This window comes from Ambystoma mexicanum, chromosome 10 (assembly GCF_040938575.1).
Source record: "Ambystoma mexicanum isolate Mex_15411 chromosome 10, UKY_AmexF1_1, whole genome shotgun sequence".
Classification (NCBI taxonomy): Eukaryota; Metazoa; Chordata; class Amphibia; order Caudata; family Ambystomatidae; genus Ambystoma; species Ambystoma mexicanum.
In genome coordinates, this window is record NC_090932.1 from 30,145,924 (window position 1) to 30,218,012 (window position 72,089).

Here is a 72,089-nt window from a genome sequence, read left to right on the forward strand (position 1 = left end):
CACTATTCACAGAGTGTGTCTATTCCCGATCAGGCCTCCACACTTCACACAGAGTGCGGCTATTCCAGACCAGGTCTCCACACTACTCACAGAGCATGGCTATCCCAGACCAGGCCTCCACACTGTTCACAGGGTGTGGCTATTCAAGACCAGGCCTCCACACTACTCACAGGGTGTGGCTATTCCAGACCAAGCCTCCACACTGTTCACAGGGTGTGGCTATCCTAGACCAGGCCTCCACCCTACTCACAGAGTGTGGCTAATCCAGACTAAGCCTCCACACTGTTCACATAGTGTGGCTATTCCATACCAGGCCTCCACACTGCTCACAGGGCATGGCTATTCCATACCAGGCCTCCACACTACTCGCAGAGTGTGACTATTCCAGACCAGGCCTCCACACTACCCGCAGAGTGTGGATATTCCAGACCAGGCCTCCACACTGCTCACAGGATGTGGATATTCCACAGCAGGCCTCCACACTGCTCACAGGGGGGTGGCTATTCCAGACCAGGCCTCCGCACTGCTCACAGGGTATTGCTATTCCAGACCAGGACTCCACACTACTAACAGGGTATGGCTATTCCAGACCAGTGTTTCACACTACTAACAGAGTGTGGCTATTCCAGACCATACCTCCACACTGCTCACAAATTGTGGCTATCGCAGACCAGGCCTCCACACTACACACAGCGCATGGCTATTCCAGACCAGGCCTCCACACTACTCACAGGGTGTGGCAATTCCAGACCAGGCCTCCACACTACTCACAGGGTGTGGCTATTCCAGACCAGGCCTCCACACTGCTCACAGGGTGTGGCTATCCCAGACCAGCCCTCTACACTGTTCACAGAGTTTGGCTATTCCATACCAGGCCTCCACACTGCTCACAGACTGTGGCTATTCCATACCAGGCCTCCACACTGCTCACAGAGTGTGGTTATTCCAGACCAGGCCTCCACACTACCCGCATGGTGTGGATATTCCCGACCAGGCCTCCACATCGCTCACAAGGGGTGGCTATTCCAGAGCAGGCCTCCGCACTGCTCACAGGCTATGGCTATTCCAGACCAGGACTCCACACTACTAACATGGTGTGGCTATTCCATACTAGGCCTTCCCACTACTTACAGAGTGTGGCTATTCCAGACCATACCTCCACACTGCTCATAGGGTGTGGCTATTCCAGACCAGACCCCCACACTACTCACAGGGTGTGGCTATTCCAGACCAAGCCTCCACACTGCTCACAGGGTGTGGCTATTCCAGACCAGGCCTCCACACTGCTCACAGGGTGTGGCTATCCCAGACCAGGCCTCCACACTGCTCAAAGGGTGTGGCTATTCCAGACCAGGCCTCCACACTGCTCACAAGGTGTGGCTATCACTGACCAGGCCTCCACACCGCTCACATGGTGTGGCTATTCCAGACCAGGCCTTCACACCACTCCCACGGTGGGGCTATCACAGACCAGGCCTCCACACCGCTCACATGGTGTGGCTATTCCAGACCAGGCCTCCACACTACTCACACGGTGGGGCTATCGCAGACCAGGCCTCCACACCGCTCACATGGTGTGGCTATTCCAGACCAGGCCTCCCCACTACTGACAGGGTGTGGCTATCCCAGACCAGGCCTCCACACCACTCACAGGGTGTGGCTATCCCAGACCAGGCCTCCACACTGCTCACATGGTGTGGCTATCCCAGACCAGGCCTCCACACTACTCACAGGGTGTGGCTATCCCAGACCAGGTCTCCACACTGCTCACATGATGTGGCTATCCCAGACCAGGCCTCCACACTTCTCACAGGGTGTGGCTACCCCAGACCAGGTCTCCACACTGCACACATGATGTGGCTATTCCAGACCAGGCATCCACACTGCTCACAGGGTGTGGCTATCCCAGACCAGGCCCCCACACTGCTCACAGGATGTGGCTATTCCAGACCAGGCCTCCACACCGCTCACAGGGTGTGGCTATTCCAGACCAGGCCTCCACACTGCTCACAGTGTGTGTCTATTCCAGACCAGGTCTCCATACTGCTCACAGAGTGTGGCTTTTCCAGACCAGGCCTCCACACTACTTACAGGATGTGGCTATTCCAGACCAGGCCTTCACACTACTAACAGAGTGTGGCTATTCCAGACCAGGCCTCCACACTACTCACAGAGTGTGGCTATTCCAGACCAAGCCTTCACACTACTAACAGAGTGTGGCTATTCCAGACCAGGCCTTCACACTACTAACAGAGTGTGGCTATTGCAGATCAGGCCTCCACACTGCTTACAGAGTGTGGCTATTACAGAACAGGCCTCCACACTGCTCACAGAGTGTGGCTTTTCCAGACCAGGCCTCCACACTACTTACAGGATGTGGCTATTCCAGACCAGGCCTTCACACTACTCACAGAGTGTGGCTATTCCAGACCAAGCCTTCACACTACTAACAGAGTGTGGCTATTCCAGACCAGGCCTTCACACTACTAACAGAGTGTGGCTATTGCAGATCAGGCCTCCACACTGCTTACAGAGTGTGGCTATTACAGAACAGGCCTCCACACTGCTCACAGAGTGTGGCTTTTCCAGACCAGGCCTCCAAACTACTCACAGAGTGTGGCTATTCCAGACCAGGCCTTCACACTACTAACAGAGTGTGGCTATTCCAGACCAGGCCTTCAATTTACTCATAGAGTGTGGCTATTCCAGACTAGGCCTTCACACTACTAGCATAGTGTGGCTATTCCAGACGAGGCCTCCACACTACACACAGAGCGTGGCTATTCCAGACCAGGCTTTCACACTACTCACAAGGTGTGAGCATTCCAAACCAGACCTCAATACTGCTCACAGGGTGTGGCTATTCCAGACCAGGTCTCCACACTGCTCACAGTGTATGTCTATTCCAGACCAGGCCTCCATACTGCTCGCAGAGTGTGTCTATTCCAGATCAGTCCTCCACACTTCACACAGAGTGTGGCTATTCCAGACCAAGTCTCCACACTACTCGCAAAGTGTGGCTATTCCAGACCAGGCGTCCACACTATTCACAGAGTGTTCCTATTCCATACCAGGCCTCCACACTGCTCACAGGGTGTGGCTATTTCAGACCAGACCTTCATACTGCTCGCAGAGTGTGTCTATTCCAGATCAGGCCTCCACACTTCACTCAGAGTGTGGCTATTCCAGAGCAGGTCTCCACACTACTCTCAAAGTGTGGATATTCCAGACCAGGCCTCCACACTACTCACAGAGTGTGGCTATTCCAGACCAGGCCTTCACAGTACTGACAAAGCGTGGCTATTCCAGACCAGGCCTCCACACCACTACTCGCAGAGTGTGGCTATTCCAGACCAGTCCTCCACACTACTCACACAGTGTGGCTATTTCAGACCAGGCCTTCACACTACTAATATAGTGTGGCTATTCCAGACCATGCCTTCACACTACTCACAGAGTGTGGCTATTCCAGACAAGGCCTTCACACTACTAACAGAGTGTGGCTATTCCAGACCAGGCCTGCACACTACTAACATAGTGTGGCTATTCCAGACCATGCCTTTACACTACTCACAGAGTGTGGCTATTCCAGACCAAGTCTCCACACTACTCGCAAAGTGTGGCTATTGCAGATCAGGCCTCCACACTGCTTACAGAGTGTGGCTATTACAGACCAGGCCTCCGCACTGCTCACAGGGTGTGTCTATTCCAGACCAGGCCTCCAAACTGCTCACAGAGTTTGTCTATTCCAGATCAGGCCTCCACACTTCACACAGAGTGTGGCTATTCCAAACCAGGTCTCCACACTACTCGTAAAGTGTGGATATTCCAGACCAAGCCTCCACACTACTCACAGAGTGTGGCTATTCCAGACCAGGCCTCCACACTGTTCACAGGGTGTGGCTATTCAAGACCAGGCCTCCACACTACTCACAGGGTGTGGCTATTCCAGACCAAGCCTCCACACTGTTCACAGGGTGTGGCTATCCTAGACCAGGCCTCCACCCTACTCACAGAGTGTGGCTAATCCAGACTAAGCCTCCACACTGTTCACATAGTGTGGCTATTCCATACCAGGCCTCCACACTGCTCACAGGGCGTGGCTATTCCATACCAGTCCTCCACACTACTCGCAGAGTGTGACTATTCCAGACCAGGCCTCCACACTACCCGCAGAGTGTGGATATTCCAGACCAGGCCTCCACACTGCTCACAGGATGTGGATATTCCACAGCAGGCCTCCACACTGCTCACAGGGGGGTGGCTATTCCAGACCAGGCCTCTGCACTGCTCACAGGGTATTGCTATTCCAGACCAGGACTCCACACTACTAACAGGGTATGGCTATTCCAGACCAGTGTTTCACACTACTAACAGAGTGTGGCTATTCCAGACCATACCTCCACACTGCTCACAAATTGTGGCTATCGCAGACCAGGCCTCCACAGTATACACAGCGCATGGCTATTCCAGACCAGGCCTCCACACTACTCACAGGGTGTGGCAATTCCAGACCAGGCCTCCACACTACTCACAGGGTGTGGCTATTCCAGACCAGGCCTCCACACTGCTCACAGGGTGTGGCTATCCCAGACCAGCCCTCTACACTGTTCACAGAGTGTAGCTTTTCCAGACCAGGCCTCCACACTACTCACAAGTTGTGGCTATTCCAGACCAGGCCTTCACACTACTAACAGAGTGTGGCTTTTCCAGACCAGGCCTCCACACTACTCACAGGGTGTGGCTATTCCAGACCAGGCCTTCACACTACTAACAGAGTGTGGCTATTCCAGACCAGGCCTTCAATTTACTCACAGAGTGTGGCTATTCCAGACCAGGCTTTCACACTACTAACAGAGTGTGGCTATTCCAGTCGAGGCTTCCACACTACTCACAGAGTGTGGCTATCCCAGACCAGGCCTTCACACTACTCACAGAGTGTGGCTATTCCAGATCAGGCATCCACGATACTCACAGGGTGTGGCTATTGCAGACCAGGCCTCCACACTGCTCATAGAGTGTGGCTTTTCCAGACCAGGCCTCCAAACTACTCACAGAGTGTGGCTATTCCAGACCAGGCCTTCACACTACTAACAGAGTGTGGCTATTACAGACCAGGCCTTCAATTTACTCATAGAGTGTGGCTATTCCAGACAAGGCCTCCACACTACACACAGAGCGTGGCTATTCCAGACCAGGCCTTCACACTACTCACAAGGTGTGAGCATTCCAAACCAGACCTCAATACTGCTCACAGGGTGTGGCTATTCCAGACCAGGTCTCCACACTGCTCACAGTGTGTGTCTATTCCAGACCAGGTCTCCATACTGCTCGCAGAGTGTGTCTATTCCAGATCAGGCCTGCACACTTCACACAGAGTGTGGCTATTCCAGACCAGGTCTCCACACTACTCGCAAAGTGTGGACATTCCAGACCAGGCCTCCACACTACTCACAGAGTGTGGCTATTCCAGATCAGGCCTTCACAATACTGACAGACTGTGGCTATTCCAGACCAGGCCTTCACAGTACTGACAAAGCGTGGACATTCCAGACCAGGCCTCCACACTACTCACAGAGTGTGGCTATTCCAGATCAGGCCTTCACAATACTGACAGACTGTGGCTATTCCAGACCAGTCATCCACACTACTCACACAGTGTGGCTATTCCAGGCCAGGCCTTCACACTACTAACAGAGTGTGGCTATTCCAGACCAGGCCTTCATACTTCTAACATAGTGTGGCTATTCCAGACCATGCCTTCACACTACTCACAGAGTGTACCAATTCCAGACAAGGCCTTCACACTACTAACAGAGTGTGGCTATTGCAGATCAGGCCTCCACACTGCTTACAGAGTGTGGCTATTACAGAACAGGCCTCCACACTGCTCACAGAGTGTGGCTATTCCAGACAAGGCCTTTACACTACTCACAGAGTGTAGCTATTCCAGACCAGGCATCCATACTACTCACAGGGTGTGGCTATTGCAGAACAGGCCTCCACACTGCTTACAGAGTGTGGCTATTACATACCAGGCCTCCACACTTCTCACAGAGTGTGGCTTTTCCAGACCAGGCCTCCACACTACTCACAGAGTGTGGCTATTCCAGACCAGGCCTTCACACTACTAACAGAGTGTGGCTATTGCAGACCAGGCCTTCACACTACTAACAGAGTGTGGCTATTACAGAACAGGCCTCCACACTGCTCACAGAGTGTGGCTATTCCAGACAAGGCCTTCACACTACTAACAGAGTGTGGCTATTACAGAACAGGCCTCCACACTATTCACAGAGTGTGTCTATTCCCGATCAGGCCTCCACACTTCACACAGAGTGCGGCTATTCCAGACCAGGTCTCCACACTACTCACAGAGCATGGCTATCCCAGACCAGGCCTCCACACTGTTCACAGGGTGTGGCTATTCAAGACCAGGCCTCCACACTACTCACAGGGTGTGGCTATTCCAGACCAAGCCTCCACACTGTTCACAGGGTGTGGCTATCCTAGACCAGGCCTCCACCCTACTCACAGAGTGTGGCTAATCCAGACTAAGCCTCCACACTGTTCACATAGTGTGGCTATTCCATACCAGGCCTCCACACTGCTCACAGGGCATGGCTATTCCATACCAGGCCTCCACACTACTCGCAGAGTGTGACTATTCCAGACCAGGCCTCCACACTACCCGCAGAGTGTGGATATTCCAGACCAGGCCTCCACACTGCTCACAGGATGTGGATATTCCACAGCAGGCCTCCACACTGCTCACAGGGGGGTGGCTATTCCAGACCAGGCCTCCGCACTGCTCACAGGGTATTGCTATTCCAGACCAGGACTCCACACTACTAACAGGGTATGGCTATTCCAGACCAGTGTTTCACACTACTAACAGAGTGTGGCTATTCCAGACCATACCTCCACACTGCTCACAAATTGTGGCTATCGCAGACCAGGCCTCCACACTACACACAGCGCATGGCTATTCCAGACCAGGCCTCCACACTACTCACAGGGTGTGGCAATTCCAGACCAGGCCTCCACACTACTCACAGGGTGTGGCTATTCCAGACCAGGCCTCCACACTGCTCACAGGGTGTGGCTATCCCAGACCAGCCCTCTACACTGTTCACAGAGTTTGGCTATTCCATATCAGGCCTCCACACTGCTCACAGACTGTGGCTATTCCATACCAGGCCTCCACACTGCTCACAGAGTGTGGTTATTCCAGACCAGGCCTCCACACTACCCGCATGGTGTGGATATTCCCGACCAGGCCTCCACATCGCTCACAAGGGGTGGCTATTCCAGAACAGGCCTCCGCACTGCTCACAGGCTATGGCTATTCCAGACCAGGACTCCACACTACTAACATGGTGTGGCTATTCCATACTAGGCCTTCCCACTACTTACAGAGTGTGGCTATTCCAGACCATACCTCCACACTGCTCATAGGGTGTGGCTATTCCAGACCAGACCCCCACACTACTCACAGGGTGTGGCTATTCCAGACCAAGCCTCCACACTGCTCACAGGGTGTGGCTATTCCAGACCAGGCCTCCACACTGCTCACAGGGTGTGGCTATCCCAGACCAGGCCTCCACACTGCTCAAAGGGTGTGGCTATTCCAGACCAGGCCTCCACACTGCTCACAAGGTGTGGCTATCACTGACCAGGCCTCCACACCGCTCACATGGTGTGGCTATTCCAGACCAGGCCTTCACACCACTCCCACGGTGGGGCTATCACAGACCAGGCCTCCACACCGCTCACATGGTGTGGCTATTCCAGACCAGGCCTCCACACTACTCACACGGTGGGGCTATCGCAGACCAGGCCTCCACACCGCTCACATGGTGTGGCTATTCCAGACCAGGCCTCCCCACTACTGACAGGGTGTGGCTATCCCAGACCAGGCCTCCACACCACTCACAGGGTGTGGCTATCCCAGACCAGGCCTCCACACTGCTCACATGGTGTGGCTATCCCAGACCAGGCCTCCACACTACTCACAGGGTGTGGCTATCCCAGACCAGGTCTCCACACTGCTCACATGATGTGGCTATCCCAGACCAGGCCTCCACACTTCTCACAGGGTGTGGCTACCCCAGACCAGGTCTCCACACTGCACACATGATGTGGCTATTCCAGACCAGGCATCCACACTGCTCACAGGGTGTGGCTATCCCAGACCAGGCCCCCACACTGCTCACAGGATGTGGCTATTCCAGACCAGGCCTCCACACCGCTCACAGGGTGTGGCTATTCCAGACCAGGCCTCCACACTGCTCACAGTGTGTGTCTATTCCAGACCAGGTCTCCATACTGCTCACAGAGTGTGGCTTTTCCAGACCAGGCCTCCACACTACTTACAGGATGTGGCTATTCCAGACCAGGCCTTCACACTACTAACAGAGTGTGGCTATTCCAGACCAGGCCTCCACACTACTCACAGAGTGTGGCTATTCCAGACCAAGCCTTCACACTACTAACAGAGTGTGGCTATTCCAGACCAGGCCTTCACACTACTAACAGAGTGTGGCTATTGCAGGTCAGGCCTCCACACTGCTTACAGAGTGTGGCTATTACAGAACAGGCCTCCACACTGCTCACAGAGTGTGGCTTTTCCAGACCAGGCCTCCACACTACTTACAGGATGTGGCTATTCCAGACCAGGCCTTCACACTACTAACAGAGTGTGGCTATTCCAGACCAGGCCTCCACACTACTCACAGAGTGTGGCTATTCCAGACCAAGCCTTCACACTACTAACAGAGTGTGGCTATTCCAGACCAGGCCTTCACACTACTAACAGAGTGTGGCTATTCCAGACCAGGCCTTCACACTACTCACAGAGTGTGGCTATTCCAGACCAGGCCTTCACACTACTAACAGAGTGTGGCTATTTCAGACCAGGCCTTCACACTACTCACAGAGTGTGGCTATTCCAGATCAGGCCTCCACACTGCTTACAGAGTGTGGCTATTACAGAACAGGCCTCCACACTGCTCACAGAGTGTGGCTTTTCCAGACCAGGCCTCCAAACTACTCACAGAGTGTGGCTATTCCAGACCAGGCCTTCACACTACTAACAGAGTGTGGCTATTCCAGACCAGGCCTTCAATTTACTCATAGAGTGTGGCTATTCCAGACTAGGCCTTCACACTACTAGCATAGTGTGGCTATTCCAGACGAGGCCTCCACACTACACACAGAGCGTGGCTATTCCAGACCAGGCTTTCACACTACTCACAAGGTGTGAGCATTCCAAACCAGACCTCAATACTGCTCACAGGGTGTGGCTATTCCAGACCAGGTCTCCACACTGCTCACAGTGTATGTCTATTCCAGACCAGGCCTCCATACTGCTCGCAGAGTGTGTCTATTCCAGATCAGTCCTCCACACTTCACACAGAGTGTGGCTATTCCAGACCAAGTCTCCACACTACTCGCAAAGTGTGGCTATTCCAGACCAGGCGTCCACACTATTCACAGAGTGTTCCTATTCCATACCAGGCCTCCACACTGCTCACAGGGTGTGGCTATTTCAGACCAGACCTCCATACTGCTCGCAGAGTGTGTCTATTCCAGATCAGGCCTCCACACTTCACTCAGAGTGTGGCTATTCCAGAGCAGGTCTCCACACTACTCTCAAAGTGTGGATATTCCAGACCAGGCCTCCACACTACTCACAGAGTGTGGCTATTCCAGACCAGGCCTTCACAGTACTGACAAAGCGTGGCTATTCCAGACCAGGCCTCCACACCACTACTCGCAGAGTGTGGCTATTCCAGACCAGTCCTCCACACTACTCACACAGTGTGGCTATTTTAGACCAGGCCTTCACACTACTAATATAGTGTGGCTATTCCAGACCATGCCTTCACACTACTCACAGAGTGTGGCTATTCCAGACAAGGCCTTCACACTACTAACAGAGTGTGGCTATTCCAGACCAGGCCTGCACACTACTAACATAGTGTGGCTATTCCAGACCATGCCTTTACACTACTCACAGAGTGTGGCTATTCCAGACCAAGTCTCCACACTACTCGCAAAGTGTGGCTATTGCAGATCAGGCCTCCACACTGCTTACAGAGTGTGGCTATTACAGACCAGGCCTCCGCACTGCTCACAGGGTGTGTCTATTCCAGACCAGGCCTCCAAACTGCTCACAGAGTTTGTCTATTCCAGATCAGGCCTCCACACTTCACACAGAGTGTGGCTATTCCAAACCAGGTCTCCACACTACTCGTAAAGTGTGGATATTCCAGACCAAGCCTCCACACTACTCACAGAGTGTGGCTATTCCAGACCAGGCCTTCACAGTACTGACACAGCGTGGCTATTCCAGACCAGGCCTCCACACCACTACTCGCAGAGTGTGGCTATTCCAGACCAGGCCTTAACAGTACTGACAGAGCGTGGCTATGCCAAACCAGGCCTCCACACCACTACTCGCAGAGTGTGGCTATTCCAGACTAGTCCTCCACACTACTCACACAGTGTGGCTATTCCAGGCCAGGCCTTCACACTACTAACAGAGTGTGGCTATTTTAAACAAGGCCTTCACACTACTAACATAGTGTGGCTATTCCAGACCATGCCTTCACACTACTCACAGAGTGTGGTTATTCCAGACAAGGCCTTTACACTACTCACAGAGTGTAGCTATTCCAGACCAGGCATCCATACTACTCACAGGGTGTGGCTATTGCAGATCAGGCCTCCACACTGCTTACAGAGTGTGGCTATTACATTCCAGGCCTCCACACTTCTCACAGAGTGTGGCTTTTCCAGACCAGGCCTCCACACTACTCACAGAGTGTGGCTATTCCAGACCAGGTCTCCACACTACTCACAGAGCATGGCTATCCCAGACCAGGCGTCCACACTGTTCACAGGGTGTGGCTTTTCAAGACCAAGCCTCCACACTGTTCACAGGGTGTGGCTATCCTAGACCAGGCCTCCACCCTACTCACAGGGTGTGGCTAATCCAGACTAAGCCTCCACACTGTTCACAGGGTGTACCTATCCTTGACCAGGCCTCCACCCTACTCACAGGGTGTGGCTAATCCAGACTAAGCCTCCACACTGTTCACAGGGTGTGGCTATCCTAGACCAGGCCTCCACCCTACTCACAGGGTGTGGCTATTCCAGACCAAGCCTCCACACTGTTCACAGGGTGTGGCTATCCTAGACCAGGCCTCCACCCTACTCACAGGGTGTGGCTAATCCAGACTAAGCCTCCACGCTGTTCACATAGTGTGGCTATTCCATACCAGGCCTCCACACTGCTCACAGGGCGTGGCTATTCCATACCAGGCCTGCACACTACTCGCAGAGTGTGACTATTCCAGACCAGGCCTCCACACTACCCGCAGAGTGTGGATATTCCAGACCAGGCCTCCACACTGCTCACAGGATGTGGATATTCCACAGCAGGCCTCCACACTGCTCACAGGGGGGTGGCTATTCCAGGCCAGGCCTCCGCACTGCTCACAGGGTATGGCTATTCCAGACCAGGACTCCACACTACTAACAGGGTATGGCTATTCCAGACCAGTGTTTCACACTACTAACAGAGTGTGGCTATTCCAGACCATACCTCCACACTGCTCACAAATTGTGGCTATCGCAGACCAGGCCTCCACACTACACACAGCGCATGGCTATTCCAGACCAGGCCTCCACACTACTCACAGGGTGTGGCAATTCCAGACCAGGCCTCCACACTACTCACAGGGGGTTGCTATTCCAGACCAGGCCTCCACACTGCTCACAGAGTGTGGCTATCCCAGACCAGCCCTCTACACTGTTCACAGAGTTTGGCTATTCCATACCAGGCCTCCACACTGCTCACAGACTGTGGCTATTCCATACCAGGCCTCCACACTGCTCACAGAGTGTGGTTATTCCAGACCAGGCCTCCACACTACCCGCATGATGTGGATATTCCCGACCAGGCCTCCACATCACTCACAAGGGGTGGCTATTCCAGAACAGGCCTCCGCACTGCTCGCAGGCTATGGCTATTCCAGACCAGGACTCCACACTACTAACAGGGTGTGGCTATTCCATACTAGGCCTTCCCACTACTTACAGAGTGTGGCTATTCCAGACCATACCGCCACACTGCTCATAGGGTGTGGCTATTCCAGACCAGACCCCCACACTACTCACAGGGTGTGGCTATTCCAGACCAGGCCTCCACACGGCTCACAGGGTGTGGCTATTCCAGACCAGGCCTCCACACTGCTCACAGGGTGTGGCTATCCCAGACCAGGCCTCCACACTGCTCACAGGGTGTGGCTATTCCAGACCAGGCCTCCACACTGCTCACAGGGTGTGGCTATTCCAGACCAGGCCTCTACACTGCTCACAGGGTGTGACTATTCCAGACCAGGCCTCTACACTGCTCACAGAGTGTGGCTATCCCAGACCAGGCCTCCACACTGCTCACAGGGTGTGGCTATTCTAGACCATGCCTCCACACCGCTCACATGGTGTGGCTATCGCAGACCAGGCCTCCACACCGCTCAGATGGTGTGGCTATTCCAGACCAGGCCTCCACACCACTCCCACGGTGGGGCTATCGCAGACCAGGCCTCCACACCGCTCACATGGTGTGGCTATTCCAGACCAGGCCTACACACCACTCACACGGTGGGGCTATCGCAGACCAGGCCTCCACACCGCTCACAGAGTGTGGCTATTCCAGACCAAGTCTCCGCACTACTCGCAAAGTGTGGCTATTCCAGACCAGGCGTCCACACTATTCACAGAGTGTTCCTATTCCATACCAGGCCTCCACACTGCTCACAGGGTGTGGCTATTTCAGACCAGACCTCCATACTGCTCGCAGAGTGTGTCTATTCCAGATCAGGCCTCCACACTTCACACAGGGTATGGCTATTCCAGACCAGTGTTTCACACTACTAACAGAGTGTGGCTATTCCAGACCATACCTCCACACTGCTCACAAATTGTGGCTATCGCAGACCAGGCCTCCACACTACACACAGCGCATGGCTATTCCAGACCAGGCCTCCACACTACTCACAGGGTGTGGCAATTCCAGACCAGGCCTCCACACTACTCACAGGGGGTTGCTATTCCAGACCAGGCCTCCACACTGCTCACAGAGTGTGGCTATCCCAGACCAGCCCTCTACACTGTTCACAGAGTTTGACTATTCCATACCAGGCCTCCACACTGCTCACAGACTGTGGCTATTCCATACCAGGCCTCCACACTGCTCACAGAGTGTGGTTATTCCAGACCAGGCCTCCACACTACCCGCATGATGTGGATATTCCCGACCAGGCCTCCACATCACTCACAAGGGGTGGCTATTCCAGACCAGGCTTCCGCACTGCTCACAGGCTATGGCTATTCCAGACCAGGACTCCACACTACTAACAGGGTGTGGCTATTCCATACTAGGCCTTCCCACTACTTACAGAGTGTGGCTATTCCAGACCATACCGCCACACTGCTCATAGGGTGTGGCTATTCCAGACCAGACCCCCACACTACTCACAGGGTGTGGCTATTCCAGACCAGGCCTCCACACGGCTCACAGGGTGTGGCTATTCCAGACCAGGCCTCCACACTGCTCACAGGGTGTGGCTATCCCAGACCAGGCCTCCACACTGCTCACAGGGTGTGGCTATTCCAGACCAGGCCTCCACACTGCTCACAGGGTGTGGCTATTCCAGACCAGGCCTCTACACTGCTCACAGGGTGTGACTATTCCAGACCAGGCCTCTACACTGCTCACAGAGTGTGGCTATCCCAGACCAGGCCTCCACACTGCTCACAGGGTGTGGCTATTCTAGACCATGCCTCCACACCGCTCACATGGTGTGGCTATCGCAGACCAGGCCTCCACACCGCTCAGATGGTGTGGCTATTACAGACCAGGCCTCCACACCACTCCCACGGTGGGGCTATCGCAGACCAGGCCTCCACACCGCTCACATGGTGTGGCTATTCCAGACCAGGCCTACACACCACTCACACGGTGGGGCTATCGCAGACCAGGCCTCCACACCGCTCACATGGTGTGGCTATTCCAGACCAGGCCTCCCCACTACTGACAGGGTGTGGCTATCCCAGACCAGGCCTCCACACCACTCACAGGGTGTGGCTATCCCAGACCAGGCCTCCACACTGCTTACATGGTGTGGCTATCCCAGACCAGGCCTCCACACTACTCACAGGGTGTGGCTATCCCAGACCAGGTCTCCACACAGCTCACATGATGTGGCTATCCCAGACCAGGCCTCCACACTACTCACAGGGTGTGGCTATCCCAGACCAGGTCTCCACACAGCTCACATGATGTGGCTATCCCAGACCAGGCCTCCACACTGCTCACAGAGTGTGGTTATTCCAGACCAGGCCTCCACACTACCCGCATGGTGTGGATATTCCCGACCAGGCCTCCACATCGCTCACAAGGGGTGGCTATTCCAGAGCAGGCCTCCGCACTGCTCACAGGCTATGGCTATTCCAGACCAGGACTCCACACTACTAACATGGTGTGGCTATTCCATACTAGGCCTTCCCACTACTTACAGAGTGTGGCTATTCCAGACCATACCTCCACACTGCTCATAGGGTGTGGCTATTCCAGACCAGACCCCCACACTACTCACAGGGTGTGGCTATTCCAGACCAAGCCTCCACACTGCTCACAGGGTGTGGCTATTCCAGACCAGGCCTCCACACTGCTCACAGGGTGTGGCTATCCCAGACCAGGCCTCCACACTGCTCAAAGGGTGTGGCTATTCCAGACCAGGCCTCCACACTGCTCACAAGGTGTGGCTATCACTGACCAGGCCTCCACACCGCTCACATGGTGTGGCTATTCCAGACCAGGCCTTCACACCACTCCCATGGTGGGGCTATCACAGACCAGGCCTCCACACCGCTCACATGGTGTGGCTATTCCAGACCAGGCCTCCACACTACTCACACGGTGGGGCTATCGCAGACCAGGCCTCCACACCGCTCACATGGTGTGGCTATTCCAGACCAGGCCTCCCCACTACTGACAGGGTGTGGCTATCCCAGACCAGGCCTCCACACCACTCACAGGGTGTGGCTATCCCAGACCAGGCCTCCACACTGCTCACATGGTGTGGCTATCCCAGACCAGGCCTCCACACTACTCACAGGGTGTGGCTATCCCAGACCAGGTCTCCACACTGCTCACATGATGTGGCTATCCCAGACCAGGCCTCCACACTTCTCACAGGGTGTGGCTACCCCAGACCAGGTCTCCACACTGCACACATGATGTGGCTATTCCAGACCAGGCATCCACACTGCTCACAGGGTGTGGCTATCCCAGACCAGGCCCCCACACTGCTCACAGGATGTGGCTATTCCAGACCAGGCCTCCACACCGCTCACAGGGTGTGGCTATTCCAGACCAGGCCTCCACACTGCTCACAGTGTGTGTCTATTCCAGACCAGGTCTCCATACTGCTCACAGAGTGTGGCTTTTCCAGACCAGGCCTCCACACTACTTACAGGATGTGGCTATTCCAGACCAGGCCTTCACACTACTAACAGAGTGTGGCTATTCCAGACCAGGCCTCCACACTACTCACAGAGTGTGGCTATTCCAGACCAAGCCTTCACACTACTAACAGAGTGTGGCTATTCCAGACCAGGCCTTCACACTACTAACAGAGTGTGGCTATTGCAGATCAGGCCTCCACACTGCTTACAGAGTGTGGCTATTACAGAACAGGCCTCCACACTGCTCACAGAGTGTGGCTTTTCCAGACCAGGCCTCCACACTACTTACAGGATGTGGCTATTCCAGACCAGGCCTTCACACTGCTCACAGAGTGTGGCTATTCCAGACCAAGCCTTCACACTACTAACAGAGTGTGGCTATTCCAGACCAGGCCTTCACACTACTAACAGAGTGTGGCTATTGCAGATCAGGCCTCCACACTGCTTACAGAGTGTGGCTATTACAGAACAGGCCTCCACACTGCTCACAGAGTGTGGCTTTTCCAGACCAGGCCTCCAAACTACTCACAGAGTGTGGCTATTCCAGACCAGGCCTTCACACTACTAACAGAGTGTGGCTATTCCAGACCAGGCCTTCAATTTACTCATAGAGTGTGGCTATTCCAGACTAGGCCTCCACCCTACTCACAGAGTGTGGCTAATCCAGACTAAGCCTCCACACTGTTCACATAGTGTGGCTATTCCATACCAGGCCTCCACACTGCTCACAGGGCGTGGCTATTCCATACCAGTCCTCCACACTACTCGCAGAGTGTGACTATTCCAGACCAGGCCTCCACACTACCCGCAGAGAGTGGATATTCCAGACCAGGCCTCCACTCTGCTCACAAGATGTGGATATTCCACAGCAGGCCTCCACACTGCTCACAGGGGGGTGGCTATTCCAGACCAGGCCTCCGCACTGCTCACAGGGTATTGCTATTCCAGACCAGGACTCCACACTACTAACAGGGTATGGCTATTCCAGACCAGTGTTTCACACTACTAACAGAGTGTGGCTATTCCAGACCATACCTCCACACTGCTCACAAATTGTGGCTATCGCAGACCAGGCCTCCACAGTATACACAGCGCATGGCTATTCCAGACCAGGCCTCCACACTACTCACAGGGTGTGGCAATTCCAGACCAGGCCTCCACACTACTCACAGGGTGTGGCTATTCCAGACCAGGCCTCCACACTGCTCACAGGGTGTGGCTATCCCAGACCAGCCCTCTACACTGTTCACAGAGTGTAGCTTTTCCAGACCAGGCCTCCACACTACTCACAAGTTGTGGCTATTCCAGACCAGGCCTTCACACTACTAACAGAGTGTGGCTTTTCCAGACCAGGCCTCCACACTACTCACAGGGTGTGGCTATTCCAGACCAGGCCTTCACACTACTAACAGAGTGTGGCTATTCCAGACCAGGCCTTCAATTTACTCACAGAGTGTGGCTATTCCAGACCAGGCTTTCACACTACTAACAGAGTGTGGCTATTCCAGTCGAGGCTTCCACACTACTCACAGAGTGTGGCTATCCCAGACCAGGCCTTCACACTACTCACAGAGTGTGGCTATTCCAGATCAGGCATCCACGATACTCACAGGGTGTGGCTATTGCAGACCAGGCCTCCACACTGCTCATAGAGTGTGGCTTTTCCAGACCAGGCCTCCAAACTACTCACAGAGTGTGGCTATTCCAGACCAGGCCTTCACACTACTAACAGAGTGTGGCTATTACAGACCAGGCCTTCAATTTACTCATAGAGTGTGGCTATTCCAGACAAGGCCTCCACACTACACACAGAGCGTGGCTATTCCAGACCAGGCCTTCACACTACTCACAAGGTGTGAGCATTCCAAACCAGACCTCAATACTGCTCACAGGGTGTGGCTATTCCAGACCAGGTCTCCACACTGCTCACAGTGTGTGTCTATTCCAGACCAGGTCTCCATACTGCTCGCAGAGTGTGTCTATTCCAGATCAGGCCTCCACACTTCACACAGAGTGTGGCTATTCCAGACCAGGTCTCCACACTACTCGCAAAGTGTGGACATTCCAGACCAGGCCTCCACACTACTCACAGAGTGTGGCTATTCCAGATCAGGCCTTCACAATACTGACAGACTGTGGCTATTCCAGACCAGGCCTTCACAGTACTGACAAAGCGTGGACATTCCAGACCAGGCCTCCACACTACTCACAGAGTGTGGCTATTCCAGATCAGGCCTTCACAATACTGACAGACTGTGGCTATTCCAGACCAGTCATCCACACTACTCACACAGTGTGGCTATTCCAGGCCAGGCCTTCACACTACTAACAGAGTGTGGCTATTCCAGACCAGGCCTTCATACTTCTAACATAGTGTGGCTATTCCAGACCATGCCTTCACACTACTCACAGAGTGTACCAATTCCAGACAAGGCCTTCACACTACTAACAGAGTGTGGCTATTGCAGATCAGGCCTCCACACTGCTTACAGAGTGTGGCTATTACAGAACAGGCCTCCACACTGCTCACAGAGTGTGGCTATTCCAGACAAGGCCTTTACACTACTCACAGAGTGTAGCTATTCCAGACCAGGCATCCATACTACTCACAGGGTGTGGCTATTGCAGAACAGGCCTCCACACTGCTTACAGAGTGTGGCTATTACATACCAGGCCTCCACACTTCTCACAGAGTGTGGCTTTTCCAGACCAGGCCTCCACACTACTCACAGAGTGTGGCTATTCCAGACCAGGCCTTCACACTACTAACAGAGTGTGGCTATTGCAGACCAGGCCTTCACACTACTAACAGAGTGTGGCTATTACAGAACAGGCCTCCACACTGCTCACAGAGTGTGGCTATTCCAGACAAGGCCTTCACACTACTAACAGAGTGTGGCTATTACAGAACAGGCCTCCACACTATTCACAGAGTGTGTCTATTCCCGATCAGGCCTCCACACTTCACACAGAGTGCGGCTATTCCAGACCAGGTCTCCACACTACTCACAGAGCATGGCTATCCCAGACCAGGCCTCCACACTGTTCACAGGGTGTGGCTATTCAAGACCAGGCCTCCACACTACTCACAGGGTGTGGCTATTCCAGACCAAGCCTCCACACTGTTCACAGGGTGTGGCTATCCTAGACCAGGCCTCCACCCTACTCACAGAGTGTGGCTAATCCAGACTAAGCCTCCACACTGTTCACATAGTGTGGCTATTCCATACCAGGCCTCCACACTGCTCACAGGGCATGGCTATTCCATACCAGGCCTCCACACTACTCGCAGAGTGTGACTATTCCAGACCAGGCCTCCACACTACCCGCAGAGTGTGGATATTCCAGACCAGGCCTCCACACTGCTCACAGGATGTGGATATTCCACAGCAGGCCTCCACACTGCTCACAGGGGGGTGGCTATTCCAGACCAGGCCTCCGCACTGCTCACAGGGTATTGCTATTCCAGACCAGGACTCCACACTACTAACAGGGTATGGCTATTCCAGACCAGTGTTTCACACTACTAACAGAGTGTGGCTATTCCAGACCATACCTCCACACTGCTCACAAATTGTGGCTATCGCAGACCAGGCCTCCACACTACACACAGCGCATGGCTATTCCAGACCAGGCCTCCACACTACTCACAGGGTGTGGCAATTCCAGACCAGGCCTCCACACTACTCACAGGGTGTGGCTATTCCAGACCAGGCCTCCACACTGCTCACAGGGTGTGGCTATCCCAGACCAGCCCTCTACACTGTTCACAGAGTTTGGCTATTCCATACCAGGCCTCCACACTGCTCACAGACTGTGGCTATTCCATACCAGGCCTCCACACTGCTCACAGAGTGTGGTTATTCCAGACCAGGCCTCCACACTACCCGCATGGTGTGGATATTCCCGACCAGGCCTCCACATCGCTCACAAGGGGTGGCTATTCCAGAGCAGGCCTCCGCACTGCTCACAGGCTATGGCTATTCCAGACCAGGACTCCACACTACTAACATGGTGTGGCTATTCCATACTAGGCCTTCCCACTACTTACAGAGTGTGGCTATTCCAGACCATACCTCCACACTGCTCATAGGGTGTGGCTATTCCAGACCAGACCCCCACACTACTCACAGGGTGTGGCTATTCCAGACCAAGCCTCCACACTGCTCACAGGGTGTGGCTATTCCAGACCAGGCCTCCACACTGCTCACAGGGTGTGGCTATCCCAGACCAGGCCTCCACACTGCTCAAAGGGTGTGGCTATTCCAGACCAGGCCTCCACACTGCTCACAAGGTGTGGCTATCACTGACCAGGCCTCCACACCGCTCACATGGTGTGGCTATTCCAGACCAGGCCTTCACACCACTCCCACGGTGGGGCTATCACAGACCAGGCCTCCACACCGCTCACATGGTGTGGCTATTCCAGACCAGGCCTCCACACTACTCACACGGTGGGGCTATCGCAGACCAGGCCTCCACACCGCTCACATGGTGTGGCTATTCCAGACCAGGCCTCCCCACTACTGACAGGGTGTGGCTATCCCAGACCAGGCCTCCACACCACTCACAGGGTGTGGCTATCCCAGACCAGGCCTCCACACTGCTCACATGGTGTGGCTATCCCAGACCAGGCCTCCACACTACTCACAGGGTGTGGCTATCCCAGACCAGGTCTCCACACTGCTCACATGATGTGGCTATCCCAGACCAGGCCTCCACACTTCTCACAGGGTGTGGCTACCCCAGACCAGGTCTCCACACTGCACACATGATGTGGCTATTCCAGACCAGGCATCCACACTGCTCACAGGGTGTGGCTATCCCAGACCAGGCCCCCACACTGCTCACAGGATGTGGCTATTCCAGACCAGGCCTCCACACCGCTCACAGGGTGTGGCTATTCCAGACCAGGCCTCCACACTGCTCACAGTGTGTGTCTATTCCAGACCAGGTCTCCATACTGCTCACAGAGTGTGGCTTTTCCAGACCAGGCCTCCACACTACTTACAGGATGTGGCTATTCCAGACCAGGCCTTCACACTACTAACAGAGTGTGGCTATTCCAGACCAGGCCTCCACACTACTCACAGAGTGTGGCTATTCCAGACCAAGCCTTCACACTACTAACAGAGTGTGGCTATTCCAGACCAGGCCTTCACACTACTAACAGAGTGTGGCTATTGCAGATCAGGCCTCCACACTGCTTACAGAGTGTGGCTATTACAGAACAGGCCTCCACACTGCTCACAGAGTGTGGCTTTTCCAGACCAGGCCTCCACACTACTTACAGGATGTGGCTATTCCAGACCAGGCCTTCACACTACTCACAGAGTGTGGCTATTCCAGACCAAGCCTTCACACTACTAACAGAGTGTGGCTATTCCAGACCAGGCCTTCACACTACTAACAGAGTGTGGCTATTGCAGATCAGGCCTCCACACTGCTTACAGAGTGTGGCTATTACAGAACAGGCCTCCACACTGCTCACAGAGTGTGGCTTTTCCAGACCAGGCCTCCAAACTACTCACAGAGTGTGGCTATTCCAGACCAGGCCTTCACACTACTAACAGAGTGTGGCTATTCCAGACCAGGCCTTCAATTTACTCATAGAGTGTGGCTATTCCAGACTAGGCCTTCACACTACTAGCATAGTGTGGCTATTCCAGACGAGGCCTCCACACTACACACAGAGCGTGGCTATTCCAGACCAGGCTTTCACACTACTCACAAGGTGTGAGCATTCCAAACCAGACCTCAATACTGCTCACAGGGTGTGGCTATTCCAGACCAGGTCTCCACACTGCTCACAGTGTATGTCTATTCCAGACCAGGCCTCCATACTGCTCGCAGAGTGTGTCTATTCCAGATCAGTCCTCCACACTTCACACAGAGTGTGGCTATTCCAGACCAAGTCTCCACACTACTCGCAAAGTGTGGCTATTCCAGACCAGGCGTCCACACTATTCACAGAGTGTTCCTATTCCATACCAGGCCTCCACACTGCTCACAGGGTGTGGCTATTTCAGACCAGACCTTCATACTGCTCGCAGAGTGTGTCTATTCCAGATCAGGCCTCCACACTTCACTCAGAGTGTGGCTATTCCAGAGCAGGTCTCCACACTACTCTCAAAGTGTGGATATTCCAGACCAGGCCTCCACACTACTCACAGAGTGTGGCTATTCCAGACCAGGCCTTCACAGTACTGACAAAGCGTGGCTATTCCAGACCAGGCCTCCACACCACTACTCGCAGAGTGTGGCTATTCCAGACCAGTCCTCCACACTACTCACACAGTGTGGCTATTTCAGACCAGGCCTTCACACTACTAATATAGTGTGGCTATTCCAGACCATGCCTTCACACTACTCACAGAGTGTGGCTATTCCAGACAAGGCCTTCACACTACTAACAGAGTGTGGCTATTCCAGACCAGGCCTGCACACTACTAACATAGTGTGGCTATTCCAGACCATGCCTTTACACTACTCACAGAGTGTGGCTATTCCAGACCAAGTCTCCACACTACTCGCAAAGTGTGGCTATTGCAGATCAGGCCTCCACACTGCTTACAGAGTGTGGCTATTACAGACCAGGCCTCCGCACTGCTCACAGGGTGTGTCTATTCCAGACCAGGCCTCCAAACTGCTCACAGAGTTTGTCTATTCCAGATCAGGCCTCCACACTTCACACAGAGTGTGGCTATTCCAAACCAGGTCTCCACACTACTCGTAAAGTGTGGATATTCCAGACCAAGCCTCCACACTACTCACAGAGTGTGGCTATTCCAGACCAGGCCTCCACACTGTTCACAGGGTGTGGCTATTCAAGACCAGGCCTCCACACTACTCACAGGGTGTGGCTATTCCAGACCAAGCCTCCACACTGTTCACAGGGTGTGGCTATCCTAGACCAGGCCTCCACCCTACTCACAGAGTGTGGCTAATCCAGACTAAGCCTCCACACTGTTCACATAGTGTGGCTATTCCATACCAGGCCTCCACACTGCTCACAGGGCGTGGCTATTCCATACCAGTCCTCCACACTACTCGCAGAGTGTGACTATTCCAGACCAGGCCTCCACACTACCCGCAGAGTGTGGATATTCCAGACCAGGCCTCCACACTGCTCACAGGATGTGGATATTCCACAGCAGGCCTCCACACTGCTCACAGGGGGGTGGCTATTCCAGACCAGGCCTCCGCACTGCTCACAGGGTATTGCTATTCCAGACCAGGACTCCACACTACTAACAGGGTATGGCTATTCCAGACCAGTGTTTCACACTACTAACAGAGTGTGGCTATTCCAGACCATACCTCCACACTGCTCACAAATTGTGGCTATCGCAGACCAGGCCTCCACAGTATACACAGCGCATGGCTATTCCAGACCAGGCCTCCACACTACTCACAGGGTGTGGCAATTCCAGACCAGGCCTCCACACTACTCACAGGGTGTGGCTATTCCAGACCAGGCCTCCACACTGCTCACAGGGTGTGGCTATCCCAGACCAGCCCTCTACACTGTTCACAGAGTGTAGCTTTTCCAGACCAGGCCTCCACACTACTCACAAGTTGTGGCTATTCCAGACCAGGCCTTCACACTACTAACAGAGTGTGGCTTTTCCAGACCAGGCCTCCACACTACTCACAGGGTGTGGCTATTCCAGACCAGGCCTTCACACTACTAACAGAGTGTGGCTATTCCAGACCAGGCCTTCAATTTACTCACAGAGTGTGGCTATTCCAGACCAGGCTTTCACACTACTAACAGAGTGTGGCTATTCCAGTCGAGGCTTCCACACTACTCACAGAGTGTGGCTATCCCAGACCAGGCCTTCACACTACTCACAGAGTGTGGCTATTCCAGATCAGGCATCCACGATACTCACAGGGTGTGGCTATTGCAGACCAGGCCTCCACACTGCTCATAGAGTGTGGCTTTTCCAGACCAGGCCTCCAAACTACTCACAGAGTGTGGCTATTCCAGACCAGGCCTTCACACTACTAACAGAGTGTGGCTATTACAGACCAGGCCTTCAATTTACTCATAGAGTGTGGCTATTCCAGACAAGGCCTCCACACTACACACAGAGCGTGGCTATTCCAGACCAGGCCTTCACACTACTCACAAGGTGTGAGCATTCCAAACCAGACCTCAATACTGCTCACAGGGTGTGGCTATTCCAGACCAGGTCTCCACACTGCTCACAGTGTGTGTCTATTCCAGACCAGGTCTCCATACTGCTCGCAGAGTGTGTCTATTCCAGATCAGGCCTGCACACTTCACACAGAGTGTGGCTATTCCAGACCAGGTCTCCACACTACTCGCAAAGTGTGGACATTCCAGACCAGGCCTCCACACTACTCACAGAGTGTGGCTATTCCAGATCAGGCCTTCACAATACTGACAGACTGTGGCTATTCCAGACCAGGCCTTCACAGTACTGACAAAGCGTGGACATTCCAGACCAGGCCTCCACACTACTCACAGAGTGTGGCTATTCCAGATCAGGCCTTCACAATACTGACAGACTGTGGCTATTCCAGACCAGTCATCCACACTACTCACACAGTGTGGCTATTCCAGGCCAGGCCTTCACACTACTAACAGAGTGTGGCTATTCCAGACCAGGCCTTCATACTTCTAACATAGTGTGGCTATTCCAGACCATGCCTTCACACTACTCACAGAGTGTACCAATTCCAGACAAGGCCTTCACACTACTAACAGAGTGTGGCTATTGCAGATCAGGCCTCCACACTGCTTACAGAGTGTGGCTATTACAGAACAGGCCTCCACACTGCTCACAGAGTGTGGCTATTCCAGACAAGGCCTTTACACTACTCACAGAGTGTAGCTATTCCAGACCAGGCATCCATACTACTCACAGGGTGTGGCTATTGCAGAACAGGCCTCCACACTGCTTACAGAGTGTGGCTATTACATACCAGGCCTCCACACTTCTCACAGAGTGTGGCTTTTCCAGACCAGGCCTCCACACTACTCACAGAGTGTGGCTATTCCAGACCAGGCCTTCACACTACTAACAGAGTGTGGCTATTGCAGACCAGGCCTTCACACTACTAACAGAGTGTGGCTATTACAGAACAGGCCTCCACACTGCTCACAGAGTGTGGCTATTCCAGACAAGGCCTTCACACTACTAACAGAGTGTGGCTATTACAGAACAGGCCTCCACACTATTCACAGAGTGTGTCTATTCCCGATCAGGCCTCCACACTTCACACAGAGTGCGGCTATTCCAGACCAGGTCTCCACACTACTCACAGAGCATGGCTATCCCAGACCAGGCCTCCACACTGTTCACAGGGTGTGGCTATTCAAGACCAGGCCTCCACACTACTCACAGGGTGTGGCTATTCCAGACCAAGCCTCCACACTGTTCACAGGGTGTGGCTATCCTAGACCAGGCCTCCACCCTACTCACAGAGTGTGGCTAATCCAGACTAAGCCTCCACACTGTTCACATAGTGTGGCTATTCCATACCAGGCCTCCACACTGCTCACAGGGCATGGCTATTCCATACCAGGCCTCCACACTACTCGCAGAGTGTGACTATTCCAGACCAGGCCTCCACACTACCCGCAGAGTGTGGATATTCCAGACCAGGCCTCCACACTGCTCACAGGATGTGGATATTCCACAGCAGGCCTCCACACTGCTCACAGGGGGGTGGCTATTCCAGGCCTCCGCACTGCTCACAGGGTATTGCTATTCCAGACCAGGACTCCACACTACTAACAGGGTATGGCTATTCCAGACCAGTGTTTCACACTACTAACAGAGTGTGGCTATTCCAGACCATACCTCCACACTGCTCACAAATTGTGGCTATCGCAGACCAGGCCTCCACACTACACACAGCGCATGGCTATTCCAGACCAGGCCTCCACACTACTCACAGGGTGTGGCAATTCCAGACCAGGCCTCCACACTACTCACAGGGTGTGGCTATTCCAGACCAGGCCTCCACACTGCTCACAGGGTGTGGCTATCCCAGACCAGCCCTCTACACTGTTCACAGAGTTTGGCTATTCCATATCAGGCCTCCACACTGCTCACAGACTGTGGCTATTCCATACCAGGCCTCCACACTGCTCACAGAGTGTGGTTATTCCAGACCAGGCCTCCACACTACCCGCATGGTGTGGATATTCCCGACCAGGCCTCCACATCGCTCACAAGGGGTGGCTATTCCAGAACAGGCCTCCGCACTGCTCACAGGCTATGGCTATTCCAGACCAGGACTCCACACTACTAACATGGTGTGGCTATTCCATACTAGGCCTTCCCACTACTTACAGAGTGTGGCTATTCCAGACCATACCTCCACACTGCTCATAGGGTGTGGCTATTCCAGACCAGACCCCCACACTACTCACAGGGTGTGGCTATTCCAGACCAAGCCTCCACACTGCTCACAGGGTGTGGCTATTCCAGACCAGGCCTCCACACTGCTCACAGGGTGTGGCTATCCCAGACCAGGCCTCCACACTGCTCAAAGGGTGTGGCTATTCCAGACCAGGCCTCCACACTGCTCACAAGGTGTGGCTATCACTGACCAGGCCTCCACACCGCTCACATGGTGTGGCTATTCCAGACCAGGCCTTCACACCACTCCCACGGTGGGGCTATCACAGACCAGGCCTCCACACCGCTCACATGGTGTGGCTATTCCAGACCAGGCCTCCACACTACTCACACGGTGGGGCTATCGCAGACCAGGCCTCCACACCGCTCACATGGTGTGGCTATTCCAGACCAGGCCTCCCCACTACTGACAGGGTGTGGCTATCCCAGACCAGGCCTCCACACCACTCACAGGGTGTGGCTATCCCAGACCAGGCCTCCACACTGCTCACATGGTGTGGCTATCCCAGACCAGGCCTCCACACTACTCACAGGGTGTGGCTATCCCAGACCAGGTCTCCACACTGCTCACATGATGTGGCTATCCCAGACCAGGCCTCCACACTTCTCACAGGGTGTGGCTACCCCAGACCAGGTCTCCACACTGCACACATGATGTGGCTATTCCAGACCAGGCATCCACACTGCTCACAGGGTGTGGCTATCCCAGACCAGGCCCCCACACTGCTCACAGGATGTGGCTATTCCAGACCAGGCCTCCACACCGCTCACAGGGTGTGGCTATTCCAGACCAGGCCTCCACACTGCTCACAGTGTGTGTCTATTCCAGACCAGGTCTCCATACTGCTCACAGAGTGTGGCTTTTCCAGACCAGGCCTCCACACTACTTACAGGATGTGGCTATTCCAGACCAGGCCTTCACACTACTAACAGAGTGTGGCTATTCCAGACCAGGCCTCCACACTACTCACAGAGTGTGGCTATTCCAGACCAAGCCTTCACACTACTAACAGAGTGTGGCTATTCCAGACCAGGCCTTCACACTACTAACAGAGTGTGGCTATTGCAGGTCAGGCCTCCACACTGCTTACAGAGTGTGGCTATTACAGAACAGGCCTCCACACTGCTCACAGAGTGTGGCTTTTCCAGACCAGGCCTCCACACTACTTACAGGATGTGGCTATTCCAGACCAGGCCTTCACACTACTAACAGAGTGTGGCTATTCCAGACCAGGCCTCCACACTACTCACAGAGTGTGGCTATTCCAGACCAAGCCTTCACACTACTAACAGAGTGTGGCTATTCCAGACCAGGCCTTCACACTACTAACAGAGTGTGGCTATTCCAGACCAGGCCTTCACACTACTCACAGAGTGTGGCTATTCCAGACCAGGCCTTCACACTACTAACAGAGTGTGGCTATTTCAGACCAGGCCTTCACACTACTCACAGAGTGTGGCTATTCCAGATCAGGCCTCCACACTGCTTACAGAGTGTGGCTATTACAGAACAGGCCTCCACACTGCTCACAGAGTGTGGCTTTTCCAGACCAGGCCTCCAAACTACTCACAGAGTGTGGCTATTCCAGACCAGGCCTTCACACTACTAACAGAGTGTGGCTATTCCAGACCAGGCCTTCAATTTACTCATAGAGTGTGGCTATTCCAGACTAGGCCTTCACACTACTAGCATAGTGTGGCTATTCCAGACGAGGCCTCCACACTACACACAGAGCGTGGCTATTCCAGACCAGGCTTTCACACTACTCACAAGGTGTGAGCATTCCAAACCAGACCTCAATACTGCTCACAGGGTGTGGCTATTCCAGACCAGGTCTCCACACTGCTCACAGTGTATGTCTATTCCAGACCAGGCCTCCATACTGCTCGCAGAGTGTGTCTATTCCAGATCAGTCCTCCACACTTCACACAGAGTGTGGCTATTCCAGACCAAGTCTCCACACTACTCGCAAAGTGTGGCTATTCCAGACCAGGCGTCCACACTATTCACAGAGTGTTCCTATTCCATACCAGGCCTCCACACTGCTCACAGGGTGTGGCTATTTCAGACCAGACCTCCATACTGCTCGCAGAGTGTGTCTATTCCAGATCAGGCCTCCACACTTCACTCAGAGTGTGGCTATTCCAGAGCAGGTCTCCACACTACTCTCAAAGTGTGGATATTCCAGACCAGGCCTCCACACTACTCACAGAGTGTGGCTATTCCAGACCAGGCCTTCACAGTACTGACAAAGCGTGGCTATTCCAGACCAGGCCTCCACACCACTACTCGCAGAGTGTGGCTATTCCAGACCAGTCCTCCACACTACTCACACAGTGTGGCTATTTCAGACCAGGCCTTCACACTACTAATATAGTGTGGCTATTCCAGACCATGCCTTCACACTACTCACAGAGTGTGGCTATTCCAGACAAGGCCTTCACACTACTAACAGAGTGTGGCTATTCCAGACCAGGCCTGCACACTACTAACATAGTGTGGCTATTCCAGACCATGCCTTTACACTACTCACAGAGTGTGGCTATTCCAGACCAAGTCTCCACACTACTCGCAAAGTGTGGCTATTGCAGATCAGGCCTCCACACTGCTTACAGAGTGTGGCTATTACAGACCAGGCCTCCGCACTGCTCACAGGGTGTGTCTATTCCAGACCAGGCCTCCAAACTGCTCACAGAGTTTGTCTATTCCAGATCAGGCCTCCACACTTCACACAGAGTGTGGCTATTCCAAACCAGGTCTCCACACTACTCGTAAAGTGTGGATATTCCAGACCAAGCCTCCACACTACTCACAGAGTGTGGCTATTCCAGACCAGGCCTTCACAGTACTGACACAGCGTGGCTATTCCAGACCAGGCCTCCACACCACTACTCGCAGAGTGTGGCTATTCCAGACCAGGCCTTAACAGTACTGACAGAGCGTGGCTATGCCAAACCAGGCCTCCACACCACTACTCGCAGAGTGTGGCTATTCCAGACTAGTCCTCCACACTACTCACACAGTGTGGCTATTCCAGGCCAGGCCTTCACACTACTAACAGAGTGTGGCTATTTTAAACAAGGCCTTCACACTACTAACATAGTGTGGCTATTCCAGACCATGCCTTCACACTACTCACAGAGTGTGGTTATTCCAGACAAGGCCTTTACACTACTCACAGAGTGTAGCTATTCCAGACCAGGCATCCATACTACTCACAGGGTGTGGCTATTGCAGATCAGGCCTCCACACTGCTTACAGAGTGTGGCTATTACATTCCAGGCCTCCACACTTCTCACAGAGTGTGGCTTTTCCAGACCAGGCCTCCACACTACTCACAGAGTGTGGCTATTCCAGACCAGGTCTCCACACTACTCACAGAGCATGGCTATCCCAGACCAGGCGTCCACACTGTTCACAGGGTGTGGCTTTTCAAGACCAAGCCTCCACACTGTTCACAGGGTGTGGCTATCCTAGACCAGGCCTCCACCCTACTCACAGGGTGTGGCTAATCCAGACTAAGCCTCCACACTGTTCACAGGGTGTACCTATCCTTGACCAGGCCTCCACCCTACTCACAGGGTGTGGCTAATCCAGACTAAGCCTCCACACTGTTCACAGGGTGTGGCTATCCTAGACCAGGCCTCCACCCTACTCACAGGGTGTGGCTATTCCAGACCAAGCCTCCACACTGTTCACAGGGTGTGGCTATCCTAGACCAGGCCTCCACCCTACTCACAGGGTGTGGCTAATCCAGACTAAGCCTCCACGCTGTTCACATAGTGTGGCTATTCCATACCAGGCCTCCACACTGCTCACAGGGCGTGGCTATTCCATACCAGGCCTGCACACTACTCGCAGAGTGTGACTATTCCAGACCAGGCCTCCACACTACCCGCAGAGTGTGGATATTCCAGACCAGGCCTCCACACTGCTCACAGGAAGTGGATATTCCACAGCAGGCCTCCACACTGCTCACAGGGGGGTGGCTATTCCAGGCCAGGCCTCCGCACTGCTCACAGGGTATGGCTATTCCAGACCAGGACTCCACACTACTAACAGGGTATGGCTATTCCAGACCAGTGTTTCACACTACTAACAGATTGTGGCTATTCCAGACCATACCTCCACACTGCTCACAAATTGTGGCTATCGCAGACCAGGCCTCCACACTACACACAGCGCATGGCTATTCCAGACCAGGCCTCCACACTACTCACAGGGTGTGGCAATTCCAGACCAGGCCTCCACACTACTCACAGGGGGTTGCTATTCCAGACCAGGCCTCCACACTGCTCACAGAGTGTGGCTATCCCAGACCAGCCCTCTACACTGTTCACAGAGTTTGGCTATTCCATACCAGGCCTCCACACTGCTCACAGACTGTGGCTATTCCATACCAGGCCTCCACACTGCTCACAGAGTGTGGTTATTCCAGACCAGGCCTCCACACTACCCGCATGATGTGGATATTCCCGACCAGGCCTCCACATCACTCTCAAGGGGTGGCTATTCCAGAACAGGCCTCCGCACTGCTCACAGGCTATGGCTATTCCAGACCAGGACTCCACACTACTAACAGGGTGTGGCTATTCCATACTAGGCCTTCCCACTACTTACAGAGTGTGGCTATTCCAGACCATACCGCCACACTGCTCATAGGGTGTGGCTATTCCAGACCAGACCCCCACACTACTCACAGGGTGTGGCTATTCCAGACCAGGCCTCCACACGGCTCACAGGGTGTGGCTATTCCAGACCAGGCCTCCACACTGCTCACAGGGTGTGGCTATCCCAGACCAGGCCTCCACACTGCTCACAGGGTGTGGCTATTCCAGACCAGGCCTCCACACTGCTCACAGGGTGTGGCTATTCCAGACCAGGCCTCTACACTGCTCACAGGGTGTGACTATTCCAGACCAGGCCTCTACACTGCTCACAGAGTGTGGCTATCCCAGACCAGGCCTCCACACTGCTCACAGGGTGTGGCTATTCTAGACCATGCCTCCACACCGCTCACATGGTGTGGCTATCGCAGACCAGGCCTCCACACCGCTCAGATGGTGTGGCTATTCCAGACCAGGCCTCCACACCACTCCCACGGTGGGGCTATCGCAGACCAGGCCTCCACACCGCTCACATGGTGTGGCTATTCCAGACCAGGCCTACACACCACTCACACGGTGGGGCTATCGCAGACCAGGCCTCCACACCGCTCACAGAGTGTGGCTATTCCAGACCAAGTCTCCGCACTACTCGCAAAGTGTGGCTATTCCAGACCAGGCGTCCACACTATTCACAGAGTGTTCCTATTCCATACCAGGCCTCCACACTGCTCACAGGGTGTGGCTATTTCAGACCAGACCTCCATACTGCTCGCAGAGTGTGTCTATTCCAGATCAGGCCTCCACACTTCACACAGGGTATGGCTATTCCAGACCAGTGTTTCACACTACTAACAGAGTGTGGCTATTCCAGACCATACCTCCACACTGCTCACAAATTGTGGCTATCGCAGACCAGGCCTCCACACTACACACAGCGCATGGCTATTCCAGACCAGGCCTCCACACTACTCACAGGGTGTGGCAATTCCAGACCAGGCCTCCACACTACTCACAGGGGGTTGCTATTCCAGACCAGGCCTCCACACTGCTCACAGAGTGTGGCTATCCCAGACCAGCCCTCTACACTGTTCACAGAGTTTGACTATTCCATACCAGGCCTCCACACTGCTCACAGACTGTGGCTATTCCATACCAGGCCTCCACACTGCTCACAGAGTGTGGTTATTCCAGACCAGGCCTCCACACTACCCGCATGATGTGGATATTCCCGACCAGGCCTCCACATCACTCACAAGGGGTGGCTATTCCAGACCAGGCTTCCGCACTGCTCACAGGCTATGGCTATTCCAGACCAGGACTCCACACTACTAACAGGGTGTGGCTATTCCATACTAGGCCTTCCCACTACTTACAGAGTGTGGCTATTCCAGACCATACCGCCACACTGCTCATAGGGTGTGGCTATTCCAGACCAGACCCCCACACTACTCACAGGGTGTGGCTATTCCAGACCAGGCCTCCACACGGCTCACAGGGTGTGGCTATTCCAGACCAGGCCTCCACACTGCTCACAGGGTGTGGCTATCCCAGACCAGGCCTCCACACTGCTCACAGGGTGTGGCTATTCCAGACCAGGCCTCCACACTGCTCACAGGGTGTGGCTATTCCAGACCAGGCCTCTACACTGCTCACAGGGTGTGACTATTCCAGACCAGGCCTCTACACTGCTCACAGAGTGTGGCTATCCCAGACCAGGCCTCCACACTGCTCACAGGGTGTGGCTATTCTAGACCATGCCTCCACACCGCTCACATGGTGTGGCTATCGCAGACCAGGCCTCCACACCGCTCAGATGGTGTGGCTATTACAGACCAGGCCTCCACACCACTCCCACGGTGGGGCTATCGCAGACCAGGCCTCCACACCGCTCACATGGTGTGGCTATTCCAGACCAGGCCTACACACCACTCACACGGTGGGGCTATCGCAGACCAGGCCTCCACACCGCTCACATGGTGTGGCTATTCCAGACCAGGCCTCCCCACTACTGACAGGGTGTGGCTATCCCAGACCAGGCCTCCACACCACTCACAGGGTGTGGCTATCCCAGACCAGGCCTCCACACTGCTTACATGGTGTGGCTATCCCAGACCAGGCCTCCACACTACTCACAGGGTGTGGCTATCCCAGACCAGGTCTCCACACAGCTCACATGATGTGGCTATCCCAGACCAGGCCTCCACACTACTCACAGGGTGTGGCTATCCCAGACCAGGTCTCCACACAGCTCACATGATGTGGCTATCCCAGACCAGGCATCCACACTTCTCACAGGGTGTGGCTATCCCAGACCAGGTCTCCACACAGCTCACATGATGTGGCTATTCCAGACCAGGCATCCACACTGCTCACAGGCAGTGGCTATTCCAGACCAGGCCCCCACACTGCTCACAAGATGTGGCTATTCCAGACCAGGCCTCCACACTGTTCACAGGGTATGGCTATTCCAGACCAGGCCTCCACACTGCTCACAGGGTGTGGCTATTCCAGACCAGGCCTCCACACTGCTCACAGGTGGCGGAATCACTGTAATATGGAATCCATTCTTTGGTGGAAATTATTTTGTTAATTCATTGGTGTTTGACACAAGGATGTTTTTTGGATTTGCTCTTAGAATAATTAATGTTTGCAGCACTGAACAGGTGGCCCTGATGCTCTCTGTGGTCTGGTGCATTAAATCAATGGTGCCTCATAATGGACTTTCACCACATCCCGAGCTACTCCTGTAACACTGCGCCTTTTACTCCCGCCGCGGTTGTATGTTTCCAGCATCTCGAATAGTCTTAAATCTTGCCTTTCTTTCAACCAGGCATCAGTAATCAGTCTGGAACATATCTATTGATGGTTCACAGCCTCCCCACAGTGTGTGGAGTGCATTTCCTACCAGCAGGGCTCAAATCTAGCAGAGAGGACCAGGAAGGCAGGGGATTCCCTGGGCGTCACACTTGCCGCAGGGTTTGATATAGTTTATTCATACAGCGCCTATACACAGGTTTATAGTGACTTTTTTTAACGTCACATTTTCGAAATCCCATTTTTTTTTTACACCAAAATGCCGGGAAAACATTTTTTCAAATGTTTTTTTTTTTACTTTCTATTTTAAATGGGGTGTGGGGGTTCTCCCCCAAACCCCTGTTTTTTATTGACACTTTCTTTTTACTAACAAAACAAAAATAAAACATATAATATAAAAAATAAAACATTCAGAATTTTTTTTCCAGCATTTTTGTTTCGACAAAATTGCATTTCGAAAATGTGTTTTCCAAAATGTAACTGGATACCCTATACAAAATGTGTTTCAAAGTGCTTCAAGGCAAGGGAGGGAACAAGGGAAAATACAATTACATTCTTACAGGCCATGAACAGTAAGGATGTGAAATTAACTATCATACTCGGCCTGACAACATTTCAGATAGTGCAAGAGCTAAGACATAGATAAGGAAGGGAGGGGGAGAGTGAGAAGGAAATGGAAACAGACAGGCGACTACCGTACTAGGCCTGACGACATTTCTGGTAGAGCCGGAGAAAAACAAAAGGTGAGGGAGAGGGGTGCAGAAAGCGTGGGGAAGAACAAAACAAGCGACTATCGTACTAGGCCTGATGACATTTCAGATAGTGCTGGAGGGTGGAGGAAAAAAACAAGTAAGGGGAGGGGGAGGAGAAAGAAAAGGTTGCTACCATACCAGTTCCAGGGACAATTCTGTTGGAGTAAGTGCATAGAAGAAAGTAAAGGGAAGAGATGGGAAAAGGGAGAAAGGGAGAGGAGGAGAGAACAGAGAGTAAGTGGTCAAAAAGAATGGAGAAGTAAGAGGGGAGAGTGAATGCAATTGCAGAAGTCAATAGTAATACATAATGTTGCAATTCTGGATACAAAATGAAGATGGGAACAGAATTATTCAGGGCCACGAGGAGAAAGGGTGACGCACCGTGAATCAATGCAGTCCATAAAAGTCAAATCCAGCATTGGCCACAAGACGGTGATGGTGAAACCAGAATGTATCAGGACAGACGCCTGCAGAAGTAGGCTGGAGGGGTTTGGGGGGCAGGGTAGAAGAATCAAGCAAAACAGGCAACACCTGTGTGCGAGAAAGGGCGGGGGCACAAGAGAACATCACAGGGGGACCACAGGGGTGGGGATGGCCTGTGGGAACAGATGGAGGTGATCAGATGTCTCTGTTTTAATTAGGACCCTTGTTGCCGTCATCCCGAGATTTTTTTAAAATTTCAAATAGATGTCACTGTTTTGTGGTAATAAAACTGTTTTGAAATAACCTGTTTTCTGGCAACACCATTGTTAGAAACCCCTGTGTAGCCTCGAACCTCCAACCTTTTGTGTCCATAACCACAAGCATCTACTGATTGCGCCCCTGAGACGGAATAAAACAACACTGTAGCACAGCCTTCAACAACAATCAAAGCAAAAACACCTCAGAGCGCTACAGTGACGCACAATTCTACAACCCTGCAGTTAATATATACTTGAGACGTGCTGGAAATATGTATTTTAATGCATGATCCCGTGAGGAGGGGTGCCATCGAAGGGGGGCGTGACAGAGGTGGTAGTAGGGGGTTGAATGCGCTTATGGTGCTAGTCCTTCTTTTATGCTCCTAACCTGTCCCGGTTTTTCATTTTCAAGATCTGGTAACCCCAGCAGGCTTTCTTTCCTTCAGAATCCAAAACACTGTCCCAACTGTGGCTTCTGCTCGTTTCTGTTCAACAGTATTTATGAGACAGTGCTGCCCTCAACTGGTCTCTCTGAAGTAAGCATTATGAATGACATGGACATTTGAACAGCAATGCGGCAGAATCTCAGATTTTCAGTTTGCTATTAGGTGGCACTTTAGCGCCACCTTTAAGATAATCAGTTGACTAGAGTGCAGAGAGGGAGAAATGGCATATGAGGAGGGACAAAAAACCTTGTAGGTGTTGTTTGGTTATTTGCCCACCCATTGACTGCCTATTGCTGCAGGTGTATTCAGCATTGCAGGTGTGTGTGTGTGTGTGTGGAGGGGGGGGGGGGGGGGGCGGCCACAAACAAAGTTCTGCTACTTTTTCCCACAAATGCGTGTGTGCAATTCCATACAATCTCATTCACACCCCCAAACCGGCCACCCCTACCCCAATCTACTTTTTGGTAACATTAGTTGCAGATTAGTAGTTGCAGATGGCATTTTAATACATGACAAAAAAATATAAAACTGCAGAATTATCACAGATGCAGGAAACTCATCTATTAGAGCTCTGTCAAAAGCTCTGGGGCAAGATACATACAAACCTCCTAATTTGCATATTGATTGCACCAACACAAATGACTTCACAGAAAAGTACATCGCAAGGAGCATCGTCAGTCTTTGATACTTGGAGGCACCATGACAGTGACTTTAGAATAAGTTGTCATAAGTAAGCCAAGTGGCAAATAAGTCTGTGGTGCAAAATGCCTAAATTGCACTATTATTATATATGGAGCAACTCCATAGTCATTAGGTTTTTTTTTATTTTTTATAATACCATGATATATTAATATAAGCTATGAAGTGAATCACTTACAGAGCTGCAGATAAGACTGTGAGATTAAATAATTTGGCCAGGATCACACACTTTGGTTAAATGGTGAAACCGGCATGCAGACAATTTAAGCAACTGAACGCATCTTCACAGGTTTATTTGATACTGACTTTTATAAAGGTTTTGCTTTGCTTTTCATGTGCTTAAATCATTCTTTATAGCAATGTCTTTTCAGCAAACCAAATTACATAATAAACTAGCCTTTCATAGTAAACTAACTATACACTATATAAAGTGTCATGGAAATAAATTGTAGATCAGGAGTATGGCTTTAGTTTTATTCTCCACATCTTGCATGCAAAGTCACAATAGCATCATGCAGATTAATGTGTCATTTCATATTCATAAAACAGGCAGTGTTATGCACCCTTCTCACCATTCCCTCCCATTCCCATTTCAAAAGGGACAAAAGTCCCTGCTAATAGGCCGCCCTCCCTCCAATCAGTGCCTGATGACTCACATTGTAATGCTCTGTTGACAGAGAGCAACTTGAGAGCCCCTCTGATGCCCAGAGCTCCTTCAGACATTGTCCTGGCAGGTGGATACTTCTATAATTCAGAAAGGGTAAGATATCCTGCGGCCAGTGTGCTGAGCAGGAATTGCTTTGCACACATTGCCCTGTCAGTGGGACACCTTACTTGTTGGGCACCCTCATTGAAGAGCCAAATGGGAGAGGTGCGCCCTGACAAATATCCCGGTCTTGCTCTCCAAAGAGCCTCTGGCGGGCAACTTGCCCCCACTGCCACCCGCTAGCTGTGCCCCTGCATGGCAATGGTTAATCCCTAGGACCATTCCCCAACCCAGTTCCTGCCCCTCTCCACCCTAAACACCCCCTTGTCTGAACTCTTTGAGCTCAATTTAATGAAGTCTTTCCATCAAACTTTACACTTGAAGTGCCTGCCAGAGTTTTTTTTTTTTAAACCAGTCTGCTGAGAGGTAATGACTATGCATTTGCTATTGGTGTAATATAAACATCTTAACCAGGTCTGCCTTCAGCCACTCAATTTAAAAGCACTAAACATGTCCTTCACTGAAGTCCTGTTAAGAATAAGCATTGGTAAAGCCAACAATTTTAGCTTGTGTATAAGTATTGGGCATTTGCCAGGCGCTGCTATTAGATGCCCAGGTATTCGCACCATTTTGAACCTGTTACCATCAATGACCAGTTAATAACTCGACAGCAGTGCCTGGCCAGTGCCTTTCCCATGCCTACACAAAATCCCAAACTGTTGGCATTTCCAATGCTTGCTTTGGAGGGTCTCAACACTTTAGCTAAACAAAGTTGCGACATATGCGCAAAAGGCATCTGAATGTGCGCATATTTGGACCCTTGCCAATGCACTTTTTGCATTTGCACAAAAAAGGGAGGGTTTCTGCACATTTTAAACCACATCCCAACTTCACAAATAGGGTGCGTTTTAAAATGGGCAGACGACAACAGTGCCTGTTGGAAGAGGGACATGTGAAATGTGCACTACATGACAATATCATTGCCGACCCTGCTGTGCATTGCAGTAAAACGTGGCTTTAGCGACATGCAACTCTGCTGTCCCACTTGCTTCTCTATCCCCCAAACAGCGATAGATTTGTTTGTTTTACCTTTGACAATGACGGCTCCTTTAAGAGCCCACATGAGGGCCTGGATACTATCACACATTAGTGCCAGAAGTTCACCTCGGACACTGATGCCAAGGGCCTGACAGCACAGTTTCTCTACGGACCAGCCACCACTCTTCCCCCACTACGCCCCTACCCCCACCACTGAGCACTGCAGGTCACCTTTGAGAATCTGATTACCTGTGTCACTCTGAACCCAGCCCAAATAAAAGAGTGCATCCTTGAGTATTTGTCCCAATATGTTTATCGAGTATTTGGAACGCGCGTTTCATCACATTAGCCTGTTAAAAGGTGGAGCAGCCTAGACAGCTGTTATCTTTCTGTTTATTTGCGCGAGGTGCGCGTGTAGTCTCCGCTGTTTTTCTGCACACTTTTGTGAAGTCTGAGAACCTTCGCTGGCACTGCTATAAAACTCATTTACGATTGCAATTCTGCATTCCTACTGAACTCGGGTAAAAACATGTCTGTTTCCTTAAAGGGAAAGAAGTGATGGAATTTCTATGCTGGGTGTTTGTGGTCTGCCTTGAAGATATGTCCTGAGCATCAATTCCTCTCACAAAACAGACCCAAAGGGGTCAGGTATGTTCTCTTTCTTGGTGAGTCGAAGAGGACATGTGTCCCTGCAACTGCCCCCTGCCTTAGTGTGGCTAACCATTGAGTGTGGTCTGGGGTTACTCGTACACCTCTTCTGTGTCCAAGGTGCACTAACTTGCAATAGCGCCTGGGCTCTTGGACCATCCTACAGTTAGTCCCCAAGGTTAGCCAAGGGACTTCATCAAATACCCTCCTCTTGTTTGGAACTTGCCCCCCTCCCTCCCGGGTGGTACCTTTTAAACCTGGTACCCTTTTCCATCCCTGGTCCAGGTTCTAGACCTGTTGAACTCTTATGTGCATGATGTGGGGGTCGCAGTATCTCGTGTGGGTCAGTAAACCATCCCCCATATCACTCATATATCATGCCCTGGGCTTTACTGGCACAACTGTGGTTGGTCTTGGTCTGGCTTTGGGTGCCCGTGTGCTTACGTGGAGTGGCGGGTGGGTCTCCCTCTCCTTTTCAAAATGCCAAGGCCATAGCAAGTTCTGACCAGACAGGATATTAGTATTTTCTGGACAGTTATGCACGTTCGCTTCTTCTAAATTTTCCTGAACACCTGGTAGGTTGGTTCCCAGGACGGCTCTCTTGGCTAGGCAGGTAGGACATCTGCTTGGTCCCCATTGGGAGCATGACACTGGACACCAAACATTGCAGTCACCAAAGATGTATAGGAGGATGAGAATCTCAACACCTTAGACCTTTACCAGCATGTAATGTAATCTGCCTGCCCTGTGTTTCTATGGGCTACCATGTTCCTGGAATAGGGTTCCATCTGAAATCCTGGCTCCAGACAGCTGGGTGTCTCTTCTTCTGCCTTCACTGCACACAATAGCTGCTGCCCATAGGTCCAGGCAGTGACAGGGTCACACAGGCCTGGTGTCTGTGTTCCTGTTCCCTGCAGGTACAGCATTTAATGACAAGCAGCTCCAGTTGACATGCGTCTGAAATGTCTTGTCTCGACAATTGCAGCTCAGGTCAATGTGATTTATGACTAAGGAGCTTGCGTGACATTTCCTGTTTCTCTAAGGGCCAGGGCAGATAGGATGAGTCATTCCATTCCTTCCTTGTGTAGAATCTTGGGCCTAAGAAGTAGCTGTGGTATATCCCACTTCTGACACCACTTGTCACAGGGATGCCAATGCAAGCATGAGACAAGATATGGGAAATTTGAGTAACACCAACAAATGTTATTGGAAAGCAAAAAGCGTTTAGGATTACTGAACTGCATTGGGAGCTACAAACAACCCATGGCTATGAAGGTCTGGAGGGAATTGGTCAAAATAAGTGCCATATGTAGGTTGTTTTTGCATTACAAACCTATCAGTAGAATGGGACTAACTGGGAGGTAGGGGTTCCTAGTACCAAAATGTAAGTAATAGAGAAAAAAAAACATAATTTTGCCCCCCATGGATCTGTATCTGAAAAGGGGATGTCCACAATGATCCTGGTGCTGGGGGCTGTGGAGCAAAACAGATTTTAGAAGTTCTAGTTCTGACCCCAACTTGACCTACTCCAAAAGGTTTACACAAAAGTGTGTTCTTTGCATGTCCTGACCCTGGTCACCATCCAGTGGTATACCCAGTTCAGTCTTTGGATTATGGGTGACGATTTCTCAAACCCTCTTCATCCCAATGATGTAGGGCGAAGATGCAGGGCCTAAAGGTGTGTGACACACTGAACCACTGTTCAGAGAGCTTCAAGCTCTACTATAGGGGACAGTTTCCCAGATGATATCAGGTACCATCCAATCCTCAGAAAGCTGAAGTTGACCCTATCTACCCCCATTATCTCAGGGTGATCAGGATGATCTCCCGCTCCTTCTTCTGGACCGTCTCCAGTTCTTGCCCTGTGGCCAATCTACTCTCAACAATCATCAGTGCCACTCCCTCAAGAAGATGAACTCATCTCTCTACAAACTATTTTCTTTCAGATGGTAAACCTACTCCACCAATGTATCTTCCTAGTTGATAAACGTCTTCCTTTCCAACAAAATTCTTCTCAAATAGTACAGATCTTCCCCACTCTCTCCAGTCTCCAGTGACCCCCTTCGACTTCTCCTCTCCTCACAACTCCTCTTGCATGCCATTCTCATCCAAATTCGTTTATCCTCCTCCTTCTCAAGCACCAAATAGTGAGGAACCTGGCTCCTATAGTCGGGTCCCCACCCTCCTTTGGGATGGGCTTAGCCTCATAGGCTATGCATGCATAGAGGGCCGGAACTGCCGTATGGCTGTACCATTGGCCTGGGGCCATGACTGCACTGGACCGCAGGTTCTAAGGTCACTTTAAGACCTGCTGCCATTATGGCTTGCATAGTGGTGCTGATATGATGGCTGCTCTCCTCCCCTCCCCTCTGAGGCCCGGCTGGCATTTCCTGTTCTTCTTTGGGTACCCCTGCTGTCCTGGCATATGCCACATTGTTTGTGAAAACCCTCATTAAAAAGGAAACACTAATGTTGTTTCGTTTCTGAGAAATGGTCTAATCATGGGTGAATTTGTGCTCTGTTTGTTTACTCGCATGAAGTGCACACTGTGCCCCTGCTGACTGTGACTTGTTCCTCGAGACTGCCTATGGAGTTCTGCATCAGTGAGGATCCAGAACATTTGCCGGCACGTCCCTCTGCCACATTGCAGAGAGCCATTTTGTTTTGCCTGTGACTTTGCCATGCCTTAATATGCCGAGGAGTCCCTGCCCTGTGCACCTGCTCCTGGTCCAACCTACACAAGCTTGGGTGGCTGCCTGACCCCTGGATGATCCAGGACCAACTGCTGGCTCTCAAGTTTAGGCACACCACAATTGCCAGGACTGGTTTGTGTCAAGAGCAAGACATGTTTGCAAGCCTGGGTGTGAAGGTGTGTGAGTCTGAAAACCCCAGGTCTGCACAACAGTAGCAGGAGGCTGTGGTAAGTCAAAGCAAGTGAATTGAGAAATGTGTGTCTTAACTTTAACTTTATGAACACTAAACTCCACCATTCTATTTGTACAATGTCACAAGGATGTCTGCACTTGGGGGACTATGCATTCACACATACATCCATACCCTGACTCCGAGCTTCCACTCTCAGACTTCTTGGACCCCAATAAAGTGGCAGATTTCGCAGTCATTTTATCCTCACATATAAACCCTGAAGCTGTCCAAATGAGCATTTAGGTTTCATGGTGTATATATAGAGGACTTGTGCCAATGGTGTCCCGTCTCTGCTGTTTTCATTTTTTTAATTCAATAACCACTTGTGTAATTTTGATCTCAAGTTCTCATTCTTCCAAAGCTGGTATTTTGTACACTCGGAGTGCGGTCCGCGCCACTCCGGCGGCTCCTCTTTTTCATTAATATATGTTTCATGGTATATACCCTTCAATGTTAGGGTGAGTGTTGTGCAAAATGGAATGAGGACCAAGTCGAGCGTGGATTATGAATTCAGAGATTCAAGCATGCAGCGCTGATATCACAGCCACATGTGTCTAATATATGGACCTGTCGTCATTTGTGTGTTCCAAAAATGGGCTTTCATTAAATGCAAAGCAGCCAGGAGCCCTCATTACAGCCATTTGTCCCCTTCACTTTCTCATAGAGGCATTATGAGAGAGGGCAATAGCAAATAATAAAATGCTTCTTTAAGGTTTTGACTGTAATGTGCATTGGAAGGGAACATTAGATTTTCTGCTCATTTGATTTGTGGTAACACCATAATAGCAAACTGTCTGCAAAACACACATGCAATGTATTATTCTGGGCAGACTTGCCTTGGGGAATGATGCTCTGCCTGTAGTGCGTGAGCATGCATGGCTTATTGCTTCCATGCATGTTTTCTGTGCGCAGCTAGTTAGCAGGGTCAGATTGCCCCTCTGCCTCTCGGCCCGTGGCCTAGCCAAAATAGTCCCTGGGGAGTGGGGGCCAGTTTCTGCCCAAGCCTGGGGCGGTTTTGAAAAAATAAAACATTTCGGAAAAAAAAATTGGCGGGAAAAAAAACACCTGCAACGGCATAATTTATCAAAGCAAGGTAAGAAGTTACCTTGCTTTGATGATTGATTTGCATGTATGACGTGTGCATCATACATATTGATGCATGCATCATTCACATGCTGCTGCAGCATGCAAAGCTGAGGGACCAGGGCCGACGCCGGGCCGGCGGCTGTCACCGTGCCACCACTGCAGGGGGAACATTGCCCCCTGGAGTGGCTGTGCTGATATATTAGTGATAAATATGTATTAGTGATATTAGTGATAAACGACCAATTTTAGAGTAGAATAAACATCCATTTCGGACTATATATTTTGCCTTTTGCAGGTTGCAGTAATAGCATGTTTTTTTCCTGCCATTGTCTCTGTTACAATCATCACAAGACATTCCATCTGGGTGTCCTCGGTCACTTAACAAAATCCTTGTGCCTAAAAACTTCTGTACAGTGGAGAAATACATGACCATAGCACATCAACTGGCCATTGACTTAATTGTATCATAATGAATGCTTTGTTGTAATGTGTCTATATTTCCAATCTCACTGGCAACTTTTTCAGGATCTTTGTTTGCATGTATGAGGTAAGGAGTGCTCAGAGTCTGGGATGTCCTGTGAGTGCGCTGCTTTCCCTATTTTGCCAACATCTGAAGCCTGAAAGTAGATGCATGCAGGCTTGACATGCGGCTTGACATGCGGCCAACTTTGCACCAGGCCTGCAGATGAACTTAACTGGTCTGCTGTTAAATCTCAGTTACCAGTTTAATGGTATCCACTACAGAATAATTGCTCATTTTACTATAGCTGATATAATAGCTCAGTGGGTTGAGCGCTTGCTGCTGCAATATGTGTGTGAGCTGCAGGTTTGAATCCCAGCAAGGCCATCTCAGCCTTTCATCCTTTTGAGCTCGATAAATGAGTACAAACAAAGGTTGGGTGATATTGTATGCATATTTGTTCTATAAAAAATAACTTAAGTGTAAGTGCTATACAATAACCTATTATCATTTGGCCTTGGACGTCTGCTTGCATTCACAGTAATTTGACAATATGGATCTATACACACAGATATTAATGATACATATGGTGATCCATTCTAGTATGAAATGTATATTACATTAGTGAAATCATAACCATATTTTTTGTAGTACACTTTGGAACAATGCTATTTGATGCCACTTCCTGTTTTGTCAAGGGGCGAAATGTCGTGTTTCATCGCTTCCCGGGATGTCACTTTGGGGTGGGGTCAAATAACATCACTTCCGGTGATGTCATCAGAGGTCAAGGGTCGTGTGGCAAGGGGTGGGCCATTTTTTCGAGGCATGGGGTGGGCCACTTTTTTTTGGGTGTCCGGGCCTATTTCTTGTCCCAGTCCGACCCTGTCACTTGATCTATCCCACACACAGGAAACATCCTGTCCCTAGATTGAGCACCCACTAAGGAAAAATACTGCTTAGTGCTTTTGGTGTGGGCTGGGCGATCGCTGCCAGCGCCAGGGTACCTATGCAGTTTGTTCTGACTGAACAAGCTTAGCCCGACTTACCATGGCCCACATAAAGCTGTAACTGCATTTTTGCGATGTGACCCTCTCCCATTTCTCACGTGTGAAGAGTTTTGGAGGGTTGTGGTGGTCCATTTCAAAATATTATTTGGCTCCTTCTTTACTCAAACCCCTCTCTGCCAGAGACCATCAGAGTCAATTGTGTGGTGCATGTCATATGAAAAAGATGTTGCCAAATGCAAACTCGAATGGGCGATTTGATCCACGTCCAAGTTCATTGTTCCCCAAACAGACTCCCTGCCACACACCAAAGAGCTGAACGCAGGGCGAAACATGTCAGCCATCAGTTAACATCTTTCGACGAGGCTGCTCTTTGGCTAGCAAAAGCACATCGAAAGTGACACAGAGTTAAGTTTGAAAAGATCAATGCCTCACGCGAGAATGTGTGCATACCCCCAGCCCCAAACTTGTGACTTAATGCTGTGCAAATGTTCTAGGTAAAACAACATAGGATGGGTGTTAACAGCTGTAGACTATCACCAGAAAGATGGCTTGGCCTCTGCAGAGCAGAACAACGACTATTGGCTGGCAGGGGAGTTGAAACCCTAAATAGCCGCTTTAAAAGCTATTAAACACTCTGGGCCTGCATCGTTTACTTACTGAATGTACAGAACAAAGGTGTTTTATTCACTGCTTGAATTGCTTATATACTGAGTGAAAAGCAATGTATTCACAAGCAGCCGAACATTAGCAAACTAAACCAGAGAGAGCTGTATTTAAAGTATGTGGACAAGATGGCTTCAAATAATGCTGAGTGACCCGAAATACATGTTGCAGGAGGTCACAATCGCTTGTTTGGTGCATGCGGTCCTTGTCTAATCTTTCTGCACCTCTTATAGGCCATGTTTCGTGCCCCCCTTCCAAACGCCCCACTCGATTTTGCATCCCATTTAAAGCTCTGCGTACAGGACCCAAAAAGGCACAGAAGCGCTTTGCTCAGAACAGAACTTAGAGTTGTTTCGAAATAACATGCAACACAAAATACAAAGTAACAATGCAGTGTATGCAGAGAGGCGAGCATGGAGGGTGGCTGCCCAATACCGCTCCAGCACATTCACATTACTTGCCACTAGATGGCAATAGAGTTCAATTCAGGTTGCATTCATTTCTAATTTGGGTAACAGGACGATTTGGCGCGGTTATTGCGGCGCCGGCCGATTTGGCGCGGCCGATTGGCCGCAGAGCCCGTTTTGGCGCGCCCATTTCGGCGCGGCCAGTTCGCCGCGGGCATGTTCGGGTGCCAGGATGTTTTGGAGTGTGTATTGGTATGGGAGAAGAGCTCTCCCCTATATTATAGAGTGTCACAGCTCTATTCAGTGGAACTGTTTCATGGGTGCGCTCTATTACCTGCAACTGGAGAGCGCCTGTGCAGTCCTGAGGTTTGCTGTCATGGGATTGACTACCCGCCATCATAATTTCCCTCAAGTATATCCAGTTTTGCTTGAGGTTTCCGTTTTGCGCCTGTTGGGGGATTGGGATTAATAACTCCAGAACACTTGGAGGCGACTTGTACGTCTATTGTTTCAAAGCGATTCTGGAAGTCACCAGAACAATGTTCCTCTTCGCCCTCTTTCTTCTTTTATTTATTATTTTACATCAAGATGGAATGGGGGAGCGATGCTGATGTCATAAGGCCTTCTTATTTTCAGGGAGCAGAGGTCTGTCTCTCGGGCTGCACGGAGTCTCGGCAGTAGATTGCACGCCTTTCAGAGGACGTCTCTTGGGCTGGCTCGAATCTAACTGGACCTTGGCTATTTCACCCTCTATAAGAGACGTTACACGTTCTATGATAACACAGCCATTATTCACCTGCGGGGCATGTTTATCTCTGCACAGCTCCGCTTGTGAGACTATTTCCCTTGCTCTTATACAGCAGAACCAGGTAAACGCCAGCTGCTCATTAAGTACAGGGAACTAGAACGATGCTTCTTTACTAAACTGGCTCCAGCGCTGAGGACAACTAGTGCCCGATCCGAACAGAGGCTCGAGCACTGCTAATGGCACCACAGACAAGTAGGCACCGCAGACCAAGACCCAACTACACAATACCATGTGCAGGGTTTCTAACCTCGCACGGCCGCTATAACCTCAGCTGTAATCTCACGTTACAATCCGCCGACACGGCATACAGAAAGCACAGGCAGATTGCACGGCCCGCTGCCGGTGCCACCCAGCGAACAGCACTTGCGCGCCACTGCTGGGGGGAGGCAGAGTGCAACACCCATGAGCGGTGCCAGGTCTAACAGCAGAAATCGGAGGGCAGTTGATGTTCAGATGCGGACAGTTATGCCGCCTCTCCCAGGCAGGTGTGCAGGAAGCCTGCACTGCATCTCTTCTCTCGGTGCCAGTGGAGCTTGCAGTACTGGTGCTGCCTATGCCAGAGAAGCTTGCTCTACTAGTGCTGCCTATGCCATAGAAGCTTGCAATACTGCCACTGCCCATGCCATAGAAGCTTGCACGCTGATGGGCCCCAGTCTGAGTGTGGAGATTGGCTGCTGCTCTCAGAAGAACTTGTGTAAGAGGGAATCTTGCACTGCTGTGGACCTATTATATGTACACTGGTGCGGTATCAAATGGTGTGTACGAGAGATAAGCTTGCACTGCAGCAACCCGTGCAGTACAGGGGGTGAACGAGGGAGAAGCTTGCACTGCAGCAACCCGTGCAGTACAGGGGGTGAACGAGGGAGAAGCTTGCACTGCAGCAACCCGTGCAGTACAGGGGGTGTACGAGGGAGAAGCTTGCACTGCAGCAACCCGTGCAGTACATGGGGTTTAGGAGAGAGCTGTGTGATCCTGGAGCACTTCCCGCTGTGCCCCAAGCAGTACACTGCCGGGGCAGGGTGGGGGGCTGGCAGGGTGGGGTGCTGGCGTGCTGGCTCTAACAGCAGTTGCTCACGCAGGCTCTGCTCCGGTCTCACACCCACAATTCTTTTCAAATGAAACAGGTTAACATTACCTGCCAAACGTGCTGCATTTGAAAAGAATTATGCTTTTGAATTTGGCGTGAGGGAGTTCAGACGTGGCTGCATTGTCAGCCACGTCCAAATGTCCCTCGCGCCAAATCGACGGCGCCCGAAAGGCTTCTGCGCCAAAATGGGCACGCCGAAATGGCCATCACGCCAAAGCAGTCGCGGCAAATCGGCCCGCGCCGAAACAGCAGCACCGAAACGGGGTGTACCGCTAATTTGCTTGATCAGTGACAAAATCTTGGTGCTGTTACTTGGGTGACTTTTCCGCTTTTCATTTTGGGTAACCAGGGCTTTCCTATATCATATGGCCATTCTCACTGACTAACAGCTCTTCCCCTCTCAAAAGACAAACCCCTTTGATCGCACTAGCAAACTCTGTGCTTTTAAGGGGACACCAATGCTATTTCTACAAATTATTCAGAAAGATAACAACTTAAAATCACTGGTAAGCCCACTTCTAGTTTAATAAAAATGTCTTAAACAATTCTGATTTTAGCTACTTTATTTGAAACCAATAAGTGGTTCTGTACATCTGTTCCTTGCACTGAATTCCCTTACAACCATGCATTGACAAAGCTACCCGTTTTAGCCTTGTATAGGCATTAGATAGACATTGCCAAGCACTGCAATAATATGCCCACGTACTCTAACCATTTGCCGGTTGTTGTCATCTTATGGCCAGGTAGTATCATTATGACAGGGCTTGGAAACTGTCTACCCCATGCCCACTCAAAAGCCAAAACAGTTGGCTTGCCAGTGATTGCTCTATGTAGTTTCTTCTTACAGCTAACGTTTAATGTGTTCAATAACTCTTCATGTGCCAACTTATTTTACAGCTCATGAAAACTTATTGTTATTCCAGTAATTAAGTCAAGAAGCACAATATAAGCCTGGTTGCTTGTCATGAATGCTACTTAATTGCACCTCCTTCTGAACTCTCATATGGCTGCATAAATGATCAATTATCAATGATAAAATCATCCCCACACAACACAACCTGCTGGGTTCCAGAAGGGTCATCGCTCTCTCCACTGCTCTTTAACATCTACATGACCCCTCTCATAAATAAAATCAAAAGGCATCGAATCACATGCTGCAAGTACGCAGACGGCACACAAATCATGTTTAAAATCAGCACAAGTGAAGAACCAGACCAAACACATACTGTCTCACAGAAGCAAATGAATAGATGAGCACCAAGAACCTTAAACGCAACCTGGACCAAACAGAAATCATGATAACACCTGGCAACCAGGCAAACCAATTCCACATGTCATGGCCTCTGGAAATGGGAAATAGACCAGAATCCTCCAATTTAGTTAAGAACCTTGGGATACTAATGGACAACGACTTAACACATGAACCACAAGTCAACGCAATACTAAAAAAGTGCTTTTTCAACCTACACAGGATCAAATTGATATTTACCTTTCCGCACCATCCAAGATTGAACACGTGCTGTCATCACCCTTGTCATGTCAAGAATAAACTAGACCAACAGCATCTATTTCGAAATGCCGGGCTACCTCACCAAAAAGGACAGTGAATTCAGAACGCAGCAGCCAGGCTTCTCCTCAGACTCACTAAGAGAGCACACACCACACCAACACTTGGAATGCTACATTGGAGACCATTAAAAAAAAGAATGTTCTTCAAAACACTCTGCATAACCCACAGAGCAATCCACAGACAAGGAGCGGAATTCATACAGGAAAAAAAGCTCAATTCATAGAACAAACCAAACACTCAGATCAGCAGCAGCATTTGCCTCGAAAAAAAACAATACTCAAAACTGAAATTTGGTGGACCAGCAATCCCCGGTATCTCGGCAAAATGTTGGAACTCAATCCCAAAAGAAATTCGAACAACAGAAGAACACCTAACATTCAGAAAATTGCAAAAATCATGGCTCTTCAAACTCATCAATCTAAACAAAAAACTCTATCAGAGAAAAACAGAAATCATAAGATAAGGGAAACACCCAAAACGAACATAAACCCAATGAACCAAAACGTAGACACCAAGGAAACAAATCACCCCAACACCTGCCACCATAGATGACTCTGAGCCCTACCAAACCAACAACACCCTCGAAGAGAGGGGCACAGAACACCGTCATCACTAACCCTACTAACAACTTTCCAATTTCCAACATCCTGAAAACTCACTCCCCAACACCAAATCTAAACACACATATATCTCTACAAGAGCCGACACCTGAAGCCACGACAAAGTACACACAATCTACAATCTCCCCTAAACAAAACACACTGCAGGAAACAAAACCACAAGCACACACACCACTCCATGCAACCTCATACACAAAATACCACCAAACCATTTCCAACCATAAAACTAACCCAGCACACAGAGATGATTTTTTCCAAACTAAAACTACCAACAGCACATCAAAGCTCTGTTGTGCTCTCCCTCTCAATCGACAATCAGCACATTCACCAAAAGCACCTTCCCCATAACCCTTGAGACCAAGCAAATCCTCCCACTTCTCAAAAAACCTACACTGAACCCTGATAATATTAGCAACTACTGCCCCATCACCCATCTTCCCTTACTAGTTAAAATCCTTGAGAAAGCAGTTTTAATGCAACTCCTCCAACACGTCAGTGTCAGAAATCTCCTTCAGTCCTACCAATATGGCTTCAGACCCAGATGCAGCACAGGACCGTCTACCATCAAGGTGATCTAGAATGCCCTTAACATCCTTGACAATGGCTTTCCTTGCCTCCTGATCCTCTGTGACCTCAAAGCAGCTTTCGCACACACTCGCTGACATTCTACATCGCCACATGCGATCAGAGAGACCATCCTCAGTTTATTCAAATCCTGCCTTTCTAACCACCAGCAGTGTTTCCAAATAGATCCCTCCAGATCACCCACTCTAAACATCACCTGTGGAGTCCTGCAAGCATCCATCCTCTCCCCTTTGATCTTTAACCTTTACACAGAACCACTCTTAACCCTCATTGCTCCACACAACATCCACATCCACCACATATGCAGATTACACACATCTCTAGCTTGGATATCCTCCATCAAAGCCATCCATAGGTTTACGGCCAGACTCTCATTCATCCAGTTCTGGGTGTCCATTGCTTACCTGAAATTAATTTCCTCCAAGACTCAATTCCTGCTACTGAACAACAACACTGAACACCCTGACATCCAATCCTATTCCTTCACAATGAACCATGAGGGTTTCACACCCCAGCTGACCACCTACACTATGTTCATTGGTTTTGATATCGACAGACAACGCTCTTTCAAGAAACGCATAGCAAGGAAGACACAAACAGCTTAGTACCAACTATTCCTCCTCCTGAAAATCAATCCCTTCATCCCAGAAAACAACTTCAGATTTGCCGTCCAAACCTAGATGCTGGCAATGAGCTTCTAGAAGGCTTCCAAGTGACCCCCCTGGCAACCATGAGATGTGTCCTACATTCTGCAGCACAACTCATCAAAGGACTCTGCAAAGTTGTACACATCAACTTGAACCTCATCAAACTACATGTGTTACTGTTGCAAGGATGTTTCACCTTCAAATCCTGCTGCAACAAGTAAAAGACCATCGTCCTCAAGTCCTCAAGCTTCCTCACAGAGAAACTCAGCATATTCAGAGGTCTACCATGCACCAGAATTAAAGTCATGTGCAGACTTGGACACTACCGGTCGCAGGAAGGAATGGAACCAACGACCGGCATTCTCTGTCTGTGCCCACAGACTTTGGAACCCCCATCCCGTTAACACAAGACTTGCCCATTTGCTTCTACAATTCACGAAGGAGCTCAAGACCCTCCTCTTCAAGGAATACCTAACACCTTGGTCCATACACGCTCCACTCCCATCCCCATCTAACCTGCAACTTGCTGATTTTACCCCGTCCACTCCCATTTCCTCTCCTGGTTGCTCGTGAATCTTTTGGTGCAAAATTGCCCACTTTCTCTCTCCCCTGTTGTCAGCTCCCTGATCCCTTGTATATCTGCTCAGCTCACCACGTTCTTCCCCCTATTACATGCCTCGGATGCTTCCTGAAGTTAGGTTTGTGAACAGTAAATACTCTAATAATAATCATTTTTAAAATGTGTTTATATTGTGTTTACGGTTTAAATTAAATCTTACACAAACCATAATGCATAAATGCACACAATCAGCAAATAGTATCATAACACTAAACTTCAGTATAAAAAAGAAAGAGGAAGGCAATTCCCCCCATCCCCAATCCTCCACTTATCAATTAAGGTACAAATAAAATGACATGATAACGTGCAAAATCCATATTAAAACCACACAAAGTGCTGCACATAAAACCAAATAAAATTAAATACAACAAGCATCTGGTAATCTAATATTATCGAGAAGTAAACACGTTCATATATGTAAGGGTACTGACATGTAATTTATACTATGGCCCTCATTATAAGTCTGGCTCTTCCGTAATGAAGGGGGCCGGTACGGGACCAGCCCCCTTCATTACGGGAGTGCCGATTACGAGCTTCCCAACGCGGGACCCGGATCGCATGCCTCGTAAAACCAGGCGTGTTTTCCGGGTCCCGCGAGCGGAAGATGGAGGCAATAACGGGCCAGATGTAATCTGCCCGTTATTACCTCCCTCCCCATCCCCATTGAGCCCTATAGCGGCTCAAATGGGAATGGGGATGGGTTCCTGCAAGGAGGAATTACCGGGTCTTCCTATGTCGGAGTAACCCGGTAAGTCCCCATTGGAGGAACCCGGTAATGGAGCCCAGAACGGAGGCAGCCATGGAGCTAATTGCTCCAGGCTACCTCCATTCTTTTAATAAGGCCCTTTATAATTAAAAGGCCAGATGTATGTTTTATTTTATTTATTTATTTATTTTAATTCTTGTAATGCACCAACATGCCCGTAGGCCTCAGGGTCTGTAGCCATCCTGCCCGCTTCGCCTGTTATAACCTCTAGAGGGAGCTGTTGCCTTACTCATAGAATAATAATATTTCAAGTTCATCTTCCAGGTGAACAAAATGTGTATTTCAACAATGATAACATACAATTAGCTGGAGAAAATGCCCAAGTCAGGGATGCCACTTTAACAGCATACTTGAAGGATTCTATGATATTTTGTTTGAGGTTACTACTCCTCCATGAAAAAGGAGCAGGATACTTTGTAAATTTGTTTTTCTATTAACATAAATTACATTAAAATGCATCACATAATCTATTTGCACTCTGAAAATGACTTCCTTTCCGCACATTAGCCTGTGTACACGACCTTTCCACAAATATAAAATACAAGTCATAAAAAAGATCCTAAAGTCTCACAAATTCTGAGTTAAACAGGAAATATCTCCTAATTCAAAAAAAAATCAGTAGAGCAACTATGATAGAAAGACAGCTCCCATTTACTAACCTCTCCTGTAAACTGGAGAAAAGAATTGCAGAGACAGAGTGCACAAATTTCCCCAGAAAAAAATGCTCCTGTGCAATTAGAAAGGGCATCCCATCACTAAATGACAGAGGGATTGCAAACAATCCTGCTTACAGACGGCATGTGAGCCTATCACTTGCATGGCCAATGCGACGGCCTGTAACTACCAAGGTGTGCAAACATTTCAATCTAAATTTTAAATTCCACAATCTAATATTCGTGGATGGGAATTCAGTCAACTAAGGCCTTATAAGCTTTGAGCTGCTGGGAAGAATAGGAGACTCCTTACAAAGGTTTTAGCTTGACAGCAACTGAACATTTTGAATTGCACCCCAGTCTATCAGCTTTCATTTATATACTGCCCTTGAGGAGGATACAGGGATGCCGGCTTCACTCAAGAAACATTCACAGGAGCTCATGAATTCCATTGAAGATCTGTCATCCCCTGACCGAAAAACCTCACCCAGTTAAGCAAACAGGAAATCTCCAATCCCAGCTATCAATGTAAGAAAAGAGCCCCAGTCTGCTGTGCCTATATGTCAACCACCAGGAGTTGATGCACAATAACCAGGTTATTTTATCTGGCAAAGTCAGCAACCCAATCAAGCCTCCGCTGGAGGCCAAAGGAGGTATGATACATGAGTATTAGATTGTCCGCGTAAGCCATGCATTCAAACCTCAAGGAGCACACTCGAGGAGGAGAAAAACATAGTGGTAGCGTGGCACGTCTAGGAATCCGAGATGAAAAGGCCATACCCCTGTCTTAAACCCTCCACAACCTGCACAACTCTGGACAGCTCACTCTGGGAATCCATGCAGACTCTGACTCCATCGCTGCTGTGGAAAAGGAGCAACATGTCCAAAGACCCGGATCTACTCTGCATAGCACCCGCTTCTTCCAGAGACGAGCCCTGTCCATGCCAACATACCAGGAAATCTCCTTCCCCCTTCCTTCCTAATAGTCATTACTTATTGTATTGTGTTTCCTGAAGAAACTTGAGTGCTTCAAACTGAAACAATCAACCTAAGAGCACAGCATTGTGTGTGGCAATCCTCTTTCAGGGCACATTGACATGCGGGGAAAGTAGATTGATTCCAAGGAATCGCAGTGGCAGCTTGTCCTGTGGGCAGCATTGACAAGCAATGTAAGTACTGCATGGCACATGCACACAGATATTTGGGTACATTACTGCTGGCAGGAAAGGATCAAAGAGAGAAAGAGTAATGAGGTGGTAATCAGGGTATTGCTACTTTCAAGGGAATGCAGATGACGTTTAAGGGAACATTTGAAAACAGGAATAAAGGAGATATTTTTTTAAAGTCCGGAGAATCAAATTTAGGAATATTAAAAATGCCTCTTTAAGTCACTTCGATGTGGAGGGAAGCCTGTGGGAAGCACTAAATACAATTAGATAATAATATGTAATACATATAAGATATTATAATTGTTATATTTAAAATGATCCTTATACCGACTTACTTGTCTTAATAGCTAAGCTACTCAATATACAGGACCTGATTACAAAATAGTGTCCTCAGGAGGTACAGGACGAATCGGTCAGCTATACGTGTGCCAATAAAATAGCTAAGATATTCCATCTGAATCTGTTTCAAATGAACCAACCTGCATCAATCCTTTGTTTATATCCCTCCGAAGTCAATTAAAGATGGACCATTGAGCTGGGTAGTCAGTCCCGCTGGAAGAGTGTGAATCAGTGCTAGTATAGAGCGCTTTATTCCAGAATCACCACCCGCACAGAACGCATATGCACTTCACTCTAGCTATATCCGCCCAAAAGGTTGGTCTCTGTTGCACTGTTATTTGCATTGAATGGAGGAACATAAAATTGTGTTTTGACAAGAAGCTGCACAACATCCAAAGCAGTCCCATGTTTTAAAAACTTCTTCAAAGCCTAATAACTATGTTAATCAGCGACTGGTGGGGATGTAACTGGAAACATTAAAAAGGGGCAGCGGGAAGCATAAGACAACGATCTTCAGTGGGTTGAGATGTGTAGATATGCAATCTAGAGGGGAGGGTGTTTGGGGATCTTTGTGGGAGGATGTCACCCTAATACTCTGTGAATCCCTTTTAGGGGAGTTGCTAGTTCTTTAGTGTAATCTGGAATGTCTTCACTTTCTGGAGTTAGGGGGTTACAGTGATGGGGGGGGGTGCAGGAGTGAAATTGAGAGGAAGCAAGTGGTGTATTCAGGAAAGTCATGTTAAGGAGAGTTTGGAAGCATAGAGTGGGAGGGTGTTAGTATTGGGAGAGAGGTTCATCCAGGTATTGGGGGGCTGATGCCTGGATTGAATTAAACTCAAGATGAGGACTACGAATACAGAGCGATTTCTCATAAACAGCCGCCGTAATATGGTGCACCGCGGTGGGTGAGGATTGTGGGAGGTTTAGGGTGTACCCATAGCAAACTTCAGAAACTCGCTGAGAGGCGCAGTGCAGTAGAAGTGGAGTCCGATGGGGTGGCTGGCGGAGTAATCCATCACTCTGAGGAGCCAGGAAGCAATGCACATTTTGCAGGTGTTAAATGTGAGATATAGTCAGACTTTCAGGAGATTGAGCCTGACATGTCCGTAGCCATGGAGTTAGTGAAGTGTTGATATGTCAGGCTACTGTCACGAAGAACTCTCAGGTTGTAAGCTTTAGGGGATGATGTAAGGAAACTGAGGAAAGACTATAGAAGAGGGGATGAGCGGTGCAGCAGTGGCGGTCATGAGACAGATCTCTTTGATTTCAGGGGAGTTGAACATCAGGTCATTCAACACCATCCCATGATGGAGAAGAGAGGACCTTTAATTGTGTAAGAGGAAACCTCAGGCATGAAGACCAGAAGATGGACAAGACGAGTTGAGTATCATCTGCAAACATATGAAATGAGCAGCCAAAGTAGGAGATGAGTTTGCAAAATGAGCAGGTGCAGATTGTTACGAGGAGGGGACTGAGTTCAGATGCTTGCTGGACCCCCTGCTGGGAGGGTGGTTGCAGAATAGGTCACACTATTCCAGAAATGAAGAAGGGGCCAGAGGTTGGATTCTTCAGAATGTGTTTGTCCGTTGCCAACTTGAAACAGTCTGGGACTATGGTCTAGCCCACATTTGCTGACCCACATAAAGATAGGGTGCCTGTAATGGCCCTCTTGTCTCCTATGTGCATGCTAGCCCGAAGGATGAGAACCAAGAGATGCCAGTCGCTGTTTGGCCAACCCTGAGGTGGATGGTGCATTTCCCGTATGTGAGCATTCTATTAGGCAATTGTTCAAAGCCTATCCAGCTGATATCTTTTTGGATACAGGTGCCACAACACTGGAACAGGTTGACTAAAGCTAAATGACCAGCTGTGCTAACGTCATTAGTGACACCATGACAGAGTAACGTTAGTCGCAAAGTAAACTCGCATTCCTGCACAATATTATACAGACACACAAGTACACACACCAAGAACATCCATTCACAGTTATGTCAATAAAAGGACTGATACATATATACAGACTCTCAAAAGCTTTTCTATTTCACAAGCCAAGCATGGAAACGCAAGAAAGCAAAAGTCACAAAGAGCAAGCATGCCACTGCTTTATTTCAACCAACCATATGGAGCTGCAGGGACATTACCAACATGCCATATGTTCTCAAGATTATTGACAAACTTGACTACCTACAGTTACAAGCCCATGTCGAAAAATATAACATCTTGGGTACCCATCAGTTGGGCTATAGGGCTCGTCACGGGACTGAGACAGCAATGCTAGATCTTAAATCTACCTTATCTAGCATAGCTGATAATAATCAAGCTGATTTGCTCATGTTATTAGATCTCTCCGCAGCCTTTGACCTAGTTGATCACAGCTTACTGGTGTCAAGGCTCGGAGAGGTCGCCAACTGCTCTGTAATTGCATCCAGATGGATTGCTTCCTTTCTGGGTCCCAGAATGGTGAGGGTCTGTGTTGGCGATAATCAATCTTCTCCAATATCTCAGACATGCGGAGTTCCTCGGGGCTCCTGTCTATTGCCTCTGCTTTTCAATCTTTATATCAGTCCCCTTCTTGACCTCTTAAACAAATTAGGAGTGCAATACACGAACTACGCTGATGATACTCAGGTGGTCATACAGCTGAGTGGCTCCTATAGCAGCGATAAAGTAACCATCAATAAAATATACAAAGCCATACAAGACTGGATGGCCTGCAATTCTCTTGCCCTGAACGACAAAAAAACTGAACGCCTCATCGTGGCATCAAAAAACACTCGGGCGAAACTCGACTCCAACTATGCTAGTTTCCATATTGCCGACAATACCATTCTCGTCCAGAAGAAAGTCAAGACCCTGGGCATCGTTCTTGATGAAGAACTCTCTATGAAGTACCATGTCTCCAGCATTAAATCTAGCTGCGATCTTATAAATAAAAGAATAGGCTATATTCGACCATTCATTTCGGAAGAAAAATGTGTCCTTCTGTCCACTGCATTGATCAATTCAAGATTGGACTGTTGCAACAGCCTCCTAGCGGGCACCACAGCTTCCAACATCCAATCACTACAAGTGGCTCAGAATAATGCTGTGCGTAATATCTTCAATCAGTCCCGTCGTACACACATCTCCACTTTTAGGAAAAAACCTCACTGGCTTCCCGTTAAACATCGTATAACGCACAAGATACTGACCACGACCCACAAATGCCTCAGCTTCTGTAGCCCTACTTATTAGTCATCCCGCATTAGCATTAAATCCAATGCGATGAACCTTCGTTCATCCTCTGCCACTATTCTCAAGCATCCAAAATACAGGACAGCCAAATTTGGAGGTACCACTCTTGACGCTCAAGGTCCCCTTCTATGGAACAAACTCCCAGCCCAGAGGCGGCAGATCCAGGACTACACTGTATTCAAACGTGCTGTAAAAACCCACTTCTTCAATCTGGAATAACTCTCTGACCCTTCTTCTTTCTTTGCCGTGTGTGTCTGTTTGTTTTGTCCAGTTTTATGTGCGCCCTGAGGCCTACGGGCATGTTGGCGCATTACAAGAATTAAAATAAATCAATCAATAAATACATATAAGGAACCTGGAAGGAGAATAATACAATATATATATGGAAACCATTGAATGACTGTAGTGAATTCACATGAAGCCACAGGCCTCAGAATAAGGGGAGAAGAGGTGCAAACTCTGCAGCAGGAAGCACAGAGCCAGTGCTCACAGCCAAGAACAAGGGCAGGAGCAAAACATTTCTGGCTCCTGGGGCAGGGAGACACCTGCAAAATAACAGAATAAATCTTCACTAATTGCTGACCGAAAAGCTCAGTTTCGTGGTCCTCACCCACGTGACTCGGCCAAGTCAAACAATGGCCATTACCCACGTGGGAAGAGAAGCAGTTCACAATGAAGAGAGACAGAATTGTTACATGTGTTGGCCAACAGACATTGCAACCTGCAGGCACTCTCCCAGGCTAGGTGGCTATACCAGTGGCAACAATGGGGACACACCGTCTTTCTCAATACCATGAAAAGGTGCACTGAGCACTGTGAACAGAGCATGGTCCCAGGCCCGGGGAGGCCCGCTCCAGCCAATCAGATAGCACGAATCCTGGGGTGGGGTGTAATGTGGCAAGCGAAAATGCAACAATGTTATAGTAATTGGGGAAGTCTCAGGCGAACCCACCTCACATTGAAGGACCAGTTAGACAACTCATATAGTGGATACCTTTACGTGTTACTACCTGAGGTACCCAAGAGAGCTGGCTCTTGGGTGTTTGGGGAAGGGTTGGAGATTGTGACGTCATTACTAGATAAATGCTTGTGACATGGGCTCAGGAGCTATGATTGCTGTATATTTTTGTATTTCCTTTATGGTCCTTGTCTGTTTGGAAAATAAAAGACAGTTCTAACTTGCTCTATGTCTGAGTCCTCCGTCTTTGCCAGGGGAGGGTTTGATGGGCCCTTCGTACTCTGCTAAGCTGTGATTTATGATGTGAACCCCTGGTCCTCTGGACTGCCTTTCATACACTTTCACTGAATCACATATTACTGATTTGTTTCCATTTGTTTGCCCCAAATTGATTTGTAGTAATGCATATATGGGGGTGAAGGGTAGAGGGTATAAGGGGGGAGTGTCCTCCTGGAGGATAGATGTTAGAAAAATGATGTTTGTGGGTGAGTACTCTAATAGGGAGCGAAGGATGAGGGTGGGGTAGTGGAGAACAGAAAGAAAGAGGAGACTGATAGTGAGGTTGTCCCATATCTGAGAGATTTAAGACAGTGGGCATCTGGGAAAGGCATCATTGAAGAGGTGGAGGAGAGTGGAGAGAATCTGGTGGCAAGCATGCACTGGAGAGCTTGTATGCTAGACCGCAAAGCTGCTTCATAGAAATAAATAGTATTGTGAAAATAAAGCACTTGTGCTCTTCTGAATTAGTATTTACATCCATTGAGGGAATGTGAAAAAGGCTGTTGGTCCAAGCATTCAAAGTAAATTCAATGGGCACATTGCAATTCCTGAACTTTATTGTATTCCTTTATAGTCTTTCACAAATGAAATGTAGAGCCAACATATGTTCATACTCTCAAATGTGTTCATACTCTCGCATGTGTTTCATACTCTCACATGTTCATGATCGCATATGTGTTTCATACTCTCACGTGTTCATACTCTCACATGTTCATACCCTCACATGTGTTCATACTCTTACATGTTCATACACTCACATGTGTTCATACTCTCACATGTTTCATACTCTCACACGTTCATACTCTCATATGAGTTCATACTCTCACATGTGTTTCATACCCTCACATGTGCTTCATACTCTCACAGGCTCATACTCCCACATGTGTTTCATACTCTCACATGTTTCATACTCTCACGTGTGTTTCATACTCTCACATATGACACTTGTCTGTCACTTACTCTTCCAGTTTTCACTTTCTTCCCAAATCCTGAAGCTTTCATAACTTTCTCAATCTGTATAATATACCTGACAGATTTTACCTTACACTTTTATTTAGAGTCTGTGATTCTTATTTTACAAAATGTTGAAATTGCATGCAGGGGACTGCCAATTTTTAGCAGTTATGTTCTGTCGGGTCCCCTGCGTGGAAGTTTTAACTTTGGCAAACAGATTGCAAAAGTAGAGAGTAAACACTTGCAAAATCATCTTTACTAAAATGCCCCTTTTGTGCCTTCAAAGGGGAGGAAAATTCCCATGAGTGATAATGCAAGGCGTAAATGTTTTACTACTCCGTCTCTTTGAAAATGATCATGATTGTGAAGTAAAAAAAGATATTAATAGACATTATTTATCTAAATCTGCAGGTAATTATCATTTCGCTTATGGTTTGCAGAATAACATTTTCACTCCATAGGTTTTGAGTTCTTTATGCATGATTAGGTACCAATGGCAAGACAAGTATCCAAAAGCAGCATTTTCAAAATACACCTCTTCAAAACGTGCTGTGCACATACAAAGGAAAAAAAATGCATTAATTAAATGATGTCCGTTTTCATAACAACTATTGCACAAATATAGAGTGGGCACTTGGAAACATCCTGTGCCAGTAGGCTAAAGATGAATGTAAAAAATCTGTGCACACTTGTTACTGCATGGGGCACAAAGCTACAATGCAACAAGCCGAGCAATCTCACAAATGAGTAAAACATTGTTATGGGGGTGCGAGGATCACACAGTCAGGAAAAATGCCCAATGATGGAGGACTCAGGTTAATGTCACAATCCAGCTTTATTCAGCAAATCCAAGCTGGGATAGCATAAAAGCATCTAATCCCGTAACTCCCGCATTTCATACAATTACAAGCTGGTTTTGTAACAAAATCGCATCATCAATGTCTTCACTCCTCATTATCAGGTTACCTATGAGAAATTGTGTTTGCTTAATAGGTAGATCTACATATAGAATGTTTAGGGGTTAGTCATTCAATCGGTGGATGCCTATTTGATGGCTCCATCTTTGCCCATCCTACCTACAAAGACTATGTTTAATGCATCATTAAAGGGTTTTTGATTGGTTAGATTTATCCATCATGGGCAGTGTGGCAAGGGGATTTCTTATTGGTTGGCATCTAGCTTACCAACCTTGGATACTTTGACAGGTCGTCAAGATATGAATGATAAACAAGTCAGGGAAGATACTTCCATGGTCTGCCATGTTTCTAATTAAAGAATCTCCTCATCATCCTCCCGAGGTGATGAGGCCTCTCTATCCTTTGAACTCGGCCTTGTGTGCCGTCAGGTATCTGTGTGCATATTGAGGGAGTTCTGCATGTGCCCTATGTATGTTTAGCACATAATGAATAGGCACTGTTTTTCATATGGGGAGGACCAATAGCTCAGAGGCAATCTATTTGTCTTGGAAGCAAGCAAGCACAGCGCAACACAGGTTCGAATCCCGACCTTGTGCTTAACAAACACTCTGGTATTAAGCACCTTATAAAAGAACAATTATAACTATAATAATATCTGGATCACTGTAAAGACCGGAGGGGGGGTCTGTACTTCCGCTCTCTATATGGTAGAGGAGAGGCACAGAAGACCCCTGCCAAGATTCTCTATTATGGGTATCGTGGTCGAGCAATCAAGGCCTAGCTTCTCAGGAGGTGATGCAGGCTAGTTCTTAAGTACAGTGTAGTCCCCAAACCCCAACAAAGGAATTTACACACACTGTAGAGGTTAACACACAGTCTTTATATAATTAATATTCAAGGTCACGTACACTATCACGATAACTCACTTTGTACTCCGAAAATCAACAATGGCAAATATATGCAGTTCTAAAGTGATACCACTAACGTTATCAGATCTCATTAAAGTGCATACGGTCAGAATGACACACAGATCAAAATAAAGAGGACACCAGCAGTAGAGAGAGGAAGGAAAGCAGGATGGTTGAGCAATTGGTAGAATACTGGCCCTGTCTACTTAGACACAGTTCTGTGTGGAGATTCCCCCACCTGGGCAACCTGAATAAGAAAGATACAAGCCCAGTCCATATATTGTTCACACTAGACTTTCCAATAGTTCTGAAACCTCAAAGTACCTTGGTGTTGTAGCGGTCCTTGTCGGGGAATCAACGGCCCTTCTTGAGTGTCCTCCCTTTCAGGCAGCAGTCACGGGTCGTCAAACGTCAGACGGAGAACAGGTCGAGCTACAACGGTGAAGTGGCCGCGTCGTTCCTAGCGGTGCTCGTTGATGGGGAAGCGTAAACATCCTGCAAGGAAGAGGCGTGCGGGGCACCTCAGTGTCAATAGTTCTGGACCGCAAAGGGTTGGAAGAACTGTGGCCCAGCAAGGGCGTCGAGTCGTCGGAATCTCTGTGGTCTTTGGGTGGCGGGAAACCCACCGGTGGATGCTCTTCAGCATGTCGACGAGCAGGCCTTCACCAGCAGGATGCTTCTGAACACAATTCCTAGCAGTGAGAGGTCCCCAGATATACTGTTGATCTCCCATTCATTCCGCTGGGTCACACTCAAGCATCCAATCATGACTACGGGCATTCATACAGGCAGACAGCCAATCAGGCGCACGGTGCCTTCAGGCCATTCACTTCTCTCCAGACACTCACAAAAAGTTATGTGTATTGGGACAAGTACCGAGCTATTCAACACTCCATACTGCATTCATACCGGTTTTGGGCAGGGTTGTCTCAGCCATTGGGCCTCATTACGACTCAGGCGGTAAGGGTTTTACGGCGGCGTAAACAGCGCCGACCCTTACCGCCTGAGTACGAGGTCCCTTAGCGCCATGGAGGTTTTAACACCTGCTTTTAGCAGGTGTTAAAATCCATGGCGCTAAGGGACCATGGAGTTAATTACGCCACCGTAATTTACGGTGGCGTAATTAACGCCTTCCCCACTCCCATTATGCCCTATGGGGCAAAATGGGAATGGGGAAGGGTAAATGGGAAAATGGGGATTTACCGCCCCGCCAAGGTTGGAATGGGGCGGTAAATCCGCCAACCACCATGGCGTAAACGTAGTTTACGCCATGGTGGTAAAGTCACGGCCCAGGCGGTAACTTACCGCCTGGGTTGTAATGAGGCCCATTGTGTCAAACACCAGATACTAGACACCCACAATATAGAATGCATATTCGTCACACACTCCATTCACCCAGGTCCCACCCACAGGCGTACCCACAACATACAGTCGTTGAGAAGGCTCCAGCCAGTCTGGTCGGCACTTCCCCACACTACCATATATGGAACTTCCACCCAACAGCCAGTCAGGGGGAAGGGACAGAGGAAGGGCTTCCCGGGACTTCGGGAAGATCAAGATAACAGGTGATGGAAGGCAAGAGGCCATGGGGGCCATTTTGGCTCCATCAGGAATCTACTGATTCCAATGACAGGGCCTGGGCATCCCAAAATGGAGGACGCTCAGGGCATCAGTCATTTCAGCACGGAGCTGCCACCAGCCCGAACCCTGCTCTGTGGGTCACACACAGGTGCCCAAAAACATACACTAGGGGCACAGGGTTGTACCCCTACCCATGGGTGCCTTAAGGATATCCCACGGGTTTGTTCACCAAACCAAAAGAGAGAGAGCTGCACCGCCAGGAGTCCCACATGAACTCCTGTGCAGAAAACACTACAGAACACATGATAAAAAGCAGTAAAGTACAAGGATACAGAGGCCCTGTCCCTCCGATGCATTTCCAGCATCACAATCACGTTTTGGGATACCATGTTTGAGTGTGGATTTCCTTCTATTTATTAGGATTCAAGCTAAATCTTCTATGCATTTTGCGTTCTTTGAGGCCAATCATGGTGCTTGTTAGTTATTTTCCATAAAGGCTTTTGGCGTGCATTTCCTGTGCACTTGGACATTAATGTTAGTGTCTGTGCTCTTATTAAATTTCATTAACTGGGTACTCTACCACGTCTTGTCCTGGGAACTGTTATCTTGTTCCTACATTCCATTTATTCACTACTCCCATCCTAGTATCCGACCTTGGCTGTAGCTGTGAGCTACTGTTCTGAGCTCTGCACGCGTTTCTATAATACATTTAACATCTTGGGTTATGAGGCCTTGCTAGATTATGAAACCTGCTCCAGTCTCTGCATTTAGGAAAATAGCCAGGCCTTGGTTCATTCTTTGCCACATTATGCCCTGCGTGTCTTACGTGTTAATGGTTCCTGGTGCTGTGCCTATACTTGGGGCAGTAGGGCTGTCTCAACTGATAGAGTTTCTCACCTCGACGATACTGGTGAAGGGCAGGGGTAGGAAGTGGTACTAGCATACTCATTTGGGCAGGGGCGGTGGGTATTATTTCAACATTCATCTGCCCCATTACAGCAAGTTGTCCAAAAGTAAACTCACCTTCCAAACTCGCAAAACAACAAGGGGTTGGCTACCTTTGGTTTTTGGATTGGGAACCGTATATCTGCCTGCGATAGCCACAATTCTTTCAACACGAATTAAGCATGTGTTGAAGGATACATCACAGTTTTATGCTGCACAATCTTGAACTTGATGGATATTGCTCAAATAAAGCATCAAATTCTTCCTCCTACATTCAATACATTCTTCCAAGCAAGCTGTATGCTAGTAATTGGAGCTTAGAGTCACACACGCTGCAACAGGACAGCTGAAGGGGACTCTTCTAGCAAGGGATGTGTAGGGCAAGAAGCTCAAAGTGGGTGTTAAAGAGAGTGGCTGCTGCTGCTACTGGTAAGGCCTTGGTACTGGTCCACTATTTCAGACCTTGCAGAAAAGTGTCCAGCTTTTGGCCTGTGGTACAGGACAGTAACAGGAGTTTCTGGTGCCTGTTTATTACCCTTATAACTCCACCCCAACTCCATCTCGACCCATTTTAACCCCTTTAACCCACTATCCTTCATTTGTTCAATTAATGTTTGCAGTGTTTTTCAGTGTTATGGTCCACTCTGAAAGGTGCAACTCTGTAATGTTTTAGATATCTTGACTGGATACTGACAGGATAAGCCAAGCGAGAAAACAAGTTCGTTTGGAATTAGTCGACATATTAGCAGAAATTGAAGCCCAATGGGTCTTAAGAGCAAGAGCCTGTGCAAAAAAGAGAAACACCTGGAAGGCCCATAGCAGAGAAGAGGTTCAGGCATGGCTGACAAACTTGGAATCAGATGTTTCAAGGCTTTGACGTGCCTGGACTCCATTCAAGGGAACACCCCATGTCATTCTGGGGCTGCTTTGCCATCTTGATTTTCTTTGCATTGTGGCTCTTGTAGTCACTGGATATTAATGGTTAAGAATAAACTGGCATTTATCCACCTGTGGGACCTCTTTTAGAATCATGATTTAGTGGATCATTTTAAATCTTGGTGTTGTATTGGCCAGGTTAATGAAGCAGAGCCAAAAATAAACCACCTCACTAGACTGAGGAAGTCTGGATGGTGATAATTATTTCAGGCCATATTGTAGAGAAGCAGCTGATGTCATCTCTAGTGCCAGCGCCCTCACCTCTATCATACTGGAAGAATAGCAGAAATACTCTGTGCATGACAGCAAGTACTATCTCATTACCGTATCAAAGATACGAGAGACGCTATGCACTCAGACAACCATATCAAATGTACCCTCGCACTGAGGTGGGAGAAGGATGTCAGCATATACCATTGGACATATAAGATCTGTAAATGAAGTCAGACCAGAGTAAAGGGATGTCATGAAGAGAAGATAATAAGATGCAAATGATTAAAGAATGATAATGTAACTGAAGTAACATGAGAAACATGTATGCAGAGACGAAGAAACCATATATGCAAAGAAGATAAGTAAGCAGACGAGTAGTGAATGAAGATGAGATAAATAGAAGCTTCCTGCAGTAGACTATAACGTGAGGAAAGCGGCCATGATGGAAAGATGGACGTCAGATTGTGTTAAAACAAACTCAGAGACAAACCAGGGCCACAGATCTGAGATATATACAGTGTTGCAGAGGCCAACCCCCTGTTATTATTTTCATAATCAGTATAATGCATATTTGGAAATAATTCAAGGTGTGCCTACTAGATAACGGAGAACCTGTGATGTTAATAACACTTATACATACTATAGGTATATATGTTCTCCTAACCAATCCCTCCCCCTGATCTTTTTTGCTGTTTTCCACACAGGATGACATCATAGCTGATGTACATCAAAGTATAAAGCATTTGTGTAATCAAGACTTAGATGACAATGTGTAAGCTGCATTTCGTATGATCACCAGTTTTGCCTACTTTATTTGAGATGACAATAAAGTAGTACTTTGCCATATTGCTTGAGTCTGTCTCATTATTTGGATCTGAAGTAATTTATTATGGTAATTCCATTCTGCACATGAGATAAACTCCAAGGAGCTACTGCACATTTTGGTAGCTGTGCGGATCATTCAAGCTCCAGCTACCTAGGCCCAGACCTAGACTCTCGAACTATCGATGACTTTCGCCATTAGCCAGAAGATCAGTGAGTTTCCTGTGGAGAGCGATCTGTGTAATAGAGATGTGTGAAAAGAATCACTTGGTAGGTGCCCCTTTGAAGAAATTCCTGTCCGGTCGTCGTAGGTGTCCCGTGGACAGAAGGTGAACTGCTTGACTGAGGAAGAGGCAATGCCGCGGGACTCTATCTGAGCCACGGATGTAAGTAGTGGATTGAAAGTGGCAAATAAATGGCAGCGGCTATAGTCGAAGTGTATATATATGGTAATGAGATTTGTGTTTAAAGAGATAGATACATTGATTTCTGGCAGAAAGGGACCACAGAATGTGCATTAAAATCTAAGTAGAGCACATGTTAGGGATATCTGAGGCAGTTGACAATTAAGAAGAATGCTTATTACACTCCAAAATGGAGTAACTAGTGAGACGAGATACATTTACTAAGGGAATATTAAAGGAAGGTGGCCACAGAAAAAGAAAAAAAGTGCACGTTTATTCAGGGTTATACATATGTTAGTGTAAAACTTTCATTGTTTATAAAGTAAGAAATATAAAACAATAGTAATAATTAGCTAATTATCAGGCCTTAAAATCAAGCGATTGATGTCAATCAGAGAAGGAGAAAAAACAGAGAAAAAAATGCTGTAGTCAAATAAAGATTCTTGCAGTGGCAATAGTTGAACAAAAGGCCAGCAAAAATCAATAGAACTGTACATGAAGAAATAAAGAGAAACAATATTGAAGAAACTTTAAAATATGTTAAAAGGATTGGCCTTTTGTGATAAAGGGTGGTGATTGATGGTGCTTGCCCAAATTGATTTTTGTACTGTAGGTGATTTAAGAACCCGGTAAGTAGTGGCACTCGAGATCGACTTGTCATCATGGGGGACAGTCCTCTTTTACATCTGTGCAGAACATTGCCAGGATACACACCTAAAAAAACTTAAGGAGGTTTGTTGACAAAAACTGTATGGCGACATATGACAACATATTTGTATGCTACATACAGAGGGAAGAGGCTACAAAAAGATTAGCTTTCCTAATTATAGAATATGTATCGATATGAGAAAGAAGGCTCGTCTGAAAAGGAGTGGATGCTCAAGCAGCATGCAGAGGAAAAGTAACGCCCTCAGCTCCTCTTATTCCTCCCAAAAACGATAGCACAACAGAAGATGAAAAGGGAATTTATCCTTTAAAGGAATTAAAAGCGGTGGTGGGGTATGGTAATCCAACATACACACCTCCCACTTATAATAGTGAAGACAGCATGGAAGAAAGTAAGATTAAGGAACACAAAATATACCGATAAGCGATGAATATAAAAGTATGATGATGAAGAAGTGGATGGATAGAACTACAGGAGGAAGTCAAGAGACAAAAAGAGGAGAACGATAAAGCCAAGGAAGGGATCGTAGTGCAAAATGAGTTGATGGGAGGACAAATGTTACTCAAATTAGATGGAAAGGGCATCAATGGTGATAGAGAAAGGGAGGATTAGAGAAGCACGGGAAGAAAAAGAAAAAGTACAAGAAAGAATATATGAAGAGGTGAAGGAGAAAGAAGGGAAACAAAAGGAAGAACGAAGAAGGTATGAGGAACAGAAGAAAGAGAAAGAGAGACTGGAGGAGAAGAAACACTGTGAAATAGAAGCCCAGAGAATGAAAGAACGTAGGTTGCAAAGAAGGGGAGAGGAAGAAGAGAACAGGCAGACGAGGAGAAGGGAACAGGAAATGACAAGCAGTACGAACAAAAAGTTGACAAAATAGATTATCTTGTCAACAGATGCAGAGTGCAAGTTTAAGCACAAGAATGGTGGGAAGAAGAGAGAGGATCACAACAGCTCTGAAGAGAGCTGCAGGGAATACAGAGGATACAGGCATGGATTGCTGAGCAAGAGGCTGAAGGCATAGGGCAAATGAGGGATAAGGATAGTAATAAAATGAAAGGGAACAATGAGGATCTTTATTAGAAGGAATTGGAAGCAGATTGGGTGACACAATGGCAGACAAACATAGAACACTGTCTGTAAAAGGGTTATACCTTAATTATGAGGACAGGGACGATAGCCATAAAAGCTGGGATATAATGATGTCAGATAAAGAAAGGGAAGAAAATGAGAAGGCAAAGAGAGAGGGTGCATGTGTTTTTTCAATAGATCCAAGAATAGAAGAGGGTTCAAAATTGTCAAATTTAGAAGACTCTAAAGAGAAAACACCAGAAGCAACACCATATTCTGAATGACCACCAGTACGATCACGCAGTGCAGGGGATGTATCCCCTCCATATGTGAGCATATAAGGTTGCTGCCAGCATGAAGATAGACGGACAAAACTAGCCCCATCTGGAAAGCGAGAAGTGTTAGTGGGTATGATTTTGGGCAAGGATATACACAATTACCATTATTAGAGAAAGGGGGATGATGACCGCAATATGTATTATGCCCACAGATAGATAAAGATAACTTTAAATGTAAACTGCCTAGTTTGACTGCGGGTGCGGGAAAATGGATCTATGAGTTAGAAAGGATGACAGCAAGAATGAAGTTAGCAGTGGGTGATGTAAAGGGCCTGATAGCAGCTGTGCTAGGAGAGAGAGCTGTTGACATTTGGAGATGAGCAGGTTATGAGGGTGTAACATCACGGAACATGACACATGGCAGAGCGCCATTTAATAATTTCAGAGCAGATGTATGGAGAGTGCTTAGAGCACAGTACCCAATACATCAGATATGGGTGCATTTATTACAAAAAAACGGGGGAGGATTAAGACCCTTTATTCAAGAGATTGAAGAAGAGCATTGGAGGCTTAAGTCGAGAGAACCATGGGATAAAACAGTGGCATTATTTTACCACACCTTGTGTCAGGGACTGCCTGAGCCAGTACAATGGCAAATGAAGAAACAAGTGGTAATGGAGGTGAAGCCCTGGCCAGAATTACAGTTGACTATTGAACATCATTGTCAATTGTTGCAAGAGAAGAACACAAATTAAACTCAAGGCAGAAAGTAAGAGGAAGCAAAGTTAGCTGGGAAATAACTGTTGATGTTTGCTATAGAAGGAGCAGTATTTACAAGTGGTGAAGGTGTGGTAATACAAGGAATGCAGTAAGTGCTGTCAAGCAATTCAGGGTATCCAGCAGATCAAGGTGGATAACTTTTTTGACCATGAGGCAGGGGTATTTTGCCTAGAAGTGGAAGAGGGGGATTTTAGAACCCCCGATGAGGATGAGGCTTTAATGGAGGACAGCCAGAGCAATGCTGGAATTATGGTAGAATGGGACATGTAGCCCGAATGTGCATGAGTAGAGGGGGCATGCAGCAGAACTGGCAGGCTCAAAGAGGGGGGATGGGCTAATCTCAGCATTATAATAGAGAACCACAGGAGTATTTCACTCAAGATCACACACAGAACCAGACACATGTATCTCAAATACAATAGGCACAACGGAGCGCAGCATAAGTGTATATTCCACAAGGGTATCTACAGCAAGCACCTATACAAGTACAGCAAATACGGACACAGCAAGCAGAAGCATCACAATGGAGCATGAATGTAGGTGCCCCACAAACATCCCCACCTAGGATGGGGAATGTGAACTTGGTAGGAGTAAATCCTTTCACGGGTATTGGGATGAATGCATACCCACAATAGGACAGATAACAGAGCAACCTGGTGTGTTCAGTACTATCAGTGACACCAGACCCCCAAGAGGATCAGGGTAATGATTAGAGGCAAGACACAACTATAAAAGGATTCAATGCAATTTGAGAAGAATTAAGGGCCATTCAATTGATGACCCTCCAGAACTGGTATGTCTTGGAATTGATTACAGCAATGGAGGGTGGTGTTTGCGCCAAGATAGGGCCTCCTTACTGCACTTACCACCTGCCTATGATGATGAAAAAGGAACCCTGACAAAGGCAATAACAACTTCATCAAACTTACACATGAAAATGGAAGATGTAGACAAGACTGAAGGAGATGACTGGTTCTCGTCCATATTCCCTTGAACTACTACGAGTAGTACTAGTGTTGGTATTGCTGGGATTCAGGATTGTGAGAATCATCATTGGACAGTGTCAACAGACAGCAAATAAAGTTATTGGAATGAAGATAACGATCGACATAAATGCTGAAACTGTTGAACACATGCAAAATGAGAGCTCCACCCATGAAAATATAAAGGAAAGTCTGCTGGCACCCCGAGGAATGAAGTTCTATTACTCTAAGGATCACAAGAAATCTATAGAACATTGGGTATTCTGTCTACCATCCCGGGAGTGCTGTTATGTGACTTGGAGTGTTAATGAACCTTTAAAGAATGCAGGTCACCCGAGGGGGGTAACGAAGATATGGATCCCAAAGAAGCTCGCGTGTGAAGAGAAGGTGAAAAAGATTGAGGAGTTGGTCAAGGACTCAACCAGAGTGAGGAATATAAAGAAGCAGCTGATGTCAATTCTTGTGCCTGCGTCCTCACCTCCATCATACTGGAAGAATAGCAGGAAAACACTAGGCATGACACCAAGCATTATCCCAATTCCGTATTGAAGATACGAGAGACAATATGCACTCAGACAACTGTATTGAATGTACCCTTACAGTGATGTGGTGGGAGGATGTCGGCATACAACATTGGACATAGAAGAGCTGTAAATAAAGTCAGACCAGAGCAAAGTGACGACATGAAGAGAAGATATTAAGATGTACAGAACCAATATGCAAATAATTAAAGAATAATAATGTAACTAAAGTAACAAGAGAAACATGTATGCAGAGACAAAGAAATTATATATACAAAGAAGATAAGTAGCCAGTCGAGTAGTGAATGCACATACACAGAAACGCAAGGTATATGAGATAAATAGAAGCTTGCTGCAGTAGAAACTTAAACGTGAGGAAAGCGGCGATAGTGGAAAGGTGGACATCGGATTGTGTCAAAACTGCCTCAGAGACAAACCAGGGCCAGCTTAATGCAAGAACAAAGAATATCTTCTTTTCCAAGACTAAGGGTGAACCAGCAACACAAAATTGGAAAGAACAACAGGAGTTAACCAGGATAAACTGTGAACGAAGGACACATTTATCTTAGATTACGCAGAAATAAAAACATCGGCAAGTGCCTGTTATACAGGAAATCATATTGTGCCTGCTTTCTAATATATATTGGCCTAAGCCCAGTCGCTCTGTAAAGAAAACCGTGTTGCAAAGTTCCGATTTTAGATCGTCTTCGCCACCATTTTAGGATCATCCACCATTTTGATTTCTGTTCATCTGTAATTCTGTGTTCTAAAATGGTGGACTGTGTTTCCAACTTGTAACCGAGCCTTCCCGACCTTTGCACCTAGTTAATGGTTAGACTGTCTGTGGGCCGAATGTTTAGACTGGGTAACGAGACCTTGTCCCATACATGACTTGTGGTTTTAGGATTGTCTGCACCAATAAGCCTCATCCACGAACATACATCGAAGACAATGTAATGCAAATGTCGAGCGTGGACCCTGGCTGTAACACATTGTGAAGGGATATGGGCTAAGGCTTACTGCTAAATCCAGGAATACACTTTTCCATTGTAACTTGTCTGAAATGTAAACCAAATTAATCCGTGTACATATTGTTGTATGAGCCATAAGTGAACTTGGCACGAACTCTAGACCACAGATTATTAACCTGCAGAGGGGCTGGACATTATTACTGAATTGTATAAAAGTACTAATGTCCAGATGTCCAGTACCTCTCACTCCTCACACTGAAGGGCTGGTACTCACTGTGATGTATTGAGGGCCAGATAGCTATCTGAATTTGTTTCTTTGTAAACTGCGCAGTAAAAAAAAGATCTGTGAATCTTTATAGCCCGTGCTTGGTGCATTTCCGTTTGTGGTACTCAGCCTCAATATTTCCTTTAGCTTTTACAGATGGTGCCCGAATAGGGACCCTCAAGATTGATGCCATCTCATTGAAGGTTGACGCGGCTATCGGACCGGGATCGGACGGTGAAAAAAAGGGGCCCCTTTCTTGGATGAGAAGCAATACCTCAACAATACTGCACGACCCAATCCCTGTACGATGAGCCCGTGGTCCGAGACGGCATCTTGACAAGGGTCCATATATCGAGGCGGGCAGTTTTGCCTAAATCACCAACCACGTGGGTAATTTGTTGTCCTTAGATATCCGATCGGACCTCCTTTGTCCTTGCATCAGGTGAGTTGTGACCCTATTCTTAAGTATCCTGATCATTTGTTTTGGCGTATTGTTCTTGCAAGTACAATTATTGACCAGGTAACACCAGGAATCTGATATGCCTGAGAAATTGTCTGCCTGCTTCAGGGTGTTATTCTGCAGTGACAGACAATCTTTGGAATTTAGCCGTCTGGCGACACCGGAGGGGTCTCCGGCGGGTACTATGTACTGTAAGCACGGCA